At 40.3% G+C, this 72,089-nt stretch overlaps 3 protein-coding genes across 8 annotated transcripts; 1 reads left to right on the top strand and 2 right to left on the bottom strand.

The window, feature by feature from the left end:
* Window positions 1-20,732: 20,732 nt before the first annotated feature.
* Window positions 20,733-26,641, bottom strand: hhex (hematopoietically expressed homeobox). Its single transcript, XM_071535632.1, has 4 exons — window positions 26,107-26,641; window positions 22,526-22,704; window positions 21,829-21,879; window positions 20,733-21,547 (listed from the first exon to the last, which is right to left on the bottom strand). The coding sequence occupies exons 1-4, from the start codon at window positions 26,537-26,539 to the stop codon at window positions 21,284-21,286; spliced, it is 927 nt and encodes a 308-aa protein (XP_071391733.1). The 5' UTR covers window positions 26,540-26,641; the 3' UTR covers window positions 20,733-21,283.
* A 4,387-nt stretch (window positions 26,642-31,028) lies between these two features.
* trub1 (TruB pseudouridine (psi) synthase family member 1) lies at window positions 31,029-38,438 on the bottom strand. The gene is made up of 8 exons (XM_071535629.1): window positions 38,277-38,438; window positions 38,078-38,176; window positions 37,387-37,442; window positions 36,133-36,214; window positions 35,236-35,308; window positions 34,194-34,333; window positions 33,955-34,011; window positions 31,029-33,164 (listed from the first exon to the last, which is right to left on the bottom strand). Exons 1-8 carry the CDS (start codon window positions 38,419-38,421, stop codon window positions 32,950-32,952), a joined length of 867 nt encoding a protein of 288 aa, XP_071391730.1. The 5' UTR covers window positions 38,422-38,438; the 3' UTR covers window positions 31,029-32,949.
* A 3,636-nt stretch (window positions 38,439-42,074) lies between these two features.
* On the top strand, window positions 42,075-56,998 carry LOC139657698 (NACHT, LRR and PYD domains-containing protein 12-like). 6 transcript variants are annotated; one of them, XM_071535623.1, is made up of 18 exons: window positions 42,075-42,115; window positions 42,553-42,655; window positions 42,768-42,881; window positions 43,272-43,388; window positions 43,657-43,735; window positions 43,932-44,160; window positions 44,332-46,132; window positions 46,242-46,415; window positions 46,572-46,745; window positions 47,328-47,501; window positions 48,731-48,904; window positions 50,134-50,307; window positions 50,471-50,520; window positions 51,037-51,160; window positions 52,538-52,711; window positions 53,173-53,346; window positions 53,535-53,581; window positions 53,838-56,998. In XM_071535623.1, the coding sequence occupies exons 2-18, from the start codon at window positions 42,567-42,569 to the stop codon at window positions 54,371-54,373; spliced, it is 4,404 nt and encodes a 1,467-aa protein (XP_071391724.1). In that variant the 5' UTR covers window positions 42,075-42,115; window positions 42,553-42,566; the 3' UTR covers window positions 54,374-56,998. The 6 variants fall into 6 exon arrangements, with proteins under 6 accessions (XP_071391724.1, XP_071391722.1, XP_071391723.1 ...); XM_071535621.1 differs by having other exon boundaries at window positions 50,471-50,644; window positions 50,987-51,160; XM_071535622.1 differs by lacking the exon at window positions 52,538-52,711 and having other exon boundaries at window positions 50,471-50,644; window positions 50,987-51,160.
* Window positions 56,999-72,089: the final 15,091 nt, after the last annotated feature.

The raw sequence follows: 72,089 nt of genomic DNA, 5'->3' as shown, positions 1-72,089 counted from the left end.
TGGTAATCGACATTTAGACTTGAGACTAGACATTATGGACTTGACTTGGTAATCGACATTTAGACTTGAGACTTGACATTATGGACTTGACTTGGTAATCTACATTTAGACTTGGGACTTGATTTGAGACTTGTGCCTCAAGACTTGAGACTGACTTGACTCTTGAACAAAGTTGACTTGGTCACACCTCTGCTGGCTATAGTCAAAATTTCCCGGGATTTGGCTGGTGGTAATTTCCCACCATGACTGTCAGCTTTTGGTTATGGGCCAATATTGGCATCCATGCTAAACCTGGTGAACACAATGACAACAGCAGAAAAGAACAACTTTAGCTCACTGCCCTGATACCTTTGCTGTTGACTGCATATGTCCGGTATCCTTACTGACTTCATTTCCTCACTTTGTCCCCAGAAATGTCGTTGATATAAGTGGGTTTGGAAGTTTTGGTGCTCCAGTGAATTTATCTCACTATAGGACTGGAATCTTTATAAAAGTGAAAAACCTGCTCTTCTGTAAAACAAGGAGAGATTCAAGTAATATCAGTACTATGAGTCTTGTTTTTTATGTTGTTTTTGCCCGCCACTATTATGTGCTGCTGTATTATACTTTACATATTGTTACTGCCTGGTATTGTTGTGTGATGATGTGTGTAAAGTGTATTGTTGGTTCTCCTTGTGATGTACAGAATAGAATTTCCCCCCTGGGACAATAAACTAACTAACTAATTTGCAGAATCAATTCCGAATCTGAAAAATAAAATGGCTAAGTATTGATTCTAGTCCTGCTTAAACCCAGCAGTGAAGGGCTGACTTCACTCTGTATCAGAACCAATGATATTGCATTCAAAGTCACTATATGGTACCTTACCTCAGTCTTTTTAGGAGAATCTTGTACTAGCCGTTACGTGTTTGTATGTTACTTTGTGCACATGTGTATGAGCAGACATCTGTGTCTATATGTGTGTGTAGGAATTAGATTTTTTTTCTTTAAATTGCCAGTCCAGGCCTTTGTCAAGACAGTCTATGTTTTTTTTTTGGTCCACCTAAAGAGAGAGTCTTGTGTTCTCCAAAAATCAATCGGGCCCCACATTTCATTGTTAGAAATTAGTGAACTGAGAACCTACTGAGGACTTGAGTAGCTGTGTCACTGAGTCTAGTGCTCTTCTGTAGGTGTAAAACAAAGAGAGAGAGGAAAAGAGAGAATGTCTGTGGAAGAGAGAGAGAGAGAGAGAATGACATTGAGAGAGCAGGGAGACAGAGGGTGGAGAGAGAAACAGAAGTAGAGAGAGAGAAACACAATGTAAACAAGTGAAAATGTTGTGTTTAATGCTAGTTACATGCTTGTGAGCTGTGAGGGTCTTGGCAAACAATGCAGTAAACTCATTAAACAAGAATTGCTCATCAATAGCTAATGTAAGGGGAAATTTAAAAACACTTTAACACTTAAAAAACTGCTATTGGTGATGTACCTTCCATTTCTGCATCCATTTTGTTGTTTGGTGGTATTTTTCTTATTCCCATGGATAACTAGCCAAACCTAGACAAGAATATCTGAGTATAGGAGCAGCATCTGCAACAAGGAACTCAAGAACCCAGTAGCAGCCCACTTTGTTCAGATGAGACACACTGTTTCCTGATTTGTGGACATTGAACAAGTCAAGCTACTCAAGCCAATTGGTTTAAATGAAGAATGGGATTATTCCTATGAGGGGATTATGATGGATTAATGATGAAAACAAATAGCATTGAAAATATTTTTAATAGTGTTTTTTAAACCTTGATATGTGCAAATTGTTATTTTCTATATTCTTCCCATAACCACCCATGCGTAATTGTGCGTAATGACTATCTTTCTCTTCATAGCCACAGCACACCTGATGGAAATGAATGTGGATAGGAGATTATATATACTCTAAAAATATTGGTGTTTTTTCACTATTCTAACGAAAACCCAGCTGGGTTGAAAGAAAATAAATTCACTAATTGGGAGCATTATTCCAGTGTACAGACTCTTTCTTATTTCTAGAGCCGCCATTTTGCACCGACGTTCAACTATCATACAGGGAGAAATCCATCGTAGAAGAGGAGAGAGACCAATTTCTCCACCCACAGGAGCCTCAATAGACCAGAATGCAATGCAGCCACAAGACATGTTTTGAGTAAGGGGTGAAAGTCATAGACACGCCCCAATGTTCTTGGACTAGTTGGCTAGCTAGCTACATTTATATACTCATACACCCGCCTTTGATTGAAAGCAACAAGTTCACACCCCTACTCTGGTATCTGTCATAACATAATTCATATAACAACAAGGTCAGTTCGTGAAATAGTCACGAAAAGTTAATCTATTGATTCGTGTACATGGACACGATTTTGCTTTTTTTCGTGAAATGAACACGACCTAAAAAACGTGCCTCCACCACGACCTGAATTACGTTCCTCCACCACGAATTTGAAAACGTAAGTTTTGGCAAATAAAACTACTTGTTTAAGGTTAGAGAAATGGTTTGGTCATGGTTAAATAAGAAAAACGTTTGTTGAAAATTTAAATGTGGCTTACAGTTGAAATGTACTTTGAACACGCTGGGAACCGAACCCCAGTCATCGGCATCAAAGGCAAACGTATACACCCATCCACCACCCCGACCACAACACCCTTACTGGCCACCATTTTATTTCAGTGTCACACTACTTCCTGAGTCCCGACTGACAGAAAAAAAAAAGTGTTGCAGGCACGAAAGATACTTCCAATTGAAATACATTAGTTTGAAAGTCGTGCTGAGTGTCACGAAAAAAATGGAAAAATCGCGTCCATGTACACGAATCAATAGATTAAATGTCGTGACTATTTCACGAACTGCCGAGAGACCGGGTTGGACGAAAGGTATTCTGGGAAACAAAAGAAATAACTGACTAGAAAAAGAGTCGTTCCCTAAATCTCTGGGACTCTTCTTCTTGTAACGTTCTTGTCTGTTACACAATGTCTGCTCTGGAGAAAAAGTGATGTTAAATTCAGCAGCCACTGTGTGTTTTTGATTAGGTTTGCATTCAATACCATTCAGTCTACTGTAAAGACAACAGCTTTGTTTCGTTTTTTTAGCATAACTGATATTGTATTCAATATAGGCAACATCTTTCCAAATTATAGCACTTCATATTGAAATCAAATTAAATAAAAACACAGATTAGCCTATTATAGGCCAAATGAACGAACAATGCAATGATGTCCATATAATATGTCCATAAATAATAACTCCATGTAATATGCTAATTAATAAAAGGCTATCATAGAATAGCAGTGTTCTCTTTAGATCTATAAAATTAACTTGAAATTACTCTAACTTACAGTGAATAAGTCCAACAAACAGTATGTAAAACCTAAATCAGACAATCAACAATGTTTTAAAATAACCCAACTTTTTTTTTTAATTTTATTGTTTAATTCACACTTATGTAAAAAAAAAAAAAAAAAATATGAGTGAAGAGACATGTTAGGAGAAAGCCCAAAAAAACCCTCCAGGGGTTTTAACACCGGCAACCTCCAAGGCATCATACAGTCGTGATAAACTACTACGCTCACATTTTCTCTCTCTTTATTTTCTCTCAGTGAACTAGGTGGTGCCCCAGTTACCTGAGTTCTGAAACAACAACCTCCAGGTTAACTAAATAAAGACTGCAGCACTTGGCAGGCCACTTAGAGAGGGACTGCAGCCACTGTAACACATACGGGCCAGTAAGTGAGTTTTGAAAGCCAGAAATCTCAGCAGCTGACCAAATAATTGTTGAGTCATTGGTATTGATCAACAACCCTATCAACCACCTGCAGATATATTAAGGTCATTTTGTGATTATTCCACATTTACCCCTTACCCTAGCCTAATCCTAATTCCAATCTTAATGCTAAACACAAATTCTAATCCTATAATAGTACCATAAAGAATTGAGAATTTCATTTTTGTATCCTTGTGAGGACATTTGATGCTCATAAGTATAGACATACAAGAACCAGCTACAGTTTCATGACCTGCTTGGTAACACTTTACAATAAGGGTACATTAATTAAGGGTTAGTTAATACTTAATTAACAGTTAACTAATGTGTCTGTAAGGATTTACTAATGGTGTTCTTGTTAACTAAGGTATTAATTTATACATTTTTTATTAGTCATCTTTATAAACTATTAAATAATGTATAAATTAATACCTTGGTATTATACCTTAATACCTACTATTATACCTTAACATGAACACCATTAGTAAATTATTACCAGACACATTAGTTAACTGTTAATTAAGGGTTAGTTAATTCTTATTAAGCATTAACTAACCCTTAATTAATGTACCCTTGTTGTAAAGTGTTACCACCTGTTTTAATTATTACTACATCTTATGGAAGTAAGTAGAATGGCTTGCAAAGATATGGTTAAAGTTTTGATTAGAATACCGTGAGTAAAAAAAAAGACTTTAAAAAATCCCTCTCTCTCTCTAAGGAGTTAATTCAATTGACATGCTTGGTTAAGTGAAAGGTAAAATACACAAGAGTAAAACATTTTATGGTTCCTTGTGTCAAAGCTCATTAGAAAGAGGAGCATCCCTGAGTTAAACAGTATCTCTCATTGATCTGTGATTATCACCATATCAGCTGCCAGCCACAGCACACACACACACACACAGACACACACACACACACACACTGTCCCTCACTCATTGCTGTGGACTAAGCCAGTTTTACAAGCGGGGCCTGATGTTTACACAAGCAGTAAAAATCAATGGCCTAGAATCCGAACAACAGCATGAGGATGTGTCATAAAATCACCAGTAGCAGATCGATAAAAGCTTTTAAACTGGATAATTTACCGCTGTTTGTCTTCATGAGGGCTTGATAAAAGCTGCTATTCAACACTGTTGACTGTAAAAATGGACATGTTGAAATAACACAAGCTCCTATTCACACATACCTGTACAGATACTCACACACACATACAGTACACCCACTCACTCACACACTGGAGTTAAGCAACATGTGTTTAAGATGTGTGGCTATTAAATCGCAATAACTGATGAGGTGGTAAATAAGAAGGTGGGTCAACTATGATTTCCAGTTTGTGATCATCATAAAGCAAACAACCACCAATAGGAACAAAAATCAATTATATTTCAGAAAAGCATTCATTTATGTTTTTTCCCTTAAATTACCTTATCTTCATATAATTTAAATCAGTTTGACTCTACTATGATGTATACTATGAATATACTGTACATCCAGCCCAATTCAAATTCAATAAAGTATATTGTATCGTATTGTATTATATCGTATTATATCGCATCGTTATCGTAGCGTATCGTATTAGATCACATTGTATCATCGTAGTGTATCGTAGCGTATCGTATCTTATTATTTTGTATCGTATCATCGTAGCATATCGTATTATATCATATCATCGTAGCATATCGTATTATATCATATCATTGTAGCATATCGTGGCATATCGTATCGTATCGCATCATCGTAGCATACCGTAACGTATCGGATTGCATCGTATCGCATCGCATTATATCGTATTGTGGCGTATCATTGTACCGTATCGTAGCATATCGAATTATATCGTATCGTATCATCGTCGCATATCGTATCGTATTGTATCGTATTATATTGTATCAGTGCATTATATCGTTTCGTATCATCGTAGCATATTGTATCGTATCGCATTATAGTGTATTGTATCGTATCATCGTAGCATATCGTATTATATCGTATCATACCATATCATTGTAGCATATCGTATCGCATTATATCGTATCGTATCATCGCATTATATCGTTTCGTATCATTGTAGCATATCATATCGCATCGTATAGTATTACCTCGTATAGTATCGCATCATATAGTATCGCATCGTATTGTATCGCATCGTATTGTATCGCATCGTATAGTACGTCAATAATGTGGGTAGACTCTATTCTGCAAATAAAAAGGTGGGTAAAGTGAGTTTAGGTGGATTTATCTTACTCTACATCTGTGGTCGTGTTACAGAATGTCTTAACGTATCTGTATGCATATGTACTGGAAAACACAGTTATTTCAACACATCAGTTTTTAAAGTGTAACGGCTGGTAATCTGCACTGGTAATAGAAACGTCCCACTGTATAACAATGACTGGGGCCAAGCTGATAAGACTTCAGTCACTGCTTTTGATCCATTTCCTCTAACATTCCACGACTTCATCGATACGTAACAATACTCTCTTTGTGTGTGGAGAGAGGCAGAATGAGGCTGCGAGGGAAAAAACAGTGAGATTTATGATTTGGCGTTTCTGTAAAGAACATCACAGGCTCGTGTAGGGGGGGGCGGGACAGATGGAGCCTTCGTGTGGTAACTTGTTTCCCACAAGTAACTCTGCACACTGACATAACAGTCATTTATGAAAATAACTGTACAGTGGAGAGAGAGAGAGAGAGCAGTCGACATGACAAAAGTAGATGGTTTTGAACCCATGACACAGCTTAAACAGTTCAACAACTAGATAATGAACTTAACCCGATGATTATGATTTAATGGAAAAATGTAACGATTAGGTCAATGTTGAAGCACATTAAGACTAGATTGCATCAAATTAAACCAATTTTGGTATACTTTATTTGAGAGAAATCCAACCATTATGTAAAATTGCATGTACTCTTTATCAGTACTTTTTTGGGTATTTTGTAAATTAACTTTCAGAATTAATATCACCTGGGTAATATAAAAAAAAATTGATTTAGCAGTTTTCCCTAGACAAAATATGTCAATGAATGCAAAGGTGAATAATCTTTCTGTTTTTTCAGTCTATGCACTTGTGGTTGGTTTATATGAGTCAGTCACAGAGGTTTTTCCTATTTGATCACACACACACACACTGCAGGTATTAATCATCTTATGAAGTCATTTAATCTTGTATCGAGTCTTAAAATCTTTTCTTAAAACATTTACATGATCTGGCAGCGGTGGAATAAGTGACAGCATCTTGAAACAAGGCAGATCTCTGCACTTGTTTTCAGATAATGTCACTTGATTCAAGGTTGTTTTTTTTTAAAAAGTTGCACTTGTTTAAGATGAAGACTTTTGAGGACTTCTAGTAAGATTATGAGACAGTAAATTGCTTGTAAAGAGTGATGTTTTTGAAGATTGTTCACAAATTTCAAGTTTTTCTGGTTATGTCAATTGTTAAAGGGTAAGGCCGGTGTTTTAATGCATTGCTTACTGTCAACATGTCTACTGTCAACAAGACTGTGCTAGAGATTTTATATTTTATACATTTTTAGATTTTATATTTTATAAAAAAAAAACCCAAGACAGCCTGTCTTCTATTAGCTTATCACAATGGAAAATTCAACAACTCTCCATTTTCCAACAGCCACCTACCAACCTTGGGAGATATCCTTTTATATTGTTCCTAAAATGTCACTTGTGCCCCGAATGGCGCCTTAATTCAGTCGGATGTTTGCCACATTTGGCCATGACTATTTATTATCGGTGTGTGTGCTCTGCCGGGGGAGCTTGTTTGAGCAGCTAATCGTTCGGACGGACTCTATCTAAATTGGATGGTGAGGCAGAAAATCCTGTACTCCGTTAACTGGCGTCTGAATACTTTTAAAACGTCCCTATCTCCCATTTGGATATGGCCTAATTGAAAAGCAAATAGCACACTCGGGCGCACACGTGAATCGGTGAGTGATATCTCCTTAGCTGCCCGAGGAATGGGTCTCTCTCGCTCCCTTCTCCTGTTTTCCATTGCTTCAAATGGCCTCCCTGATGCATTATCTATTGGATTAATGTTTTGGGGATTAATGTCTCGATGCGAGTCCTTTTCACACACACACACACACAGAGAGAGTGGTTTCTGGGTGTTGACTCACCAGATGGGAGGCCCGGACTTCCACTGGATACTCAAAGCGGATTTGAAGAGGGTTTTTTTTTTTTCCAAGATGAGAAATTCATTTGAAACAAAGTGAGGCCTATCGAGAATATTTCATCGCACCAGAAATTTAAACGAATTCTGTGTTGTTTTTAAATGGTAGCAAGAAACTTAAGTCCTTGCGTGACAAAAATGATAGTTTTATATACTGGATCCTTTGGAATACTGAGTCATTTTTCATACTGGATCCTCTAAAACAGTGGTTCTCAACATGCGGTCCGGGGATCACCAGGGGTCCTTGAGGGGGTTCCAGGGGGTCCCCAGCAAACTGATGAATTGTTAAATTAATTGTTAACACAATTAGAGAATGTATAAGAGTGACTATTTTGATCATAGTTTCTCTGACATCTCTCCACCTACATTGCAGATAGTCATGGGATTCTGGACAAAATCATATCTAGCAATAAAAATATTTTCAGATTTGGGTCTGAGAGACAAAATCTCATCAAATGGGGGTCTGTGGCCCTAATGTGGACTAAATTAGGGGTCCTGGATATGGAAAAGGTTGAGAATCACTGCTCTAAAATACTGAGTCACAACCTACAGGTAATGATTTTGGAATTGAGCTCTTTATTTTGGATGACTCATCTCATGATGGAGCACTGTGGCTGGGCAGCTCAAATCATTTTTTTTTGTCTCATAAATCTGATATTTTCATTTGTACCTGAGAATAGGAGAATTTAAATAGCAAGTTTCCAGTCAGGTAAACCTGTAGATACTGTGAGCACAAAATGAGAAAATAGACTGTTGATTCTAGTGTGTATGTGACAACACAGTTTGTGTGTGTGTGTGTGTGCTTGCGTGTGATATCCTTAGTGGCTCTTTGTTCCTCCTCCTCTCTAATGATTAAAAGAGTTTTCAATCAACCAACATAAACAGCATCACCCACAACTGTTTGATAGTGAGCCAATTGTGTGTGTGTGTGTGTCCGCATGTGTGTGTGTGTCTAAACAGACAGATAATGGGAACTACAGTAGAGATAAGATAAAGGACAATAGTTGATGTTTAGGCTTCATAAGGTCATAAGTGGTTTTTGATAGTGTCTTTTGTTCAAATGTGGAAGTCAGTTAGATAAAGCAAACCCTTTTAAGATACATTTACAAACTACATTTCTGAAGTACTAAATTAGATCTGTGGGTAGCGTGTTTTCATATCGCTATTGAAAGTTATGATGTGACAACAGTGAAACTCCTAAAATGAGACCCAAATTCAAACCAGCCCCTGATCCACAATCAGAGATAACCAAACTTTGTAATCACTTCACTGGTCAAACTGGGCTCAGATTAGCATTCCCATATGCAACCACTCCTCATCAACCAAGAAATGACACATAGGTAACCCTTCCTTTTAGTGCTAGGTATTTACCAGGTAAATATGGTGCGATTAGTAAATGAACAAGTATTTACAACAGGTGAATACTGACAAATCCCGTTTAGTGGAGAGGAGATGATGACTTTTGTTTAGGCATAATTAGGCTACACTTTCTTCCTCTATTGCCCATCAATTCAAGGAACTATCTTGTGGGAACTGAGGGTTTATATTAGCAATTGCCCACGTTTAATTGTGTATTTTCTAGTTATTAAGGTGATATCTTCCTATAAATTATATTGTCTTAAAGGGCTAATCCAGGGCTATGGTCAGACCCAGGTTGTTGGGTGTGCAGTGTTTTTACATGATGCTAACAGTGGCCAGCTAATTTAGCCACTTATGCAGATTTTGGTTCCAATTGCAGTTCAAATACTGTCTTCTATTTTTGGCCAAGAGGCAAGAACTTTTACAATTCATAGAGTTTGTATGTTAAATGCATTTTGAATGCAGGCCTTAAACTGCTGTTATTTATTGTGTTGTCAAATTGTAATTCCTACTAAACTTTTGCAAATGCTAACATAAACCGTCAGTACCTACAAGACAGTTCCTGGAATTGATGGAGAATAGAGAAGGTGTTTCTAAGAAATTGTTGTCCAATTCCCTCGGAATTCTGCAGTTAAATTTGGGCTGTTACCATCCTAAACCTGTGATCACTACAGTGTAGTTACAGTAGTTGAACTGATAAGTAATACCATACTCTGCCCTGACAACACTCACTATCTCCTCTCTACATTATGATGATCCTTAAAGAGTGTCAGTGACTACGTTTACATGGACTTGAGTATCCCGGTTATATCCCGGTTTTGATCATATTCGGGATATGGCGTTTACATGGAACACAGAGAAATCTGGTTATTCATATCCCCGTATACATGATAAATACTAGTATCCCGGTTACTGATTACTGCATGCTATTTGCGCAGGCGCCTGTGATGTTTACAACACAAACTGGCAATTTTGAAATCGTTAATCTGATATTCCTCTGTAACTGTTAACCTTAAATTAACTTGACTGTTTTGTTTTGATGTTTGGCTACATAGTAATGTTTCTTTAGTATTTTCCACCGTGACCTGACTTGCTCCACTGTACGTGTTGGGAAACCGGCGTCCTGTAGTATGTATGCTACAGACTTGATTAGGTCAGCATTTCCATGCTTTCTCCCATCTAACCTGCCAAATATATTTAATTCTTTTATCACTGAAAGACAAAACTTTCCTTATCGCTCCAGAAGTGAGATGCTCTCATTGCCACCATTGTTTGTGTTTTTCTGCTGCGTCACTCAGAAACCGGGATAAGATGTATACATGCGACAGAATCCTGTTTTCTTTCGGAGTACTCCAGCTAGCATAATCGGGTTTCTCAAAACCGGGATAAGGGCTTATCCAGGTTTCTGAAATCGGGATATGATGTTTACATGCGCAAACACAAAAACGGGATACTTCAAAAACCCGATCGTAACTAGGATACTCAAGTCCATGTAAATGCAGTCAATGATTTTGAGGCAGTTAGTAAAAAAAAAAGGGGGCAGCAGTGTGGCATGGTTATTAGAAAGATTACTCCAGGACCAGAATTATGTGAAATGTGTTTCGTAATGTAACCACTTGTGTCCTGTAGAAGCTTTTGCAATTGATTCTTCTGCTTTGTTTGTTTTCACCTACATGGAGTACCGGATGGACCATTCAGCTAGTGTCAGAAAAGTTGACAGTCACAGAAAAGTAAACGAAATTCACCTTCAAATCATCTCTCTGTCTCATGTCCTTCAGGTGTGCTGCAGCTCTGCTCGACATGGCGGCACACCTCATCTGTAATGGCAGGTTAATGGTCGGGGGAAACGGCCTCCTTCCCCCCTCATGGTTCACCCCCTAAAAAGGCATTTTTCATCATCATGGGTCTTCAAAAACCTGTTTGTGCTTTCTGTGCCACCCACCAGACCACATGAGCTACTGTTTGCTACCTTTCAGCACAAATCACTGCATGGCCAATTTAACTCCTAGTTCCTCTGCACTGGTAGGTGAAGAGATGATGGGGGTCCCAGGGGCAATGATAGCCAGATTTATAGCTAGAGTTTGTGTGTGTGTGTGTGTGTGTGTGTGTGTGAGAGAGAGAGAGAGAGAGACCTAATGGGGCCCTCATCTACGGTCTCACTGCTCATTAATAACCCACACTGGAAGCTGTGTTTTCTCTCTCTCTCTCTCTCTCTCTCTCTCTCTCTCTCTCTCCCTCTCCCTCTCTCTCTCTGGACAGTATCAGTATAAACAGCGTTATCTCTCGTTCACGTATCTGTGCTGTGCAAACTGTCAAGCAAATTTTACACAAACCTTTGAAATGTCGCAGAAAATAAAAATGTGAATTTGGTGCGTTCGTAAGCTTGTTTGAAGTGAATAAATTGAGTAAAAAAAAAGTTTTTCAAGATTGAATTAGTAGTTTTTCAGGTTTTCATCTGGAGAGCAAAACAGAGAAATGCACTTGGTGACATTCTATGTGCCAACTGATGGTCATACAGCCACGATGGAGACTTATACATGTTAGAAACAACACGTATGATATTACTGCAGCATTTCAGAAAGTCCAAAGCCACTTATAATAATAATAATAATTAAAAAAACAATAAGCTTTATATATATAGCACTTTTTGAAACACAATTACAAAGTGCTTTACAGTCAAATTAAAAGAAAGACAATAATAACAACTCAAAGAGAAAAAGTAAAATAACAACAATAAGATGGAACAATAAAAGGCACAAAGATAAATAAATAAATAAATAAAAACAGAAAGGAAAAACAGTTTTTAAAAAAATGACAATGAACCAGTTGTGTGTTTAATATTCATTTCCTTATCGACAAATTCCGCGTCAATTGAGAGTAAAATCTTTTCTGCGATACTGAGGGTCATTTTAGCGTTTTTTTTTTTTGCTGTTTCCATTCAGGTTTTCTAATTCAATATGTCATAATTCACAAATAAACTCTTGGGACGGAAAACCCAGCTATTGATAGGATACTGAAGCTCTGTTCTGTTCTTTCATTTCCTCACTGTCTCACCTGTATATTAATAAGAATACTGGTCATACTCTCCCTCTATCTCTATCTCTCTCTCTCTCTTTCTCTACTGGCTTTGTGCTCCCCCCCAAACCACACACACACACACACACACACACTTTGACAGTAGTATCGATGCAAACAGTGTTTTCTCTCATTAATTTATCAGCTCAGTGGAGGAGGGAGGCCTCTGCGGGGGAAGATAATGGCGTCCATTTGGCCAAGGTCAACAGTCAACACATTCCTCAGTCGTTCAATTATAACCACACATTAACTTGTGTCCACCAGTAGCACAGGGACACACACACACACACACACACACACTAATTGATTGTTAGTGAGTTGGAAGTAATACTGTCCTGCATGAGGGTTTGGTCCTATTGAAGAGGTAATAAAGTCTCTGATCCCTGGTCAGCCAATGGCAATATGAATATCAGAATTGCGAACTTGTGGGGGGAAAAGTTGCTTTACCTGTTCAATATTTTAAAAAATACAGAGTATTCATCTTTTGTTGTGACATACATATTACACCGTGGATGAGTCAGTGGAAAAAACTCCATATCTTTGGCTGTTAGAAGTTTAGTTTTGCTCTTAGGCCTGGGCTCAAAGTTGGTCTGTTACACACAGTGGTGGAAGAAGTTCTGAGATCTTTTACTTAAGTAAAAGTAGCAATACAACAATGTAAAGATACTCCATTACAAGTAAAAGTCCTGCATTTAAAATAAGTACATAAGTATTGGCAGCAAAATGTACTTAAAGTATCAAAGTAAACGTGCTCATTATGCAAACTGTCCCCATTTAGAGAGTTATATTTTTCATAAATTATTGGAATATTAATACTGATTTATTGACATACATGTACATATAAGCAGCATTTTTAAGTTGTCAACGTCAAGCTAATCTTAACAATTTAGCTATACTTTTGGGTAGTCTAATCTATAACAATGGTATTTTATAGTTATTTTAGAAAGATGATCAAATGTTTTAAATATAAAATATTGATCTGAAAAGTAACTAGTAACTATAGCTGTGAAATAAATGTAATGGAGTAAAAAATACAATATTTCCCTTTAAAATGTAGTGGAGTAGAAGTATAAAGTAGCATAAAATGGAAATACTCATAATAATAAAGTACAAGTACCTCAAAATTGTACTTAAGTACAGTACTTGAGTAAATGTACTTAGTTACTTTCCACTACTGGTTACACAGAAACAGGAGTAGAATAGAGTAGAATACAGCAAAGAGGAGTAAAATAGAGTAGAATGGAGTAGAGTAGAGAAGAACAGAGTACAGTAGAGTAGAATAGAGTGGAGTACAATAGAGTACAATAGAACAGAATGGTGTAAAATAGAGAAGAAGAGAGTACAGTAGAGAATAGAGTGGAGTGGAATAGAGTAGAACAGAGTAGAATGGTGTAGAGAAGAACAGTAGAGTAGAATGGTGTAGAGAAGAACAGTAGAGTAGAATCGAGTGGAGTAGAATAGAGTGGAATTGTGTAGAGAAGAACAGAGTACAGTAGAGTAGAATAGAGTGGAGTACAATAGAGTACAATAGAACAGAATGGTGTAGAGAAGAAGAGAGTACAGTAGAGAATAGAGTGGAGTGGAATAGAATAGAATAGAGTAGAATTGTGTAGAGAAAAACAGAGTACAGTAGAGAATAGAGTGGAGTGGAGTAGAATAGAGTAGAATAGAATAGAGAAAAAAGGTAGACTAGAGAAGAGTAGAGTAGAGGAGGATAGAATAGAGCCGAGTAGAATAAAGCACAATGGAGTAGAGTAGAAAAGAGTCGAACAGGAAAGACTAGAGAATAGTAGAGAAAACTGGCAATTCGCCTTAAACAGAGCCTTTATGGTGCTGTAAAGAACCCATGAAGAACATATGAAATGTTCCAAAGCAACAGAAGTAAAAGACCTTTTTAAGAACCACACTTTTCAATATTCTGATTCACCAGCTGTTTTTATTCTTTCTTTGAGCCATTTCAATCAGGAGAGACAAGTGATTGAAGTAAAGATAATCGTTTATTATAACAGATGATATAGTGAAAATTAAGACTTAACAAGAGTCTTTGGCACTTAGACTCTACAGGGAGATTTTGTAGTCGAGGGGCACCGGCCCTGAGCAGCAGCAAGATAAATTCCCCCCATGGAGTCCAGACACTGGTGGTGGTGGTGGCTGATGACTCTGCTGAGACTGATAGGCTGGTGAGGCTGATGAGTGAAGAAGCTGATGAAGCTGATGAATCTGCAAAGACTGGGCGGTGACGGGGAGGTGGAGGGGTGCGCATAGCAGCAGCATGAACGAACTAAAGTGGAGAGAGAGAAACATATTTAAAAAGACAGCAGCAAGATAATAGGCTAACGATGGAGGTGTGTCACTGTGCTATTGGATAGATGTGACCAGCTGATGTGACCAGCTGATATCTCAATTGACGGCCCTGGGAAATGACAGCAAGGAAATAATGAGTGAACATGCGTGAGAGATGTGAATGGCAGGATGGAATGAGAAGTAAAACTACAGCATAAGCATGCAAAAGATAGTCTTCCTGACTGAACCTTCGCTTATGATTCCAGATTTCCCACAGCATTTTTAAATGTGGTCATACTCTTAGTAGCGTTTGACAGAAAGTCTTACTCACATTTTAGTCATGGCATTTTGATCGTGACCTATGACTTTACTCAACTAAACTGATTACACAATCGTCGACCCCAATTCAACCGCTCAACCTTAGAATCGAAGAGTAGCGCCTGTTTTTCGTTTCGTCATCTTTTCGTCAAATATGAATTTCAAATATTGTCATGGGGCAGAATATTTACTCGCCGAGATGAATATTTTATGATCCTATACGGAACCACCACCCATTTTGTACTTTATTAAGGGGGTTCAACAACCAGATTTTATAAAACATGGGGTCATTTCTTTAACTATGTTAAGGGACTGCGTTCACTTGATACCCCATAAGTAGTATTAGGTAACCAATATTATTTGGTTGGGATAATCTATTTACGTGTGGTGATGTGGGTGTGTCCCTTTACTATTTTTTACCATTGTATTTTTTCTGTATAATCCTTTATAATTCTTTATATAATATTGTTTATTTATTTATCTTGAGTATACTAATTGACTAGGTGTCCAGGTTATATGTTGTGTTTCAGTTGTTGTGTTTGTTCTATAAACATGAAACTTGGGTACATATATGTACATATGTTGAGCATGTACAGTACTGTGCAAAAGTCTTAGGCACCCTAGAGTTTTTATATACATTTCTTAGAAGTCTTAGATGTTTATTTGTTTTCTGCATTAGTGTGTCAGTAGACTGCTGTTTATTGTATTTTTGATATTCAGAAACTTTTCATTTCATTAGTTTTGAAAGCATCTTCACTTTATGGATATCTTTGACATATGCCTAAGACTTTTGCACAGTACTGTATGTATATATAATATTCTCAGGTAGGTATGCATGCAAGTGCCTGTGGGTATGTATGGATGTTGTAAGTCTGTGCATACCTGTTAACTGTGCCTTATATACTATATTTTGTATATTTTTGTATGACCTACTGCACATTTTGTATTTTCAAAAAAATCCAATTAACACCTGAATGTTCTGGGTGTGTAGTCGTGAAAACATTACACAAGGACTCTTTTTACCCACATGGTCGAAGCAGTGACAGACAGGGGCAGATCATGTTGTGACCCTGTGTGAATTGACCAGATCAGCCAGGCACTTTGGAACCAGTTAGCTATCTGCTGAACGTTTTACCCACCAAACTGTGTGTGCTATTTCTCCAAATGTTGACTTTACCCTGCACAATTTGTGAACCATTACACAATACAGAGCCGGAGATCAATGCGCATACTGTTGGTTTTGGACCGGTCTTGTATGTGTAAGGCCATTGAACCCCCACTGAGCGATCACACTGCTAATCATAACTATACACGGATGGCATTTCTTGCAATTTCTATAAAATGTAAATAAACAAATATTAATTGAGCATTTCTTTCATAATGCTGTTTATTTTGCAGTAACTCAAGCAAGTAAGGTTAGCGGAGTAATTAGTGATACTTACAAATATCATAAATAGATTGTAAATTCACTTATCCTTATCTAATCATCCCACTAATCACTCCCGTACTACATTCTCACTTAACCTGACAGCTTCACTGACAAAAATCAACTTTTATATCAACAATTGATACTGTGAAAATATATGGCACTACTATCTATCACTCACACTGCTATCTATCTGCTGTCTCTGCTGTTCTGAGGGTTCACACAATCATTAACCTAATCTACTTACCGAAAAACTCCCTCACAGTGTTTGCATGCGAGCTAAATGATAAGCTATTTGAAGTTGAATGTGCTGATGGGACAACCATTGACATGAGCAAAAACTGTTTGCTAATCTGTGGTCGCCTTTGATTCCAGATCAGGAGTCACTGAAACGGCAGCGGAATGAGCATGAAGAGCATCGAGGCCTGATTTATTGGTTTATTTCTTTTTTTATCCTTTATTCATCTATGGAAAGTCATCAGAGCAAGCAAGCTGTTTTCCAGCAGCGCCCGGCTTCACATTAATACAGGAAATCTGATATGTTTTTCAAATCTGAACGCCAAAATCACAAGTGACCAGATCAGATTTGTGTGTTTCGACGTTATAATAATTTCCTGCCATGTCCTCCTTGGTTGTCATAGCAACAATGCAGGCGCACACCGACTGGGCGTGTTTTCTGACCATCTGTCTGGGTGATACTAGCACTGCTAGCGACATAGAAGTTGCTCATTTTTACTGCTGATATCATGACATGTTGTAGTCATGGTGCAGAACGCATTCGTTTGCCCCTTGTTTTCTTGCTGGCTCTCCATGTTTGCATTTGGCTATTCTTGTCAGGACGTATGACGTCAAATGTGTGTCATGTCAGGAGTGACGGGAAAAACAAAAATCTGATCTGAGTGGTCGGTGAGTCACATTTTCACAAGTACTTTTGAATTGCATGTTCAACCACATACAAATGCGGTTTGAATCTGATCGCAAAAGATCAGATTCCATGTGGTATTTTGCTGACTTCGGAAAAAACATCCGACTCACCGAGATCTAATTATTTGTCAATAAGTCATAGAACAAAATGATGCAATACAGCCAAGCAACAAGGAAGTAAAACAAAGCACAATACACAAAATAGCATGTTGGCCTACCTGTCCTACCAAGCTGAGCCTAGGGCTGAACAATTAATCAAAATTGTATCGAAATCGCAATATGGCCTACTGCAATTTTCAAATCACAGGATTTGTTAAAGGTGAAATGTGTGTCAAAATACCATTTTAAATTAAATATTGTGGTGCTGCAGAGATGTCCTGGACTACACATCATATTCTACAGACTTAAGAAAACATCTTTGTTTGGTACAGATCCCCGCAAAAATCACACCATAATCATTTTCATACGTTTTTCAATGAAAATGAGAATAATGATGTAAAAATTATCATTCCCTCCAATATCGCAAATCATATCACAATTGCAATATCAGTCAAAATAAGATAATTAGATATTTTTTCAAAATCGTTCAGCCCTAGCTGAGCTTATATCCAACCTGACACCACCAACCTTAGACCCTCAGTGAAGACCGGGAAAAACTCCCAAGAAGAAGAAACCTTGGGCGGGGTACTTCACAGAGGGATCCCCCACCAGGAAGGCTGAGCGTGCAATCAGTGCTGGGACTATACAATAAAATGGACAATGACATGGACAAGAAATCAAATAAGACAAAGAGAAACATAATACAGCAGAAAGATGGGACTTCAGCCAGCTAGGCCAGCGCTGGTGTCCACTGCCAGGTAAAATCATGACGTGCAGCAGGTGTCTGAAAGAGAGGGAAGACAAGCAGACACACACACACAGCCATACTAAGCATAAGTCCTACCCACGCACTCGGAGAAGACATTCAGCCACATACACACTCATACACACAGCAGACAGGCAGTGAGTGTAATGATGCGTACAAACCAAGGCAGTTCTAGACTGAGTTCCCATGTTGGTTCCTATGTTAACGCTGTCTAAACGAAGCTAAGAAAAGAAACTGTCAGTCCCGAACTAGACAGGGCTAGGGTTGGTCATGTGACAGTGGAAGTAGATAGGTTTAGATTTGAAGATTTCCAAAGAATTTGCTTCCTTAATCGCAACAGGTACCAAGTTCCAGAGACAGGGAACTCGCTCCGCTGCCTGACGATTTCTTCTCGATTCTCGGGACAGGAAGTAACCAGCGTCCCGCGATCGGAGGACACAAGGGGGAACGTAAGGGATGATGCAGTCAGATAAATATGGCGGCACGAGCCCATGTGACGATTTATACATTAGCAGAAGCACTTTGAAGTGCTAACCCTAACCCTAACACCTCATCGGTCTTGAATTGGGAGCCAATGAAGTCAACCACTCAAACAAAATCTAATTTTAACATTGTCTTCATTACACACAGTGAAAAAATAAGAGGGAAATTGGAATTCATATAACATTTTCTCTAAATACATTTACAGAAAATGTTATTGAAAAATTAAATGAGGTGGATGACATTACCGGCTAATGTCTAATATTTAATAAAAAATTATAACGGCCCGATATATCGGCAAAGCCATGCTAATAAAATGATTTAAGGTCTAACCCCACTACATAGTTTCTCCCATCCCTTTGTCACAGTTTATTGAAGGTGTCAAATAATACTGTGTAACTGACTGCTATGAGACGATCACAGAGACATAACTATACGAGTGTGATGATCACCTACGGCCACTTCAGAGAATAACAGTGTCATCCATTTAATACATATTTAAATCTATAAACAGGATGTGTAGGCAATGCAACTGCTCCAGAGCCCATGATACTCAATGTGGTACCCAGTGTATGGAGAGATATCACTGACATAATTTTTAAAGGTTGAAACTTATTTTTTAAAGCTTGTCGTTACTTTTGAAAGCTTGAGGCTCAGTTTTGATTTTTTTGCAGGAATTCATTTGTTGTTGTTTTTAGGATCTGTTGTCCTAAGACAGTTTAAAATAAAAATAAAAAAGAATTTGAATGTAGGAATGTCTCTAATTCCAGTTTCAATATTGAGAATTTTTTGAATGCTTGTAATTTAATGTTTGTATTAGACTGATGAATAGTTGAAATCCCCAAACGTTTACATGTAAAGATGCAAAGTTTCAGTAATTCATTTTCACAGCTATGAATCCTGGGATTTCCGTCAGCATCTTCTCTGGGGGATCAGTTTTTTGTCAGCTTGAACTTGATGTCTGTAAACTAGTGGGGCCTCGGGGCTATTTGCTCTTGGCCAATCATCTGTCCTCTGTCAAAATCCATTGGCTGGACTTCCTATGAATCAGTCAAAGGCAACACTGAGTGTTTTTTATATTTTAATGTAGGGGAGAGTGGGGCGAGTTGTCACATGGGTGAGTTGTCTCGGTGGCTTTATTTCTGAAACTAAATATTTTAGCCAAAAGTCCAATTACAATTTTTTTTTCTTTCTTAATTAGAGGTTACCTATATTGAATACAACAGTCTAAGTCAAAACACTCTAACATAAAAGCAATTTGATACCTGAAAATAAATAATGAAAATGTTTTTCCTTCTCATTTTTTTCTTATAAAGGAATCAAAATAATGATACATTGTGACACATAAAAGCAAGGGTCAGCATAACCTGATAATAAATTTGAATGGTTTAGTGAAGCTGTGTGCTCAGGGAAGGGACCTTTGGCAGGAATGCCTGGGGTGGGGCATGTATCTCAGTAGTAAGGCACTACTGAGAAATATACCAATGAGTAAAAAAGTGTAACAACATGCCCTGCTCTCCCCTATTCTGCACATATTCAAAACTGAGCATCAGCTTTTCAAAACTTGTTTCAAGCTTTGAAATTGTGTCAGTGATATCTGTCCATACAAAAGACGCCCATCCAAGAGTGACAATGCCCCCCCTTCACACAACATGAACATTATTAACAGATAGATGAGATGGATGACACCTATAGGGTGGGCCTACATCATAATATAGCTCTGCTGTGCCTTGCTCTCTGCAAATATTGAATTTCTTTTAATTAATCTTCTTAAGCAAAAAAAAAAAAAAAACTGGGCATAGAGCAGCTTTTTAGTTAGTGCCTTTTTAGCTCTTTTTAGTTAAGACATACTGCAATTTTAGTAAGGGGGCTGGCATTATCCAGAGTTTCCAACCCTTCATGTTTGTCAACCACTTTTTCTTTCCTTGTTTTCTAGTTCAGTTTTATTTGCCCAATTGAAAATAATAATTCATAAATCCCAGTCAAATTCCAGCTAACCAAAAGTATTTTTTTCTTATCACAAAATAGTTTATTAGATATCACCCAACGAAACATAGCTTGAATTACATCGACTATTTAATGACAAATCACTTATTTTCAAAGGCAAAACAAAACAAAACTCAAGAGCGTTTATCACCCAAAACGACGTGTTGGACTGACACTAGAAACTAATCAGTGGATATCGACATGAAAAAAAAAACACAACAACAAACACAAAATACAGCGGTTATACATTATATACAAAAAAGATCTCTAGGATATTTTAAAAATGAGACATCAGGCCTGTGTGAAAGGCACTGGAAGGATGAGTTGGGGAATAAAGTGGCGGCACATCGGCTGTATAGGCCTAATGCATTTAACGGTAGGGTAGGCCTACGTTAAAATTAATTGCATTTCGAGAAAAAAGTCCCATATCCACTTTTCAGGTATATCATATTTCGGCATTTGTCGCTAGTTGATTCATTCAGTTCAATAGCAACTCGGGCACTATTTCAACCTGGCTGTCATTCTGTGAAAAATACAAAGGTCTAACTGCAAAAGGGAATGAGTGTTAGAAAAGTAGTCTTTATCATCCAGCTCCCGTTAGACAAGATCAACGATCTCCTCAGAACTGGGGGTTCAGCGTGAAGTCGTCGTCGTCCTCTATGTCCAGTTCTTGGTCCGTGTCGTCTGACACGTCAGAGTCCAGCTCTCTGTGGGACTGCGGCGAGGCGGAGCGCGCGCAGCGGCCCTGCGGCAGCTCCGAGGCCGCGGCCGGCGCTCTGTGCTCCGGGCTCTGGACCCCGGGCGGCTCGCTCGGCTCGTCCCCTTTGCTCCTCCCGGCGGAGCCTTCGTCCTCCACCTCCCGCTTGCCTCCCTGGGGGTTTTCCTGATGCAAAATCAAATAGATGCTTTTTTAGAATTAATTAAAATTAGAAAGGGCAGCCTATAGGCACCAATTGCGCACTACGGCTTTACGTGCCCATACAAGTTATTATTAGGTATATAGGCCTATATTTCCTTTACCATAGCCTAAATATTATATTTATTTACTATATTTTGGTAATGAGGAAATGTCTAATGATTGTTTACTTTGTCTTCCAAGCTTAAACAGTCATTAATGCTAGAACAATAGCCTATAATGTGACGTTTGAATATTGTCAGTCTCACCTGTTTAAGTCGTCGCCACTTGGCTCTTCGATTTTGGAACCACGTTTTAACCTAAAAGACAAAACAGGCAGAAACGAATTATTGTCATTTTCAATATGTTATATTCTATTATATTGCTATAACGGGCAAAAAACGAATATGGGCGCAAACAGGACCTAGTCAATTTAATTTGATCATTGGATAAGCCGTCCAAAATGCGTTCGCTGCTCCGGGGACTGAAATCTAAAACATGAGGATGGCCATGAACTGATTTCATTAAATATAGATTTCATTAAATTTAGTAGCCTATGATTTCGGTCCGATCTTGGAAATTAAGTCATAATGCCAGATTGTGGTAATCGGTCTAAAAAATCATATGCGGAGGAAATTTCCCATTGTGTTGATTTCCAGTAGGCCTAGCAATTATTTGGATTGATGGTTATTATTAGGTTACTCGATTGTGAACAGTGAACAGACCGTGTCTTTTACATCTTTTTCAACTTGATGCGAATTTTCTATCGGGTTAGGAATTGTTTTCATTGTGTTACTGAAAGCTCAGCTGTCGCTCAAAATGTTACAAGAGAGAAAATAGAAAAAAAAAATAGAGTTGTTTGTTGTGTGATTACTTCTGGACGTTTCTGTTGTTTGGCTGTCTTTTTCATAACCCCGAACTGTTATTAATCATATCTGCAAAGCACCTCGGGTTACATTGTCTCACCTGTCTCTCGCTGAGCTGCAGCACCTTGGCCAGTCGCTTCCTCTCCGGCGGCGAGAGGTATTTCTGCGTCTCGAACTTTTTCTCCAGCTCGATGGTCTGGTCGTTGGAGAAGCGCACCTGGCCGCCCTTCCTTTTGTGCAAGGGCCGCTGGATGAACGGAGTCCACAGGAGAGGTTTCCCTGTAGAGGTGGAAGAAGCGCGACAGTCAATTCGTACGGCATGGAAATATTAATAAGCGCCAAAATGACCCAACCCGCTGATATGTCTGACTGATGAGTGGCAAAATATTATTTGGTCCATATGATAAATAATTAGACGTATAGTTCATTGAATGCGTTTTTGTAGTTATGGCCTCCAAATAGTTGTCTTGCAATTTTTACTTAGACTTCCCTCTTTATTATAATAGTAAAAACTAACCGATCCATTGTACTCTTCAGCAATATCGTAAAAACTGCAAGATCCAATCTACTCCTCATTATAATAGTAAAAACTAAAAGATCAGTTCTCTTCATTATAATAGTAAGAACTACAAGATCCAATCTGCTCTTCATTATAATAGTAAGAACTACAAGATCTAATCTGACGCAGGTTAAGGTATGGGAGTGGCACATCTTGCCCTATTTAATTGACGCCCATCGAAAGATGAAAAAGGAATTTCATTTATTACATTTTCATTTATTAATTAATGATGACACGACCGAGGTCGGTGGAATTTTCGGTACAGCATGGTGGATAAGCTCAATTCAACAGTAACATCAAGCATAGACAGAATAAAGAGGGGAAACGCTGTTAGGCTATAATAAAAACAATTATATAAAAAAAATCATTGTCAGTGTTCCTGGCTGGTCTATACTTGTCACTGCAAATGGACACTTAACAGATGGATAAGACTTTACAAAAAAAAAGAGCCAAACCAAAACCAATCAAGATTGTTTTCCTCTTTGTCTCGTTTCCTTTCCAGTTAATGCTTTAGGCAAACAATAGCGGCTGCGGCCAGCAGACTGGCCTGCTGCACGCTGCCTTTTGAGGAAGGTCGTGACAGAGTGAAAACTATGGCCAAATATCCGCTCATGTGCTTCCTGCTTTGCGGTGTGATTAGCCGATGGCATTCACTAACAGACACAAGTCCATGTCCTCCCCTCCGCCAACACGCTCGGCTTATGAATCCATTGTGATTTAGAGCGTTTCCAAACGGTGTCAAAAATCCTTCTTATTGTAATGCATCCCAGGGTTTACCAAGGGAAGTCGGCTAGTCCTATTAGATATCGTAATATAATCATGAAAGAAAGATTTGCAGCCTGTCACATCAAAGATAAGATCCACGAAGTCGCAGAGAAAGTAGCCTATGCAGCTTTGGCGCACCTAATTCAATTTAGTCTTATTTTTTTAATTCTAGGCAGCTGAAAGGGGGAACGAATTATCCTGCACAGAAAATGGTTCTTTTAGACTTTTACCATAGCAGAACCTTTTATAATGCTGTAAAGAACCATTTAAGAATGTATGAAATGCTCCAAAACCGCAGTATTAAAAATGAAAAGTTGAATTAAAAGTGTTTAAGAAGCATACTGGGCACTTTGGTCTGATTTTTGTGTTTCTTTTTAAAGAGAAAGAGCCCTCGAAAGAGTAAGGAACCCTCACTTTTTTTTTTTTTTTTTTTTACTTCATATCACTTTAAACATGTAGAAATGTTTAAAATCTTATTTCTTTGCTGCCTTTCAGAGCGTTATTTCAAGCGTTGCCTCTGCTCTGCTTATTTTCTTTTCGCCCGCCGACCAGAAAGAAAGTCAAGTCACATCCTCGCTGCCCAGCCAGAGGAAGTGCAACAATATGTGAAAAACGGATCCCGGGCTATCAGAGGCCGAGTGTTTCCTGAATATGTCTGTATTGAGGATGTCGATAAAATAATCAGCAGCGTGCAGCGGGCTCCCGAGGAAGCGGCTGGCCGGGGTGAGCCAGGAAAACATTTAACAGCTTCTGAAACCAGATTTACTCCTATCGACAGGCTCACGGCTTCCGGTATGAACGGAAAAAGGCTCGGCTTGTTCAGCGCCGCTGCAGCAGCACACAACACAGAGAGAGAGAGAGAGGGGGGGGGGGGAGAGAGAGAGAGAGAGAGAGAGACGGTCCGGCGCACAAACACACACACACGCACGTTTGTTTTACTAGATTTATGAATTCCCCTAAATCTAATCCTAATTCACATCTTAACCCTAAATCCAAGTCGTGACTTCTTTAAACTAGCCTTGCACTTTAAGCCTGATACCTATCCTACCTAAATACCTAAACCTAGTCCAAACTGTAATCTTAACCCTAATCCCAAATCCTAATCCTAATCCAGAACCTTAAAGAAGGCCAAAACAACTCAATTTGGAGGATTTTTTTCCACCCTCATCTTTCTGTCCTTGTGAGGTGCTTGGTGCTCAAGGCTATAGGAATGCAAGAACACACATACGCACACACACACACACACACACACACACGCACACACAATGCAGCGGTGAAATAACAAGTGATTTAGAGCCCAGTGTGTTTTAGTCACTAGCTGACTTGCTCCTCTGATGTTTCAGAACAATGGGAGTCAGGAAAGCGAGTCAAGGTTGCCACAGAATACCCCCCCCCCCCCCCTTCACACAAACACACACACACACACACACACACACACCAGCAGACAGAATGGACAAGTCTGGCTGTTATTGTAGCACAAATATGTCTGTCACAATAACAGTGTGACTCACAAGTGCGTGATCGGGCACGGCGCACTCGTGCAAACTGTGGAACTGTGGAACCGAACTAACTGGAAGTAATTCACTTTGGGAATAAAAAAAAAAAAACACAAACACGGCCCCGAAGTTGCAGCAGGGTTATTATGAAATCTGTTTCCATATAAACGTGGCAGACAATTTGCTCCGACATGCACGGCCAAGCGTGATATACTCATGCAAAGTGGTTTCGTTCGCACCGAAACGAAGTTTTGGGCCCCCCCACGCGCTCATGCAAGGGGGCAAAAAAAAAAAAAAACGTCACGCCGATATCATCCGAGCAGGTTTTGAATATTTTCTGTTGCGGCGACGTCAAGTGAATTCGTCGCTTTTGCGGAATATGAAAGAAAGGCAGAGGGGAATGGAAAAAAAAAAAAACAACAACCGCCAAGTGTGCCACACATGTGCAATAAGGTGTGATAACAGTGTCTCGTGAAAATACGTGACGTGCGACAGGTTTATAAGCGTCATTTAAAGGCTTGTTCCATAATGTCATTCCTGAAGCATAAAGGAGATTGACAGCCGCTTCTTTTGGAGGATGGCGAGAAAAAGAAAAGAAGTGCCTCGTATGAAATTAGATATAAAAGCAGATGATTTATTCCAACTGAATGCCTCAAAAAGATGAATTCCACATATTCACCTCTTGACTTTAGCGCATACTTAGTCGCCACTAGGCCAACAGTCTAGACTCGTGGAATGTAGGTTAACAACAAGGCGAGTTTTTCCACTTACATTACTCATATTACTCAAATGAAGAATGTGTAGCCTATAGGCGATAATGCCATTCTAAACGTATCCAAGAGTTTTACGCACGCAACTTACCGAGAGGATCGTGCCTCAGCAGCGCCTGTGCGTACTCCCCCATGGAGCGGTGGTGGTGGTGGTGGTGGAACGGGTAGATGGAGCCGGTGAACGCTCCGGCGGAGGCGTACGTGGCCGTCAGCGCCGCCGCGGCGTGGTGCGACAGCGCCGGGTGGATGGGCGTGGGCTCGTAGATGGGCGTCCGGTACGGCGAAATCAAACTCGTGAACGAGGAGTTGGGCGACGGGAGAGTCGGCGTGGGGACGACCGGCGTCGAAGAGGTGGAGGAGGAGGAGGAGGAGGAGGATGAAGAAGAGGAGGGAGAGCAGGAGGAGGGGGAGGTGGTGGAGGAGGTGGCGGTCGTCGATCCATTCCTCCCCAGGATGTCCTCGATGTAGAAGGGGGTCGGGTGCGCCGGCTGGATGGGAGTCGGTGCGTAAAGGGGGACGCTCATCGCTGGAGACGCCGCTGCCGCCGCTGCTGCTGCTGCCGCTCTGGAACTGAAGAGTCAACCGCAACGCGCGTCCCTCCCTTCTCTCCCTGCAACCTTCCTCTTTAGTAGTTCAGAAGACCGAGAGAGAGAGACAGGAGCTTCCTTTTAACATTCTACCAGACACCTAACTTCCACTGCAGACTTATCCTCTACCAACCGGAGAAAGAGAGAGAGAGAGGCTGTGAAGAAGGCCGCCGCGCGTGTGTGTGTGCGTCCATCAGGTTGTGGTGGTGAACTATAGCTGGTACTTGAGCCAACTGTTTGGGGCTGTTATCTGGGCTACAGGCGGAGGGAGGGAGGAGATAATGGGACGGCCAACTTCCTGCAGGTGGCCAGCGGCTGCCTCTGATTGGCCCGCGGCTCCAGCGGACCCGCAGAATGATCAGATGGCGAGAGTGGAGCGATAATTCATGCAGTATTTCAGGAGAACGAATTCACGAAGCCCTAAAGCTGCGGAAAAGTCCCCGCATCTAAAACCACTCGGTACCAAAACCTCCAAAACCTGCAAATCTACATTTTGCAGGAATAGGTAATAAATTATCTTTTTTTTTTTTTTTGCTTCCAACTAAATTTCTGATGCTTCTTCATAATGATAAAAACGACAAGATCTTTTTTTTTTTACTTTAATAGATGCCACACCTTCACAAATGCCATATTTGCTAGGAGAAACATACAGGCCATCTCATATTGTGGTGTTATTTTTATTCTTATTGTTGTTGCATTTCGGCTTTATTAGACAGTACTTAACATATATACAGTAAACATATGGGAGAGAGAGAGAGGGAGAGAGAGAGAGAGAGAGAGAGAGTACAGAAATTTAAATATACAGTACAATTTATCCACTCCAAATCTCTGGAAAGAAGTTAGAATCCAACGTATGATCTCAGAGAAAGACTTTAAAGGAAAACAGAAAAAAAAAATTAATGGTGAGAAAGACACGATTGACACTATTAACACTACAGAAAAAAAGACTGAAGATGAGATGCTTAAGAGCTCACATGATGCACTTGTGTGTTCTTTAATCATTTCCTCACGATCCTATGTTCACTTTCTCTACTTTATACTTTCATAGTTATTGCCAGAGAGAGAGGGAGAGAGGGAGAGAGAGGGAGAGAGGGAGAGTCCTTGGACACATGGGACACAAACTGTACATCCCTCTCAACACTTTCATCAATAAGAGAGATTGGGGGAAAAAAATGAGACGAAAACCGGCAATCTAACAGGCCGCTCCTCTGTCATGTTTATAGCGTTTATACCGTTTATAGGAATACCAATGTATAGTCTCACTTCGGGTCGCTGGGTCGGTCTATCATCCACTCCATTGATACCAAAACCAAAGTATATACAATAGTACCCACAGCTGTAACCAATGTATACTATAGGGCAGAGTCATTTTTCTACATTCTCTAATTGTGTTCACTTCTTGTAAATGAAATAATGGTGAAGTTTAACAATTCACCAATTTGCTGGGGACCCCCTGGAACCCCCTCCAAGGGCCCCTGGTGGTCCCCCGGACCCCATGTTGAGAACCACTGCTATAGGCTGAATCAGACGCCATAGCGACCACACTGTAACCACGTTGACCTGATCCAACAGCCAAAACTTTTTACGCACTACGGGCCTGCTGTACTGAAGCTTTACGCACAGTCGATTTGAGGGGAGACGCCGGGACATGAGGTGGATTTTCCCCCACCTCACCTCACCCCTCCAACTATCTCAATGTCTACTCTTTCTTCCTCACTGGATTCTGTACTTTTACCCGTTTTGCACAGCTGAGTTGTAATAAAGCGCATTTTGTGGTTTACTTGCCCTTCACTTGCACAGCCCTCCTCCCCCTTTAAAATATAGAGCCTTTCTCCTTCTTGGTTGCAACTCCCATTAACGCATGCATTTAAAGGTGTTTCGACAACAAATTAAACTGCCATTTTTCATATTTTGATGAATGATCAGAGTTCAGTTTAGCAGCGTATGGCTGTATTTCACATTGTCCGATAATTCTCCTCTATGTCTCTCATACCTGCATATGTTTCTTATGTAAATTTGCATCATTCGATTTAGTCTTGCCTAAAACGGAGTTGTAGTTAGGCTGCTATTATGTCCATAGTATGTCATTGTGATTTACTGCCCAGGTTTGATCCACTGCCCACATCCTCTAAGCTGAAATGAACCTACGCCCTTGGTTTTACGCACGGCCCAAACGTGCGTTACATGGCGTTTTGACTAATCAAACAGCTCGAATGCTATCTTTAACAATGCAATACAATACAATTACCTACAATACACATCCCCAACGGCAGCAGAGTGGCGAGTGATTAACTCACGATTTGAATGTTTCATGTTTTCCTGTGAAGCTGATGTGTGGGGGGGCCCTATCACTGCGGTTAACGCGATAACACTATAAACGTTAGTCACTTTAATAGCTCACCAAGTATATGCGTATGCCCCTGGCATATCGTTTCCCCAAATTAGTTAAACAATAACGAATAACTTCTCTGTTTGGGCGTTGGAGACCCGCCCCGCCTCTCTGCGATTCAGATGGAGTCATTTGCACTTGTTATGGCCCTGCGGGGTAGTTCATTAATAATTTCCCAAGTCACGATTTATTGATAGGCGCGGGGTTCCTAGGAAGCCTATTGCCTATCATTGATAAATGTGGCCACTTAGAATTCAATGGTTCGATTTCCTTTGCGCGTCTTTAAAGCGCCACCGCTAACTGGCAACTTTCTAACGGCCCGTAATTTAGATAAACGGACGCGGGGAGCAAACAGGGATGTGAGCAGCCTTGAAGACGCATCGCCCCACATGAAAGAAGTCACTACATGGCTAATATTTGGACTGGGACAATCATTGCAGGTAATTGATCCGGCCGGCCTCCCGTGGCGTCGGACTCCTGTCCAAAAAAGCGATTGATAAGTCCAGAGGAGATCAGGTGAAGCGGCTCCTTGGCGACTCAGCTGGCGCCTCATACGGCCTACTATTAAGAATTCATAGCATGAAAAGAATCATTCGTATCATGGTATATCATAGTTGAATTTGCTGTTGGTGGGAATGAAAAAGTTGGAAAAGCCAATAGGTGGATAAGCCTATAAAAGGTGATAAGGTAAACAGCGACCCTATAAACGCCAAGGCATAGACCAATCCCAGTATGATCTCATTTCTATTGATAGAGATTACACCGATTTACTGATGCCTGGCTTTTATTGGATGATGCAGCATTTCCCTGTTCTCAGTAGTGAGGCGTTGGACTGTAAAGTTAAGATAAGCCTAATAAGACAGACAGTGTCTTATTGTAGAATTAGAGAGACTTAATAAACTTGACATAGGCCGCATTTGATTTTTATATATGGAAAGGTCAAATAAGATTTTGATGAAGCTACAGTATCTTGTCAGTGCTTCTACTGAGTCTATAGGATTCAAACCAAGCTCAAAACAATGTTTTAACAAGTTTGGAACAGATCATTTTTAAATTTTAATAAGAATATTTTCTCAGTATCTGGTGTCTTATTAGACAGCAACCCATACAGCAAAGCATGATGGGAAAGATGGGTACATCATCAATCACAATATATCTTCTAGACCTTTTTTCATTCCTTTGAAATAAAGTTAATGGCCTGAATGTCTAGAAAGAAAAATCATTAGTTGAAGTACATCTTTCATGCAAGAAAAGTATGAAGGGATTCATTCCAGCAAGAAACATATCTATTTTTTTTTTTTTTATGTTCATTACTCAATATTTAAAAAAATACAGATTATTATGTCATCTAACATGTTACTGCTTTGTAAGTAAAGGTCATAGTGGTTATTTCACATTTTTCAAATGGTATTATACTGGCATGACACTCTTAGGTTCAACTCTTCTAAAAGTAAAAATCTTACATCCAAAATTCCCCTCAAGAAAAAGGATTGTATTTTATATTTTATGTACTTAAGTATTTGAAGTCACAGTACATGTTCAGTATAATATCCCAATATTTCAGTGCTGCCCTCTTCTGGTGATCTTGTAGCTTTCCTTGCTTGCGTCCAGTTAGTTGAGTAGAGTTATAGGGAAAGTAAGATGGTTCAAAGATGGAAAATTCATAATTTTATTGACCTGATCATATTTGGTACACTTTCATAAATTAATTTGAGTAAAAAATAGCAAGTTTAATTTGAAATTTAGAAGAGTGAACTTAAAAAGCCTATTAAAATGTAAGAACTTCAGTAAAGTATTTAACTTGGAATAAGACATAAAAATACTGAAGGGAAAAAAAACCCCTCATCTGCTCATGGTCAAGTGACATGACAACACAACATGGAAAAGAAACAAAGGAAACAAGTTTTAATCAGAAAAAAACCTGCTGCAGATTTCATGTTTATTATATTAAAACCAGAACAGGCAGGTAAATATGAATGATTAGCAATGAGAGATGGTAGAGAAGTGAATGAGAGTCAGAGGTTGCCTAGAGAGAGGCATCATGACATATTGCTTTAATATTGCTACAATTGCCAAATAATAGCTGAGAAAAATAGATCTATATAAGATGGGATTGTGTCTTGTATCTTGTAAACAACCATTCTGAACAAATAAGATTTAGTTATAAACCACACAAAACCAAGAATTTGCAGCAAATGGTACAATTTTATCATACTGTTACTTAAAATACTGTTTTATTACAGTATGTCCACACAAACAAAATCATTTTGTTGGTTGAATCACTTTAGCGAAACAGGGTGCTATGGGACATTTGGGTACAAGCAAATGTTAAAAAAAAAGATAGACAATGCTGTAACATTGTTTAATCTGTTCATACCAACAGAGTAGCATGTGCAAGAGGTGCAACTCCTTGTGTTCTGAAAGAGTAGAGGATGCTCTGGATGTACATTACAGAAATTTCCTAAGTCTGAAAATCTATCTCATCTCAGTTTAGGATGATATTTAGGATATTTGGTATTACAGAATCATGTTTCCTAACTGCATTTATGAAAAAATCCTATCATCTTAAGATCAGAATTTAGCTATTACAGAAGCGCCCTAACTTGAGAATATCCAAATTTAGGAATCCTATTTTAGAATAGCACTGAACCACTCCTAAATTAAAAAATAACGGTCAAAAATGACAGCCACACAACTTCTGCTGGGTCTACATGACAATGAAGAGAGGGAACACAGAAATCTAATGATAGAGAGGTCACGTCTAACACTAAAGGCCCTTCTCTTTTTATCACCAATATTAGTAGCCATTGTGATGTACTGTATGATATATTTGTCAGTTGAATCAGAGCTGTTTCAGAGCACATTCTAACCATAGGTATAGGCAAAAACAAACGACTGCCGATTGAGATTTAGAATTTACAAAAATAGTTAGGATTTCCTTAGCCAGGAGGTGTGAGATAAGATAGGACACTGCCATGAGTCTAGGATTTGCCTCTGTAATAGCAAAATAAGACTTTTCCTATCTTTGAAGCTTAAGATAAGGTAGGACAAGAACTTAGGAAACACCATTCTAGCCAGAAATAAAAGTGGTGTACAGTTTCTGGAGTCATGTGATGCTGCGAAGCTGAAAAGATACTATCCTTTCAACAGCGAAACATGCTTTTCCTCAAAGCCGACTCCTTTCAAGGGTGTTGAGCAAGCCAGGCTCCGAGCTTTGCCCGAGCCGGTGCAGCATTGCATGGGAGAAGTGTTCCAAGTGTCCGTCCGAGGAATCCTTCTTTCAAGTCCAGCAGCCTCTCTGTTGTGAGAGGGAATCCAACAGCTGTTCATCCTTCCGATGAATTCAGTGCAGTGGTTCTCATTTACAAAAGATACATGCATTTTGTCTCATTTTAACACCTTTATTTTTCTGCAGATACAGAGCAAACTATGTTAAGTTGTCACCATACACATAACACTGCAGTTTAGTTTTGATGCAACAATGCTCTCAGTGGCACAGCACATGAATAAAAAAATAATAAAATAAAAAAAAATAAAAAAAATAGGCTCAGCTCTATACTGTGTAGAAACTGGAAGAACACAGGCTGCTGAAGGCTAAAGTAAAAATGCTGTTAGGCCCACATTGTGTTTGGAGATCTTCTTTAGATTAGGTGTGGGAATTCATTTCCACTGATCAAGCTCCAGGTGAAACGGACCCATGCATTCTATTTCACCTGCTTTGTGAATTATATTTTTAGCTGCAGAATGCATAATTACACTGTGGACCACTGATTCCAAAAATATCACCCGTTTTCTCAGTTGTGCCAACTTGAAACATTTCACTTGCCGAACCAATACAGACGGTTACCCAGGAGAACTAGACGAGCCTTGATGTTGAAGACGGTCTCTCTTCACACCTTCCAGTGGAAAATCCAAGACACACAGCATGATTGTCCTTGTTAACCCGATCCAAATGCTACTATTTTGGGGCATTTGGTGAGTCTGTGCTTATGGCGTCTGCCTCTGGTGGGTTTGGTCCTTCCTCAGCATGCTGCTCGGACCCGGAGCAGGGCTGCAGCGAGCGGAGGATGTGTTCCAGCGTCCAGTGGTCCTCGCGCAAGGCGTGGTCCTCTAGGGTGAACTGACCCTGCTTGGTCCGGCTCAGCTCCTTGACGTGAGCGCAGGATGACAGGGCTGCGGCAAAGGAGGGGGGGGGTCATTGGTTCTTAATTCAGCAACGATTTCAATGAAAAAGAAGCCTGCCGCTTGAATTTTGCCGCTTTCATATTTGTAACCGACAACAGCCTTCTGAGGTTTAAGTCGTTTAGCACAGTGATTCTCAACCTTTTTCAAATCAAGGACCCCTAATTTAGTACAAATTAAGGCCACGGACCCCCATTTGTTGAGAATTAATCTCTCGGACCCAAATCTGAGAATATTTTTATTGTTAGATATGATTTTGTCCAGAATTCCATGACTATCTGTATTGTAGGTAGAGAGATAACAGTGAAACTATGGTCAGAACAGTCATTCTTCTACATTCTCTAATTGTGTTCACTTCTTGTAAATGAAATGATGGCGAAGTTTAACAATTCATCAATTTGGTGGGGCCCCCCTGGAACCCCCTCAAGGACCACTGGTGGTCCCCAGACCCCACGTTGAGAACCACAGGTTTAGCAGTTTTGATTCCTGATAGTTTACCTACTTCATGTGTTATTTGGCTTTTCCATGTATGCTTTACCTAGTTTCCTAGTTTGTAGGGACGGGACGATATATCGAAATTCAATATATCGCGATACAACAATGTGACAATACGTAGTGGAGAAGAAAAATTAATCGTGATATTAGCGACATTTTATTCTGCTGTAGTAATCACAAATGACACACTTGACCATCATAATTTCACAAGCTCTCCATCCAAATTATATTATTGTATAATATGTTATGATTTATGAGGGAATTATGACAAAAAAATGAATCTCACCTTTTCCCAGGTCGTCCACCAAGCTCCTGACATAAAATCCACCGCCACATTCAATGTCTGTTAAGGAAGTAAAACCATCAGTTTTGACCATTTGTAGGTCTAAATGTACAATTCAGCATATAAAGAAGACAAAGAAGACAGCGGAAATCCAGCAAGAGAGTAAGAGACAGATGGTATCATGAATGGACAGAATAATAAAGAAGACAACAAAACAAACAACTTCTGCAACAACTGCTAACCTAGAGTGAAGAGAGGAGGCTTGAAGTCCTGCAGGGTCAAGTTGTAGACGGTGACGGCTCTTGCGGGCTTGGCCTCGACCTTGTGACCTTTCTTAAGCAGGACAGAGAGGCGCTGGCCATCTTTCTTCAGCGCAGAGTAGCTACAAATACAAAATCACACAAACTGATTATTGGAGATTCATTTATTATTTCCACTCACAAATTAAGGCTGCACTAGGCAACATTTGTATATTAAACTCCAGCAGTCATGAGAAAGCAATGAATGGGAGGCGTGTGTGCCTGAAAATAGATGTATAGAATAGAACAGTGGTTCTCAACGTGGGGTCCGGGGACCACCAGGGGTCCCTGAGGGGGTTCCAGGGGGTCCCCAGGAAATTGATGAAGTGTTAAACTTCACCGTTATTTCATTTACAAGAAGTTAACACAATTAGAGATTGTAGAAGAATGACTGTTTTGATCATAGTTTCACTGTTATCTCTCTACCTACAATACAGATAGTAATGGAATTCTGGACAAAATCATATCCAACGATAAATATATTCTCAGATTTGGGTCCGAGAGACAAAATCTCATCAAATGGGGGTCCGTGGCTCTAATGTGGACTAAATTAGGGGACCTTGATATGAAAAAGGTTGAGAATCACTGGAATAGAATATCTATAATTCATTAATTTTAGGAATATAGGTTGTGTATACTTATAGTCTGTGCCACACTTATTTTTATTAACCCTGTATGTACATATATGTCTTAAAATGTAATTCTGCTGATCTTTTAATTTCTTTTTAATCTTTATATTTTTGTACTTTGTCTTGTTTCAAGTCTACAAATGTGCTCTTTTTATGTTTATGATTTACAATTGTAGCAGTTTTTTTTATGTCAAATTCTGAGCTGTTTTCAGCACACCTTACTACAAGCATGAATTAATAAAGTCAAGTCAATTTCATTTGAAAGTGCATTTTCATTTGCAACTCTAACTCTTCAACAGTGTATTTATATACAAAAGTTATGGTCAGAAAAACACAATACTGGAGGCTGTACTCACAGTGGAGGCACCTGCATGATGTCACCAGTGAATGTTTTCAGCTTCTCCTCAAAGTCCAGTCTGGTTATGTGTTCTGTGGGGTGATGATCACACACACAACATACTGTGAAACTGAAGAAAAAACACTCCATACATTCAAATAGTGTGAAAACTGGTGTGCAATTGGCTACTGTAAGACTGGTAGAGTATACCAGATAATGCAAAAAGCGTTCACTCAAATGCTCACAGCTTCACAAGTTGATCAAAAATACACTCAAAATATGTTATGAAATGATGAAGTTGTGCAAGAAAAAAAAAAACAGTATGGGTTTTCCCTCAATACTTTTGCAATTTCCCTCAATAATATGTGATACTAGTTCCTTATAACCCCATACTGAGCAAAGCAGACAGAGCCCAATTCATGTGCAGCAACTTCCTCACTGCCTGCAAGCAGTAATTAGGAGGCTATGTGAGGGAAAAGCCATAGTTAATGGGGTTTACTTGTAGAATAAAATAGTGCAGAATAAGGTGCTAATAAGTGGCTTGTAATGACTCATAATGAACCAATACACTACTAATATGCATGTTAATAAGCAACTCATTAATAGTTAATATGTGTTCCCTAATCTAAAATGTTACCATGTTTTTATGTTGTTGGAATTCTCCACTTTCACAAAATGACATATCTTGAATTTTCCACAAAGAAGAGAACGGTTGCACATTCAGATCTAAAATCCCAAATGAATGTGTGTATTTTCAGCTCAATTTGTAACAGAAGACAATGCGCAAAATAGTAGTAGTAGAAGTAGTATTAGCAATAATAATAATGAGAAAAACCCATTAGACCATGCAGCCTTTTCCTCTTTTCTTCTCAATCATCAACCAAAACCTGGAATAATGTGTACTTGCACGACTTACCAAAGTCCTTCTCGAGAACCACACTGCCAGTGGCATCGAGAGTATCTGTTGCCTTTCCCAGTTCCCCCACAGCAATGTACTTCTGAAAAATAAAAAGTACACATCACTATCATGTCTATTTATGCCTAATTATATGGAACCAATGAATAAACGGTACAGCAAATATCTGTCCTATTACACATTATGCTGAGTGAATACATTTAAGGAGGATTCTGTGGTGAATAAACGTAGGAGTGTTTGGGGGTTTTTCTCCCCGAAAAATCCTTTTCACATCATAGTTTTACAAACATTACTTTTCCAAAACGTGACACTTCTATTTTGAAGGGAAATCACATTACTTACAGCAGTGATTCTCATTTAGTCCACATTAGAGCCACAGTCCCCCATTTGATGAGATTTTGTTAGGGCTGGGCACTATATCGATATTATATCGATATCGTGATATGAGACTATTTCATTGTAAATATTTTGTGAAAGCACCAATAGTCATCCCTACAATTTTGTCGCAATATCGATATCGAGGTATTTGGTCAAAAATATTGTGATATTTGATTTTGTCCATATCGCCCAGCCCTACTTACAACTGAACATTTAGCCCATTTCATAGAAAATACCGAGATATATATTGTGTATCGCCATTCAGCCTAAAAATACCGAGATATGATTTTTGGTCCATATCGCCCAGCCCTAGATTTTGTCTCTCGGACCCAAATCTTTGAATATTTTCATTTTGTCCAGAATTGCATGACTATCTGTATTGTAGGTAGAGAGATAACAGTGAAACTATGATCAAAATAGTCATTCTTCTACATTCTCTAATTGTGTTCACTTCTTGTAAATGAAATAACGCTGAATTTTAACACTTAATCAATTTGCTGGGGACCCCCTGGAACCCACTCAAGGACCCCTGGTGGTCCCCGGACCCCAGGTTGAGAACCACCGACTTACAGTATAATCCTAACTATATGCTGCTTCACCTCTCCTCCACTCTCAACACAATCAGACACCATTACGTAGCTTGGCACAGTTGCCACTTTGCTTCACTCAGATCAAAGAATAGCCACATCGCAGACATTTTTCCTCCCACCGGAAAAGTCTTTTATTGCTCATTAGAGCATTGGTATCAGGACAGCTTCATTTGCCAATCTGTATATGAGTATTTGGAAGCTGAATCTGCACCGATTCCAATACTACAGATATTATCGTTGGACCTCCAAGCCTAACTTATTCTCTGACATCAGCAAACAAACTCACCTTAGAGCCAGTCAACATTGTGCTGAGCATTTTTGTACCAGTCCCAACACCAACAACTGAAAGAAACAAAGAGACTATATCAGGCTTCATCAAATAGTACCACAATTTCAAATCTAGGCTACCTCAAACATCCCTACATTGACCTTGGGTATGGGAATAATACCAACATTAAAAATGATGCTTGAAAAAATAATTTCAGCCCCATAACTTGTGAAGACATTTTTAAAAATGTAAAGGGACGTGAGTGTAAATTACAGCCAGAGAGGTGGGAAACTGGGCACAGGCTTGCTTTGCTAAACCAGTGAGTTTAGTCTGATAGCCTCATACAAAACGTATTTAATGCATTAAAGTGTATACTTGCATCTCACGATAAGTCATATTCTAAGTCCACGATTACCCTGCAGCTGAACGTGTCCCAATTCTGATTTTATCCCTCACGTGACACATCTGTGTGACACTGTTTACAAGTAATGTGGACAGCAAAAAGCTGTCAAAGATGATTGGAAATATCTGGACGTGACGTCACGTCGGCTACATTTGGCCAGGTGCCCACGAAAATAAGACAAAATGCACCAATAGCTGTTTGTACAGTCTTAAGGTATTTTAGGTTGAATTTCTCCTTTAATATCAGCTCCAGCTACACAGCTAGCTACACGTTGTGCTCTTATTGTGAATGAGACGACCGACTTACCCAGTACACCACTGGCTGCACTGTCCAGAGTCCCGCCGTGCCCCATTTTCACATCTTGCTTTTTCCTTTTTCGTGGATTGGGGTTTTTCACACCAGCCTCTAAGCAATACGGAAAATAAAACACATTTAACTGTCAGGTTCAACAAAGAGCAGACTGAGGTTATCTACCTTAGTACCTGATGATGTCATGCCATATTACCCTTAAGCAAAGCTTCTTTTAAGTTGTTTAACACGTCCGCCGACGTTGGTCCTTGTTTTTTATATACTGCAAACAGTCCGTTCAGAGACTGCAGTCTAGCTAGAGAAACACTTCTAGGACCCGCGCTGCTTATGTTTCCAGCCATGCTTGGTCTTTTTTTCTTCTTTCTTCTTATTCGTTGTTTTACGGCAGTTGGTAAACAACTTTATGGCGCACTGCCGCCACCAAGTGGATAGAAGTATACATCGAGGAAATCAACTACTTTATGGTGTAAAATAGTAAAATATACAAAATATTTTTTTTTCCAATCCTGTAGAACTTAAAAACTGAAAGCTTTTATCTTCTTTTATCTGGCCTACTCGGTATAGTCGTTTTTCTTCTTCTTCTTCTTCTTTTTCTTCTTCTTCTTCTTCCTCTCTGATTTATTGGCGGTTGGCAACAAATAAAGTAAGTGCGCTTTACCGCCACCAGCTGATAGACTGAGGATTTACACTGTGCCTAATAATAAAACATGGGATTTATGAAAAAACAAACACATTTTATTCATCGGCCCTGTTGAATTTAAACACTCTAGTAATTATTTTACACGTTCAACAAATAAATGGGTTTATAATGCCTTAAGAAACCAGGGCTGCAAGTGGTCAGGAGTTAGGAGAAAGGACTAAAAAGAAGAATATAGGTGGTGGAGGAATAAAACGAGAAGAGATATAGTTAAAAGCAGCCACATTGGGCGTCCAGGCATTGAAGTACTTCTGTGACTTTTCTTCCCTATGGAATTAAAAATCATCTAAAAAAAAAAAAAAAAAAAAAAAATCTGTTTTAATGGAAAAAGTCTTATAACTGACATTTTCTGTGGACAATGTGGAAATGTTTGTATTTTTGCTTTTTTTTTTAACTGAGAGCAAGATTCAGATTTTCCACTGGCTGTAGTAGTTTGCATGATGGCAACATTCACAAAAGAGGAAATTCTGAAATTGCACAGTAAATCTACAGTATATTTCCATGAAGATTGGACATTTATTATGCAAGAATCTTGATGTGTACAGTACAGTTTACAGTCAAACATTTTGGGTTCAGTTTTTTTGAAAGATTTAAAAACTCTGTAGCTGTATAACAAAGAGTGTCTGAAGAGGTTGTATAGCAAATTCTGTGATATTTTAATGTAGAATGTGGTAACAATAGGTAACAATGAAGCAATTTGAAGCTATTGCTATTGCAGGTATTTGAAGCTACATTGATTGCTGTAGCGACACCATGAGTACTATATGAGTACTCCATACTGTGGTGAGTATCATTTGGCATGGAATGGACCTCTGTGCAAAATGTGGTGACTTTTCATGCATGGGAAGGAAGGTAAGAAGGTAAGAAGAAGAATACACAGAAATACACGAATACGGGCTAGCCATACCCTAATTAAAATACCTAATGCATTTCAAAAATACAGAAACAGATTGTTTGATATCATCACCCAGCTGCTAAGTAAAGGAACAGGTTATAGTAAGTTTGGTATTTAGGACACTAGAGGGAGCTCTAAGCCCTTCCACACTGTCCAACAGTTGAATGACAAGTCACTGGAGAGCTGAGAATGCATACTTGGAAAAAGTGTTGGAAGATGCAAATAGAGCTACATGGTCTCCCTTTGAAACGCTCTGCTCCTCACCCTTGCAATCATCTCCAAGCCTATCACACACATGCTATGGATAGATGTTACTGTTGAAAATGGCTTCATCCAATAGGGCAAACTGTGACCCTAATTGACCTCAATCAGCGCTATGATGTTGCCTCAACTCATATGCTAAACCCGTAGGACCCCAAGCAAACAACTTAATAAATGACTGATGGGCTTTGATACAGTATTATTTCAAAGTCAGGGAATTGTAGCTGTGTCTATGACAGCAGCTTCATCAGTCCAAGTGGTGTTGAACTTTGACCCGAGGAACGCTGTAGCGTCACTTCCCTGGCTTCACTCCTTCCTCCAACGTGCTTTGGGCCTCCATCCCAAGGAGGTTCTATATTAACACCCAAATGGCTCTGATGACGTTGCGTGCTCTTTCCGGGACGCTTCCAGTCTTCTGACTTTTGCTTGGAAGTTTAGCCACAGCGGCCAGCAGCCATGTGCGTACTTGTCCCCCGTTGCTGGACGGTTAAAGCTCGCAGCACGGGCGTCATCACGGTGTGGCACTCGCTCCGCAAAGCCATTTCAGCAGGATTCAGCCTGGACAACCCGGGGCGAGTGTCGCCACCTGTTGGCAGAGTTCTTACGCAGGACTGGAAAGTAGCCGCTATTGTAAAGCACATAGCCTAATATATCCAATATTATTTGCCGATAGTCAAAGTTAGAAAACAACGTGTCATGAATATGCATGCAATGTGCATGTGTGTATGTGTTTGCGTACCTGCAGGTATTTTGCGTGTGTGTGTATCACTGTTTGCTGTTCTCTGCTGGGAGCTAGGGACGGGACGATAGCTCCCTCTGTTATCGTATGTCGTTATCATATCGTACGGTGAGATAAGCTTATCGTGCCGTCCCTACTGGGAGGTGAAAGGATGAGCGTTGGAAGAGGTACTGGGATAAGGTGAGGAGGCTTTTTGGGGGGGTTATTGGTTTGAACAGCTTCTCTGTTCTTTGAATGACCCTCCAGGACTTACCTAGCTCTGTGGACTAGACTGACAGCTCTTTAAATAAACGCAGATCATTGAAGTGTTACGGATGCTCATCTCAGCACGTAGGAATAGGAAACACACACTGAAGTGAAGTAAGTGCAACTCAAATGTTAACATTTTATTTCAGTATGAAAAACATATCTGAAGGGTTCTTTTCAGTACTGTGAATCTTACGAAACTCCTACACCGAGCTAAATTCATTCCAAACACAATAACTAGGATCCCGGCTGAAGAGCTGCTCTATCAATATTGGCGTCACTAAGAACCATGTGACCTGCAAAGGCTGTGCATCTTGTCAGGACCCCAGTATTTCTAGCAGCACCCCTGAGTTTAGTAATATTATTAACTGGAACTTAACTGAGTAAATATTTGCCCATAATGCTATGAAACCTGGGCGATAGTAATTTCATGTCACATAGTGTCATCTACAATGACTGAAAATGAGACAATTGAGTCAAAATAAATGAGATATGAGAGTGTATTATTTATTTATTCATTTATTTATTTAAAACACATTCTAAAACTTATTTTTACTACAGTTGACCTACTTTGCAGTAGTTGTCCTGTTTTGAAGTTCACCATCTTCACAGGCTAGATATGGTGTGCCGTGTTTTTATTAACACAGGTTCACTATGGCAGTAGAGATCTCATTGCATATACATCCCTCGGGTAACGTCAAGTAACTGTTTTTCTCTCATACTGTTAACCCTGCTACTCTATAACCGACCACCACTGCCATCTGGTGGCGCACTGTCACAACTGCACCAATTGCACTACATCACATGGTTTGTATAATGAATCCTATCCGGATGTTGTGAACATTGTTTCTGCTGCTGATTTAACACTTTATTTATTAAAAAAGTCTGCCTTCACAAAAAAGCATAATGAATTGAATCATAGGACATCCGCCGCAGTAAAATGACACCAGACCAGTGTCATCATGCAGCATCAAATGATGATGAAGGTGTTGATTTACAATAAAAATTTGAACTCTTATGTATTTTTCCAATAATGTGTGTGTGTGTGTGTGTGTGTTTTTTTTACCTACAGGACAGGAACCAGATTCAGACCCCCCCACTTCCTCTCTCGCGCTCTCTCTCTTGTTGATTTCCTTGTTGAAGCGGCAACTGTCACTTTCACTTATCGGCATGAGGCAGATCTTTTAACGACAAAAGGTATTCTAGGCTAAACAACATTTTACAGTTTGTTGTGCATTATACTTTAAAGACTCAACATATATTTTATCATACTATTACAGCATGTGATTAGCTTATTTAGCCTATAAAAAGAGGAAAGTGTGTCTGTTTGAAAACCTGCAGTTTAGGCTCAAAACATAACTCAGCACTTAATGGCTTTCCAACATATTAGTGTTTGAGTGTTAGTGACATCATCTAATAAAAGCAGAAGTAGAAGCAGTAATTTGATGTGTTGCTTTCTGAACGTGTTTAATCAGGACACAGCCTGCAGGTTTGAGGTTTGTACACACAGTGTATATGTGACATGTTACTGACAGGAGTGATCACAGCCCTTGAAGTAATATATCCTGTAAAGGAAACTTTATTCTAATGAATCAGTCCATCTATCACAGCATGTTGGGTGTGTTTGTGTAAAGGTGTTCGCTCTACTATGAGTCTGTCTGAGGAGAGAGAGGAGGGGCTCCCTCCCTCTAAAACCACTCTGTCTGGGGAACATGACAGCCAGACCAAAGCTGAGAGGTAAGATGAGGATCTCTAACTGTCCATGACTGTTCTCCATCTCAGAGCTCAGCAGTGAAATCATTAACTCATCATTATTCAGAGTAAAAGCTCTGTCTCTGTTGTGTTGAAGCCCAGTCCAGCAGGAGAGACCAGACTCCCCTGTACCCAGCTGTGTGTCCATGAAGAGTGACCGGTCCAAGAAGTTCTTTATTAATTTTAAAGAGCAGCATTTACCAGACAAAAAGTAAGTTGTTATTTGCATTAAAACATGTAACATTATATTTTTATTTTTAACAATTACTGTATTTATCCAGAAGGGTTTTACTTTGCATACATGCTCTTTTGCAGCATTGCTCTGCTTCACATCAATACAGTTACAGATATTCATACCAGAGCTGCTCAGTACAACCACAGTCTTCTGCTGTTGGTCACTGAGCAGCTCCACCAGAACAGTCTGGGGGTTGAGATCCTTGCTCAAGGTCTAATTGGTGGTAGGTGCACAGGGTGGGGAAAGAGTTACATATTCACTCTGACTTTCAAAGTTGGTACTGGGATTCAAACTGGCAACCTGCTGGTCAAAACCCTGATCCTCTAACATTTTTACTGCCACCACCCCTGTTTTATCAATCCTTAGCAGGATCCAGCAGGAGAAAGCAGACTCCCCTGTACCCAGCTGTGTGTCCATGAAGAGTGACCGGTCTATGGGTCATCCTATTGAGTTCAAAGATGGACAACACTCTACTGAGCAAAGGTAAAAATTGAAAACAGATGAGTTTGTTATTATTCAATTCTACTGAACAAAGGGAAGAGGTCATAATACTCTGTTGATTTAGTTTCTTCTCTTAAAACATCACATAGAATAATCAGAGCAGCATTTACAGTGGAGTTCACATTGCGTTTCTACTAGGATCCATCATGATAGAACATAGTCACCCTTAACTGCATGTTTGTGTGTGTGTGTGTGTGTGTGTGTGTGTGTGTATGACATTATATGACCTAATACGTCATGTTTTCTCCAGACTCCACCAGGAGAGGTCAGAGGTTCCCAGTGGTCAGTCTGTCCACGAGCTTCAAACAGACCTGAACTCCATATTTATGGTGTGTAAATGTACAACACATTTTACTTTACATTTTACTTCAGCTACAAATGAAATACAAAACAACCACTCTGGTCATAACAGTCTTCAAGCTGCACTCTTTAGACCAGTGGGCTTTCAGTCTTTGACAGATGGATCTGATGTTGTTATTAACGATTTTAGTAAGAAAGTTTAATTCAAATATTATTTTGTTCCAGCTGCTTGAGGAGAACATTGTCACTTTTGTGAAGAACGAGCTGAAGAGATTCCAAAGGGTTCTGAATCAAGATTACCCAGAATGCTTAGAGAGGCAGAGGGAGGATGAGGAGGTGGTGGACGGTGAGGAGGAAGAGCAGAGGAGGAGCAGCAGAGAGGCTCTTCTGCAGATCACACTGCACTTCCTGAGGAGAATGAAGCAGGAGGAGCTGGCTGACTCTCTGCAGAGCAGTAAGAGGCTTTTAACAGGTTTAACATGATGGAGAGGGGAAATGGTGGGAAACTGGGAGATGTTTACATCTACAACTCTGCTGTAAATATAAAAGTATGCATTCATCACAAATGTTTACACTTCTCATATTTACAGCAACATCCACTGATTGATGTAATTTGTTCATTCAGAAACTCTTGCTGCAGTGTGCCAATGTCAACTCAAATCCAATCTGAAGGAGAGGTTTCAGTGTGTGTTTGAGGGGATTGCTAAAGCAGGAAACCCAACACTTCTGAATCAGCTCTACACAGAGCTCTACATCACAGAGGGAGGGAGTGGAGAGGTCAATAATGAACATGAGGTCAGACAGATTGAAACAGCATCCTGGAAACCAGCGAGACCAGAAACACCAATCAAATGTGAAGACATCTTTAAACCCTTACATGGAAGAGATGAACCAATCAGAACATTGATGACAAAGGGAGTGGCTGGCATTGGGAAAACAGTCTTAACACAGAAGTTCAGTCTGGACTGGGCTGAAGACAAAGCCAACCAGGATATACAGTTCACATTTCCATTCACTTTCCGAGAGCTGAATCTGTTGAAAGGGAAAAAGTACAGCTTAGTGGAACTTCTTCATCACTTCTTTATTGAGACCAAAGAAGCAGGAATCTGCAGGTTTGACAAGTTCCAGGTTGTGTTCATCTTTGATGGTCTGGATGAGTGTCGACTTCCTCTAGACTTCCAGAACAACGAGATCTGGACTGATGTCACAAAGTCAACCTCAGTGGATGTGCTGCTGACAAACCTCATCAAGGGGAAACTGCTTCCCTCTGCTCGTCTCTGGATAACCACACGACCTGCAGCAGCCAATCAGATCCCTCCTGAGTGCGTTGACATGGTGACAGAGGTGAGAGGTTTCACTGACCCACAGAAGGAGGAGTACTTCAGGAAGAGATTCAGAGATGAGGAGCAGGCCAGCAGAATAATCTCCCACATCAAGACATCACGAAGCCTCCACATCATGTGCCACATCCCAGTCTTCTGCTGGATCACTGCTACAGTTCTGGACCATGTGTTGAAACCCAGTGAGAGAGGAGACCTGCCCAAGACCCTGACTGAGATGTACATCCACTTCCTGGTGGTTCAGTCCAAACAGGGGAACGTCAAGTATCATGGGAGAGCTGAGACGGATCCACTCAGTACAGAGAGCAGGAAGATGATTCTCTCTCTGGGAAAACTGGCTTTTGAGCAGCTGGAGAAAGGCAACCTGATCTTCTATGAAGCTGACCTGAGAGATTGTGGCATTGATATCAGAGCAGCCTCAGTGTGCTCAGGAGTGTTCACACAGATCTTTAAAGAGGAGCGTGGGCTGAACCAGGACAAGGTGTTTTGCTTTGTCCATCTGAGCATTCAGGAGTTTCTGGCTGCTGTTTATGTCTTTCTGTCATTCATCAACACTGGTGTCAATGAACTGTCAGAAACTCAATCAACATCCTTGCGGTCGACACCATTAAGAAACAAATCAAAACTAACACACCTCTACCAGAGTGCTGTGGACAAGGCCTTACAGAGTCCAAATGGACACCTGGACTTGTTCCTCCGCTTCCTCCTGGGCCTTTCATTGCAGACCAATCAGACTCTCCTACGAGGCCTGCTGACACAGACAGGACGTAGCTCCCAGATCAATCAGAAAACAGTCCAGTACATCAAGCAGAAGATCAGGGAGAATCCCTCTCCAGAGAGAAGCATCAATCTGTTCCACTGTCTGAATGAGATGAATGACCATTCTCTAGTGGAGGAAATCCAACAGCACTTGAGATCAGGAAGTCTCTCCACAGACGAACTCTCCCCTGCTCAGTGGTCGGCTCTGGTCTTCATCTTACTGTCATCAGAAGAAGAGCTGGACGTGTTTGACCTGAAGAAATACTCTGCTTCAGAGGAGGCTCTTCTGAGGCTGCTGCCAGTGGTCAAAGCCTCCAATATAGCTCTGTAGGTGCATGCATAACTGGATATATTCAATATATTAAATGTAATATTCATACAGAAGAGAAAAAATAAAGATTTTCAAACTTGTTGTTCATCATTAATTCTTCCTCAGGCTGAGTGGCTGTAAGCTGTCAGAGAGAAGCTGTGAAGCTCTGGCCTCAGTTCTCAGCTCCCAGTCCTCTAGTCTGAGAGAGCTGGACCTGAGTAACAATGACCTGCAGGATTCAGGAGTGGCGCTGCTCTCTGCTGGACTGGAGAGTCCACACTGTAGACTGGAAACTCTCAGGTAAGATCAGGTTATGATGCTTTTGTGTAACAATATGTTGTAACTATAACATTGCATGCTGTTTTATGATGGATTTGTGTTTTTTTTTGTAGTCATAATTTTTTTGCATTTGTCAAACAAGGCGAAGAAGTAAAACATTTCTATCTGTTTTGTCAGGTTGAATCAAAACAAGCTCACAGAGAAATGCTGTAAGGAGTTGTCATCAGGTCTCAGCTCCCAGTCCTCTAGTCTGAGAGAGCTGGACCTGAGTAACAACGACCTGCAGGATTCAGGAGTGAAGCTGCTCTCTGCTGGACTGGAGAGTCCACACTGTAGACTGGACACTCTCAGGTCAGTATTCCTCAACCTGGAAATGGTGACCCTGCAAATTTAACACTGGAATTTAAGAGCCATTAAGTAATGTTCAATTTAATTGGAAAGGAAACCTTGAAAATGTTCAATATTAGTATTGTTCTCATCCAGTTTTTCATACACTGCCAATAGCAGTGCCTAACAAAACACAGATATCAATCAAATTAACAGAGCAACATTTTCATATCTGTACATCTCCATTGAGGCTGAGTGTCTGTAAGCTGTCAGAAAGGTTATGGTTATGATGCCTTTGTGTATATGTTGTAACTATAACATTGTATGCTGTTTTTGATGTATGTTTTATGTAAAATAATTTTGCATGGTACAAACCCTGTATGATGAAAATGTATGCATGTTGTATTCCTCTTCTTTTCTACTACTGTATGTTCCTTTAATTGTATTAAAGGGCTGGGCAGGTTAGAGCATCATGTTTGATCTCTGAAACGCCCAATGTTCTCTGTCCAAGTGTACTTGAGTAAGACACTGAACCCCTTCCTGCTCACTGACAGAGTCGCTCTAGAAAGCTAAATATCTAAAATATAATTTTTTTTTTTTTTTCAGGTTGAATCAAAACAAGCTCACAGAGAAATGCTGTAAGGAGTTGTCATCAGTTCTCAGCTCCCAGTCCTCTAGTCTGAGAGAGCTGGACCTGAGTAACAACAACCTACAGGATTCAGGAGTGAAGCTGCTCTCTGCTGGACTGGAGAGTCCACACTGTAGACTGGAAACTCTCAGGTCAGTATTCCTGAACAGAGGTGGAACTTAAGGATTTTGGGTACTAGCCCATTTTGCTAGTGGGCTGACATTTCTACTAGCCCGGACTAATTATTACTGGCCCAGTATAGATAATGTAATATTCAAGTTTATCAAGACAGATCATGCTCTGAAGTTACATACATGCATACAAGTTTGTGTTCTTATATCATATTTTATTAATGCTAGATCAGTATAAGTGATGTAATGTTCAAATTTAACAAGGTAAGCTACAAGGCACTTGGCAGAGCGCAAACGTCCACCAATGCTGAACAGTTCTCCAACTTGCAAAGTTGCAGCCTGAATTTGCAAATCTGCAACCGTAACGGTTTATGTTTGATTATCATTTGTCTTCAGGGTTTGATTTACCCGGAGCTCTTGAAAATAGCACTTGAATGCAACGCTGTTTAGCAGCCGACTTGGAAGTCTTGGATATTGGACTTTCCCACCAGCACATGAACACAGCACAATAGTTATGGCTAAAAAATGATCCTACTATAAAATGAGGAAAACTCTGTCTGTCTGCATCCATTTTGCTCCTCAATGTGTTGACGAATCAATCTGAAACTGCACATGGGCATTGAGCATTGGCATAGGCAAGGACTGAGCTGTTTATGCGCATTTTTGGCAAGTCTGCGCGGAGTTGTGGCGCGCGCATCCCTGGGTATGGACTAGTAATCCTCTATGGTGGAAATCCCAGATCCAAATCACCACCAAAATCTAACCAACTGATCCTTGGGTCAAGAACAATCTGTCCAACAAATTTGAGACAATCTGTCCAACAAATTTGTCTACATAACACACAGGGAGGTTCACAGCACAGCTCTGTAGCAGCTTTCTCCAAAACAACTGCAGTCAATGGAGACCGCTTCTTTAGAGTTCCAAAAATAATCACATTTACTTAGTATCTCCTTAAAAATCATTTTACGTTTTAGCAAATCTCTCTCGCCTGACGCCTGGGCGAGTATTATTTCCAGCTCTGGTCCTGAACTTGTAAAGACCCCTCAAGTTTAACACTGGGATTTAAGAGCTATTTTATTAAAGTAATGTTCAGTTTAATTGGAAAGGAAATCTTAAAACATATTCAAAATCAGTATTCTTCTCATCCAGTTTTACATACACAGCCATAATAGCAGTGCCTAACAAAACACAGGAATCAATCATATTAAATAAAAGAGAGTAACATTTCATATCTGTACATCTCCATTGAGGCTGAGTGGCTGTAAGCTGTCAAAGAGAAGCTGTGAAGCTCTGGCCTCACTTCTCAGCTCCCAGTCCTCTAGTCTGAGAGAGCTGGACCTGAGTAACAACAACCTACAGGATTCAGGAGTGAAGCTGCTCTCTGCTGGACTGGAGAGTCCACACTGTACACTGGAAACTCTCAGGTCAGTATTCCTGAACAGAGGTGGAACTTAAGGATTTTGGGTACTAGCCCATTTTGCTAGTGGGCTGACATTTCTACTAGCCCGGACTAATTATTACTGGCCCAGTATAGATAATGTAATATTCAAGTTTATCAAGACAGATCATGCTCTGAAGTTACATACATGCATACAAGTTTGTGTTCTTATATCATATTTTATTAATGCTAGATCAGTATAAGTGATGTAATGTTCAAATTTAACAAGGTAAGCTACAAGGCACTTGGCAGAGCGCAAACGTCCACCAATGCTGAACAGTTCTCCAACTTGCAAAGTTGCAGCCTGAATTTGCAAATCTGCAAACGTAATGGTTTATGTTTGATTATCATTTGTCTTCAGGGTTTGATTTACCCGGAGCTCTTGAAAATAGCACTTGAATGCAACGCTGTTTAGCAGCCGACTTGGAAGTCTTGGATATTGGACTTTCCCACCAGCACATGAACGCAGCACAATAGTTATGGCTAAAAAATGATCCTACTATAAAATGAGGAAAACTCTGTCTGTCTGCATCCATTTTGCTCCTCAATGTGTTGACGAATCAATCTGAAACTGCACATGGGCATTGAACATTGGCATAGGCAAGGACTGAGCTGTTTATGCGCATTTTTGGCAAGTCTGCGCGGAGTTGTGGCGCGCGCATCCCCGGGTATGGACTAGTAATCCTCTATGGTGGAAATCCCAGATCCAAATCACCACCAAAATCTAACCAACTGATCCTTGGGTCAAGAACAATCTGTCCAACAAATTTGAGACAATCTGTCCAACAAATTTGTCTACATAACACACAGGGAGGTTCACAGCACAGCTCTGTAGCAGCTTTCTCCAAAACAACTGCAGTCAATGGAGACCGCTTCTTTAGAGTTCCAAAAATAATCACATTTACTTAGTATCTCCTTAAAAATCATTTTACGTTTTAGCAAATCTCTCTCGCCTGACGCCTGGGCGAGTATTATTTCCAGCTCTGGTCCTGAACTTGTAAAGACCCCTCAAATTTAACACTGGGATTTAAGAGCTATTTTATTAAAGTAATGTTCAGTTTAATTGGAAAGGAAATCTTAAAACATATTCAAAATCAGTATTCTTCTCATCCAGTTTTACATACACAGCCATAATAGCAGTGCCTAACAAAACACAGGAATCAATCATATTAAATAAAAGAGAGTAACATTTCATATCTGTACATCTCCATTGAGGCTGAGTGGCTGTAAGCTGTCAAAGAGAAGCTGTGAAGCTCTGGCCTCACTTCTCAGCTCCCAGTCCTCTAGTCTGAGAGAGCTGGACCTGAGTAAAAATGACCTGCAGGATTCAGGAGTGAAGCTGCTCTCTGCTGGACTGGAGAGTCCACACTGTAGACTGGACACTCTCAGGTAAGATCAGGTTATGATGCTTTAGTGTAATAATGTTTAGTGGCTATAACATTGTATGCTGTTTTATGATGGATTTGTGTATTTTTTATTTTTTTGTGGTCATAATTTTTCTGCATTTGTCAAACAAAGTGAAGAAGTAAAACATTTCTATCTGTTTTTTCAGGTTGAATCAAAACAAGCTCACAGAGAAATGCTGTAAGGAGTTGTCATCAGGTCTCAGCTCCCAGTCCTCTAGTCTGAGAGAGCTGGACCTGAGTAACAACCACCTGCAGGATTCGGGAGTGAAGCTGCTCTCTGCTGGACTAGAGAGTCCACACTGTAGACTGGAAACTCTCAGGTAAGATCAGGTTATGATGCTTTTGTGTAACAATATGTTGTAACTATAACATTGTATGCTGTTTTTGATGTATGTTTTATGTAAAATAATTTTGCATGGTACAAACCCTGTATGATAAAAATGTATGCATGTTGTATTCCTCTTCTTTTCTACTACTGTATGTTCCTTTAATTGTATTAAAGGGCTGGGCAGGTTAGAGCATCATGTTTGATGTCTGAAATGCCCAATGTTCTCTGTCCAAGTGTACTTGAGTAAGACACTGAACCCCTTCCTGCTCACTGACAGAGTCGCTCTGGAAAGCTAAATATCTAAAATATACAGTATATATATATTTTTTTTCAGGTTGAATCAAAACAAGCTCACAGACAAATGCTGTAAGGAGTTGTCATCAGTTCTCAGCTCCCAGTCCTCTAGTCTGAGAGAGCTGGACCTGAGTAACAACGACCTGCAGGATTCAGGAGTGGAGCTGCTCTCTGCTGGACTGGAGAGTCCACACTGTAGACTGGAGACTCTCAGGTCAGTATTCCTGAATAGATGTGGAACTTAAGGATTTTGGGTACTAGCCCATTTTGCTAGTGGGCTGACATTTCTACTAGCCCGGACTAATTATTACTGGCCCAGTATAGATAATGTAATATTCAAGTTTATCAAGACAGATCATGCTCTGAAGTTACATACATGCATACAAGTTTGTGTTCTTATATCATATTTTATTAATGCTAGATCAGTATAAGTGATGTAATGTTCAAATTTAACAAGGTAAGCTACAAGGCACTTGGCAGAGTGCAAACGTCCACCAATGCTGAACAGTTCTCCAACTTGCAAAGTTGCAGCCTGAATTTGCAAATCTGCAACCGTAGCGGGTTATGTTTGATTATCATTTGTCTTCAGGGTTTGATTTACCCGGAGCTCTTGAAAATAGCACTTGAATGCAACGCTGTTTAGCAGCCGACTTGGAAGTCTTGGATATTGGACTTTCCCACCAGCACATGAACGCAGCACAATAGTTATGGCTAAAAAATTATAATCCTCTGTGGTGGACATCCCAGATCACCACCAAAATCTAACCAACTGATCCTTGGGTCATGAACCATTTCTCCAACAAATTTCAGACAAATCCGTTGGTAACTTTGTCTTGCTAACAAACGGACAAACAAGCAGGGATGAAAAGAAAACCTCCCCCAGCTTCGTTAGCGGAGGAAACCGTGCTTTAAAATTATATATACCTCCTTTTCTGGATGAGGTTCTTAGTGCTGCTGTTGTTGTTTAGGTTGTCTACTTCTGTCAGTGAGCTAAAGAGCTAAAAAGCTGCCTGTCAGTCACCTCAGCTTTGAGCGTTGTTGCTATGGCAACGGTGCAGTGTTCTGATAGGCCGGTTGATGCAGAGACAAGCCCTTCAATTTTATCACAGGCATGGAAGATAAAATTAACCCAACACCCCTATAGTGGCCTTTTTCTTTTAATGGAATAGTACACACAAAAATAAACATTCTGTCATTATCTACTCTCCCTTATGCCAGTTGTTTGTTTGTCCACATAACACATGGGGAGGGTCCCAGCACAGCTATGGAGACCATAGGTCATGGTCAATGGAGACCGCTTCTTTAGAGTTCCAAAAATAATCAAATTTACTTATCTCCTTAAATATCTTTTTACATTTTAGCAAATCTCTCTTGCCTATTATTTCCAGCTCTGGTCCTGGATTTAAGAGCTATTTTACTAAAGTAATGTTCAGTTTAATTCGAAAAGAAATCTTAAAACATATTCAAAATCAGTATTGTTCTCATCCAGTTTTACATACACAGCCATAATAACAGTGCCTAACAAAACACAGAAGTCAATCATATAAAAAAAAAAGAGAGTCACATTTCATATCTGTACATCTCCATTGAGGCTGAGCTACTGTAAGCTGTCAAAGAGAAGCTGTGAAGCTCTGGCCTCAGTTCTCAGCTCCCAGTCCTCTAGTCTGAGAGAGCTGGACCTGCAAGACAACGACCTGCAGGATTCAGGAGTGAAGCTGCTCTCTGCTGGAGTGGAGAGTCCACACTGCAGACTGGAAACTCTCAGGTCAGTATCCCTCAACCTGTTCAACAGAAGACCATTTACATCCTGCTTTACATACAGGTTACTATCAGCAGACAAACACCTGTGGAGGATTTTCTTTGTGCATGTAATTTTAAAACCAATTGTGATACCAACATTTAGCACTTCCTAGCCTCTGTGAATTACTTTCCATGAGGACATTTCATTCTTTCCTCTCCTTGCTGCCTCAGTTGTTGAAACCTAAAATACCAGAAAGGACTTATAATATTCTGTCACAGAGTGATTGGAGAACTCTCAAACTGGAGCAAATAAAACCACAAAGCTGATCAGCCAACTGTTTGTATTTGAGGCAGTTACAGTTTTGCTAGAATTTGACAGCATTATCACAACTAATTTCAAAGTAAGTTACTAATAAAATCTGACATGTGGCTTGATGTGTGTGTGTGTGTGTGTGTGTGTGTGTGTGTGTGTGTGTGTTTGTGCAGGCTGTCAGGCTGTTTGCTCACAGAGGAAAGCTGTGCTTCTCTGGCCTCAGCTCTGAGCTCCAACCCCTCCCATCTGAGAGAGCTGGACCTGAGCTACAATCATCCAGGAGCCTCAGGAGTGAAGCTGCTCTCTGCTGGACTGGAGGATCCACACTGGAGACTGGACACTCTCAGGTCTGGAGAGGCAACGTCTGCTAGAAGGCTGAGAGTCACACACATTTTCTCTGTCACACTGAGAAGCTGAGAAGTATTGATTAATGTTTAATGGTGGATATGAGTGATGTATGGAAAATCCTTCATAGGGAAGGTTATGTTTCTATCATCAAATAGAATATTCCGGTCTGACTTTGTTTCCCCCACAGTGTGGACCATGGTGGAGTTCAGTGGTTGAAACCAGGTGTGAGGAAGTGTAAGTGTGTATTTAGTTTGATTCAGGTAAACAAAGCAGCAAACATTCAACTGCTTACATGGAAAGTCCCTCTACACAGCAGTTTGTGACATCCATTCATTCAAGTCCTACTGCGAATGAAGATGATGGCTGATATAATGTGTCAGCATGAAACTGTTCAGAAATTAAAGGTCAAAGTGTTAATAAATCAACAAATAATAAACAGCTCTATTAGAATAAAAATAGTTTCTATATTGTGTCTTGTTCTCTCCATCAGATGCCTGTGAACTCACACTGGACCCAAACACAGCACACAGAGAGCTCTTCCTGTCTGAAGACAACAGAAAGGTGACAGTGAGAGAGAAGCAGCACCCACATCCTGATCACCCAGAGAGATTTGACTACTGTGATCAGCTGCTGTGTAGAAATGGTCTGACTGGTCGCTGTTACTGGGAGGTCGAGAAGAAAGGATGGGTTGATATAGGAGTGACTTACAGAGGAATCAGAAGGAGAGGAAGGGGTGATGACTGCAGGCTTGGAGGGAATGAAAAGTCCTGGAGTCTGTTCTGCTCTGATAATCGTTACTCTGCCCGGCACAGTAACACATTAGTATCCACAGGAAGTCTCCCCTCCTCCTCTGGCTCTGACAGAGTAGCAGTGTATCTGGACTGGCCTGCTGGCTCTCTGTCCTTCTACAGAGTTTCCTCTGGCACACTGATCCACATCCACACCTTCCACTCCACATTCACTGAACCACTCTACCCTGGGTTTAGGTTTGATTCATTTGACTCCTCAGTGTCTCTTGTCAGATAGAGGAGGGAGAGAGAAACACTCACACTGTTGACCAAAGACAGCTGCTGAAATGATATTCACTTTGTACAGGATCTCACACACACACACACACACACACACACACACACACACACACACACACACACAGCTATGCTTTAAAATGAGAATATTAATGTTTGTGATCAGATCACAATCACAGATGTACAAGAAAGCAGATATTTTATTTGGAAAATGAAATGAATGAGATATTTAACCAGACAGAATCAAGTTATTGTTGTTCACCTGAAAGACTGTTGTTGACAATTGACAGGTTAAAATATCTTTGTTTTATTTGGTATTTTATTAATGTCACACCAATCTAAAAATCTATCATGTTTCCAACAACTGAATTGTTTGATCGTATTGGTTTCAAACAATCACAGTTTCAAACATTTTATTTTATACTTTTTATTGTCAAAATTGTTTTTTACTTAATATGTGATTATAATTTTCTTAAAATCAACCAATATCTTGTTCCATAGTTGTATAAATGAGGAGATGAGTGTGTGCATAAAAGTATCGACAGTTGACATCAAGGACGGACTGGGGCAAAACAAGCACAGATCCCAGTGTTTCCCACAGAATTTTGTTTTGTTGTTTTGTAAGCAATGCAGTCATAAAATAAACATTCTGCTTATAAAAAATGTGTGATTGGATGAACATGTAGGATACAGTAACACTAGCTATTGCCCCTATTACAAAAGGCGACATTCCTTTCATCCCTCATTTCATCCCTCATTTGCATTAGCTTACATAGAACCAGAGTTAAAGAGTGAACTCATGGCATGCAGCCATGGAATAAAGTTAACTGGTGTAACACCCCCAGACTCTCAGCTGTGTTGCTCCCAGCTGATCTTTAGCACCACGTTATTTAAGCTAGCTGCTGAACAACGAAATCAAGCCGGAAACAATTGATCGGAGAAAAGAATATCGTGATGCAAACCCTGTGGAAAATTATGCTCTAAAAATAAATAAAGACAGCAACATTAATATGGGTGCTCACTTATTGAATTTGACGATTAAAGACCCTATAGACAACTTTTTTGCTTTAACTTATCATTATGAAGTAAATGTTGATTGCACAGTGTAATGGCTATAGAATAATGACACCATCGGCGTTTAGATTGGTTCCCTATAAGCCTCGCTTTCACTATGCAATTCTGTCTGCCACCGGGTACGATCTCCCGGGAGAATGAAGGCTCGATTTACGGCACAAAGGAAGTGCGTCATCCATTGCGCAACCAAAAGAGGCCCGGTAGCTATCCCCAGTAGCGGAAATGGTGGACGGTGGAACAACTGAAGTGACAGTGGAAACTCTACCCTCTATCATAGCACTGAGATCGGGGTTTCTAGTTCAAATTGGGATTGTTTCTTGGTTTGGACAGTAGTAGTTTGGACAGTAGCCAGGCTGCTGGTGGTAGCGTTAGCCATGTTGCTAATGTTTTCTGGTTCATTTTCTGGTACTGCTAGCGGTAGCATTAGCCATGTTGCTATTGCTAACACCAGTGGCATCGCCAGGGTCTCTTTCGGGGCTTAAGCCCCGAATATTTTGAGATTAGCCCCGAATATTTTTGATCAGTTACTATGTAGTCCTAAGTGAACTTTTACATTGTTCAAGATTTCTGTCGCCTCTCACCATCCACGCTCTATTGTGAGCCTGTCTACAGAGATCTGCCCGCACAGTGCGGGGTAAATTCGAGTTAGTAGTCAGAGCGGGCCGGTTATTTTACATGAGCCAGCTTTGAAGCCCGGCTTTGGGTGCATCGAGGCACATGCCAGGGCACAAATCAAACTCACCTGTCACTGCTTGCTATGTGTGTCTGTTTGGTAGGGGGCTCTGCCAATCTGTCATCATGTAGTTTGAGTCGAACTAAAGGAATAGGCTACGTTATGGATGATTAATCGGTCGGTCCTAGTCTAGGTCAGAGAAGGCAAGGTAGGCTACAGCCAGGAAACACAATGTCAGGAAAAGACAAGACAGGTTATGGATCTTTTTCACGTTTTCAAAAGAGGAAAGGTAAGATATGTTATAGGTTAGTTTAATCAAGTTATTGATTATCCATATCTGGAAAGACAGCAAAAATCAGGCAGCTGTGTGGTGGCGAGTTGAATAACAGGCGGCCAGATGGACACTTGGTTGATAGCTTCATGGTTAGATGCCTCCAAGCTACAGCAGTTTTTTTAGCTCAACATCTTCAATATAACATTGGATCACTGTAAACAAAATGTTACTATTTCTCTCCAGTCAGCTGGTTAGTCAGTTAGTGTGGAAGAAAAATGTTACATATATGTATGAACAACTGAACTGGGGTCCCCCTCTGGGAATGCACTGTTTCATGATGAATGATTACCTCATTGTAACCCTTGTGCCATAACTGACAAGGCCAGAGGTCTCTTGTCACTAGTGGCTCCTGGATGTCCCAGACTATCTGTAGATTCTCTAAACTAAGACATAACACATGTTGATGTAACTCTGTTTCTGTGACCTGGTCCCATGTCAGCACATTCTGTGTGTCCTTGAAAGATACTTAAAGACCAGTTCAAATCTATTCTCCTCGAAGAAGTGTATGGGGCATCCTGCTGCGTACATCTCTTCCTCTTCGAAGACTCCTTTTAATAAATATATTCATATAAGACGAACCTCTGACTCAAGAACCTTTTTCCTCAACAGTTAGTTACTGAAACCTCCCATTCAGGTCTACTTATGTGGGCTGCTGAACATTAAATGCAAAAACTAATTCTCCTCACATGAAACATCTATATTATTTTCAACTTAAGACATTGTTTCCCTTAAACATGAGAAACTGTTTAAAAATGTAATTTTTAGTTTGTGCCTCTGTATATTTTACTATGCTGGTAGACTCCTCCAGCCATTCAGAATGGATTAGGCTTTTCATGGTGATGTTGCATTGAAAATATCAGCTTCCCAACAGAAGGACATCACAGGTTAAATAATTTACTTCTTAAAATGAGTTATGCTTAAAGTTAAGTTTCCATAGGTAACAAACAAACCAAAGTAGCTCACTATTAGGTTGTAGTAATATAGTGATATAGGTTGTGAAATATATAGAAATATAACTTTTGATTAAATATAACTGACTGGATTACGATTGGATTGGATCTTTTTTTTTTTTTTTTGTGATCAAATGTTTATTTGTTTTCTTTTAAAGCACACCAGAGCAAAACAGAAAAACAAAACAAAGCCCCGTCTTACATCTGGCACCCCCATCAACCACGCAACCACATCCCATCCACACAAGTACCATATAAGGTTGAAACATGTGCAGACAAACAATCCTAAATGTTCTAGGCTTGTGTAGTTACAAAACTAATGCAAGCAACTGTGCATCACAACATGCACAGTTGTAAATAATATGTACAACAAATCAGGCGATATCTACACAAAGGCCACACTACAACTCTGGTGTAACTACTTAGGTACCAGGGACATCAAATACAAGGTGGGACCCAAACCAAAATAAAACATAAAACACATAACAAATAATCCTACCCGCCCCCCCCCAGAGACCAAGGCACATCAGCAAAGTACAGTTGGAATAGCAGACACTCAACTCAAAAGGTTTTCAAGATCAACAGAGATATAAATCCATGAATTAATATTAGACTCCCTAGCACCGTGAACACGGGCCGTAGAGAGTTCCAAATAGACGACATCCAAAAAACTTAAAACCCATTGCTTAAATGCAAGTGAATGTGGTGGCTTCCAGCGTGTGGCAATCATCTTCTTAGCTGTCGCCAGGTCAGCAAAGAAAATGCGTTTCTTCGTTTGTGGGAGGTGTAGTAGGGAAAGATCATTGAGGATCAAGACAGAAGGAGAGGGGGGTATAGTCACCGATAACAGCGTGGAGAGTTTGGAAGCGACCATCTCCCAAAATTCAGCAACCTCTGGACACTCCCAAATCATGTGGAAGAATGTGCCCACTGCCCTCAATGGACACAGAGTACATTTAGGATCATTTATAATTTTCATGCTGCACATCTTCCGAGGAGTCATATAAGTCCTATGAATAAAATTGTGGTGAATCTGCTGGTGATCAGGGTTCCTTGACGCTTGTATGACCAAACCCTATCCCAGTTAAATTCTAGGTCCAGATCTGGAATGTCCCCCCTCCAAACTGATCCCAGAGCCAATGGTAGGTATGTCTTTTCCAGGAAGTACCCATATAGTGTGGAAACTAAGCCCTTTGTACCACCCACGCTGTCCAAAATCTTAAGTACCGGGTGCCTATGAAGCGGCTCTTTCCACGGGACCCCATACGTTTTCATGGTGGTCCTTAATTGTAAATAAAAGAAAAAGGAAGAACGTGGCAAATTAAACTGTATCAACAACTCATCAAATGAGCGAAGACCATCATCTCCAAAAACGTCGCCCAATGAATGGATACCTCTATCGGACCACTGATGGAATTTAATTGGACGCCCCCCAATTAGGAGTCCATCATTATTAAATATTGGCGAGCAGGGATTCCATTTAGAGGTCAATTTACATACTTTAGTCATTACTCGCCAGACACCAATTAATTGAGAAATTATTGGGCCAAAACGTCGCTTAGATTGAGCAGATGAAGCGTTAGAAAACAACACCTCCTTCAGTGTGAGGGGGAACGTTAATCCCTCCTCCAGAGCATGCCAAGACACCGCAGCCGTGGGAATGTAAAAGCCCAGTAGTAGAGTTTAAAATTAGGCAGGGAAAGACCACCATCCTGTCTCTTACGCTGCAATGTGGTCAGTTTAAGGCAAGGGTGTTTACCTCTCCAAATAAATTTAGTTACTGCAGATTGCAATTTGTTCCAGTAAAGGTTGGGTGGTGGGAGCGGAAGCATAGAACTTTGATTTGGGGAAGCACATTCATTTTAACTATGGAGACTCGAGCCCTAAGGGAATTCGGCAGTGCAACCCATCTATCCAAGTCCTGCATGACATTAGTAAGGGAATTCTGGAAGTTGATTTTAGCTGTAATCAGCAGTGAAGGATAAATATCGATTCCCAAATATTTAAAATGAGTGATAACCAGAATCTGAGGAGGCACAACCGAATTCCTCATGGCCTCATTTAGGGGGAAAAGAGCAGACTTGGTCCAGTTTATTCTGTATCCTGAAATGGCGCTAAAAGCATCAAAAATGGTTAAAATATGGGGAATAGATTGTGGAGCATCATCAACATATAAAAGTATATCGTCCCCATATAAGGATATAGGATGTTGAGTGCCACAAATAGAGATAGGAGTGACTGCGGTGGACTGACGAACCTTTTGGGCCAAGGGTTCTAACGAAAGAGCGAATAATAAAGGACTAAGAGGACAACCCTGTCTGGAACCCCTAGCAACCCCAAATGGCGGCGAACAGTTTGTCCCAGTCAGCACCATCGCCGAGGGGTTGGAATAAATCACCTTGATCATGTTGATAAAAATCGAACCAAAACCCATTTTTTCAAGTACCGTCCATAAATAAGACCATTCCAAGCGGTCAAAGGCTTTCATTGCATCTAGCGACAGCACCACAGCAGGCGATTCAAGTGAGGCAGCCCTATCTATGATATGTAGCAGTCTCCTCATATTGTCTGAAGCCAACCTAGTCCTAATGAAGCCCGTCTGGTCACAGTGAACCAATTTAAGCATATGAGTTTGTAACCGGCGTACAAGTACCTTGGCATAAATCTTCGTGTCCGAATTTAGAAGTGAGAGTGGCCTGTAGCTCCCACAATCCATGGGGTCCTTGTTCTTTTTCAGCAGCAGCGAGATCAAGGCTATATTGACACTCTAGCGAAGGAACCTTTCTCAACAGAGAACAAGATCATTTCATGCAAAAGAGGACCTAACACGTCCCAAAAGGCAAGATAAAACTCAGGCGGTATCCCATCATTACCAGGAGACTTACCCTTCCGCATGTCCTGAACCACCTCTCTGAGTTCCTCCAAAGAGATAGGCCTGTCCAAAGAGGCAGATTCGTCTGCTGCAAGACTAGGCATATGCAGGTCATTCAAAAACGAGTCACAAGCAACTCTATCATTAATAATTTGAGAGCTATAAAGCTCAGCGTACAATGACCGGAAGATTGAATTAACTTGCAATGGGTCCGTACAAATATTGCCTTCACTTGCCTTAACAGCAGCAATATCCGCAAAATGTTCATTAACTCTAAGCTTCAAGGCCAATAGAAGACTAGGTCTTGCACTGTTAAAATAATAGTTTTGTCTGACCCGGTGAATAAGGAATTCCGACTGCTGTTTAAGTAAAGAGTTTAATTCTTTCTTAACCAGATCGCGCTGCAGTGCGGTGCTGTCGCTGTAATTGAGTTGAAGTGAATTGTCCAAGCGAGCAAATTAGACTCAAGTTGATACAGTTTCTGTGCTCTAGCCTTTTTCCGGGTGGAAGAAAACAATATTGTGTTGGACCTTATGAAGCCTTTGATGGCGTTCCAAAGCACTCTCGGGTCATCAACAGAACCTTATTTAGATTAACAAATTCCTCCAGTTGAGACGTAAACTGCAATCTAAATGAATCACTGCGTAATAAAGTATTATTGAAACGCCATCTTGCAGCCCTGTTAGACCCAACTCTAAGTGATGCTGAACAGACCACTGCTTTGTGATCAGATGGTGTAAATGGCATATGGACTACATCAGCTATTTCAGAAAAAAGGTTTTTGGAGGCAAAAATAAAATCAATCCTCGAAAAAGATCTGTGTCTCGCTGAATAACATGAAAAGTCCTTAATAGAGGGATTGATCAGATGCCATAAATCAACAACACCCAACGCACTTGCCCATGCACGGAGAGCCAGGGAAGCTTGCTTCTGATCGCCGCTTTCCGACGCTAGGGATCTGTCAATTTTATAATCCCATACTGCATTAAAGTCCGCTCCCACAATAAATTTGAAGTCTGAAAACTCCAACATAGTACTGGTCAGTAAATCATAAAAACCTTTGTCATAATTGTTTGGCGCATAGGCAGAGATCAGCGCAATGTTTTCACCATCTAAACGTATTTCGGCCAAAGCGATTCTGCCCTCCGGATCGGCCCAATTTCCCAGAACATCATATTTCAAAGTACGGCGACAGACAACAGCAACTCCCCTGGATCTAGTGTTGGCCGCCAATGACGCAATCACATGGAAATGTCTGTTAGCCAGACGGTGAATGTCTTTAGGCAGTAGGTGCGACTCGTGTATTAAAGCTATGTCAACGGCTTTCCTTCTGAGAAAATCCAGCAATGTTGAAAGTTTGTTTGGCGAATTAACCCCCCTGACATTCAGGCTCAGAATCTTGAGTTTAGTCATAACTAGTATAGATCACGTAACCGAGTGTCACTGTAAGAATGTATAAATAGCCCCTGGTCTCTGAGTGAAGTAAAACCCAAATAATACCGCCCATGTTTTATCAAAAGGGGAATGGAACATTTCCCACAATCCACATAACTCATTGACAAAAACAAAAAACAAAAACAAACAAAAAACGCATAACCCATTAGAAAAAACAAAAACCCAAAACAAACAAAAAACTCATAACCCATTAACAAAAACAAAAACAGAGAAATGAGGGGGAAAACAGTTGCCCCCTGCATCTCAACGCACGATAGTCGCTCGCAATGCACCGAAGGCCCTGGCGACTATTCGGTAGACAAAAACAGAAAAATAAAAAAATAAAAAAGAAGAAACCCCTATCAGCAGAGCTCCTGTCTTGGTATTAAATTATCAACACATTTATATACGGATAAAAGAACATGTTGTCGGCATAGAACTATGAAAGATGACAGAGAGAACAATCTCTGAATTGAACAAACCTTTAATGCTTGTTTTTCTTACTTATTCAGTCATATATTGTACTCTGATTTGTCTCCATAACCCACAGATGTTCTTATCTAATTTAGATTGCATGAAGAGACACTGTACTGCTCTAATAGAAAGGTGCCATGTAATGTGAATCACTATTGCTGCAACCATTAATAAAGTATAGTATATAATAGCAAATAACATAATGTATTTCTAGTGCATATACTACTATATGGTAGGATAATACAATATATAGTAGCAACAATAATAAGAGCACTTTAAGGTATTTATCAGGCTGATAATACAAATTGTGACCATTTGCATCATTATTATACAGAGATTGCTGTGATATGTAATGGTAATACTGCCATCTAGCGGTTCTGAACAGTGCTCACCCAGCCTCAAACTGAAGCGCCTGAATAAACAGTAGATCAACCTTCAGCTGACCTGTGTGCAACTGGAGGCAATACAGTATCCATCGTCAGGTCTTGCGTGTAAAGTGCAAAGCTCATCTTCTATTCGTGGAGATAAGGACGTGCTCCTTTACATACGATTCCGCTTCCTCCTTGGTATTGAAGACACAGTGTTTCCCCTCAAATGTCAACCTGAACCGCACTGGGTGCAAAAACCCGAACTTGACACCTTGCTGATCTCGAAGTAGTTCCTTAACGTCCTTGAAGGCCGCCCTCTTCTTAGCGACAGCTGCCGTGAGAGATCGGGGAATAGAAGGATCCGTTTCCCATTGTGAGAAAGTGACCCCGCTTCTCTTGCACGTCGGAGAATTTCTTCCCGAACGTGGAAAAAATGAACTCTTGCTCTAAAGGGACGGGGGGGGCCTCCTGGCTTCGGGTGGGAGTACAGCCTGTGAGCCCTATCCAGCAGCGGGGCTTCTTCGAGGTTTAGCATAGACTTCAACAAGTTGGCTAGGAATCCCCGAGGATCACGAGAGCCCTCCGTCTCGTCGATGCCCAGCACCCGAATGTTATTCCGGCGAGATCTGCTCTCCAGGTACTCACATTTGTCGCGGATGGACGTTACCTCCGCTGTAAGAGAACATTGCTGATCCTGGAGGGCAGTCGTCTCGTCGGACCAATGTGATATTCCCTGCTCAAGCTCGTCTATCCGGGTTACCTGGGCACTAGCTTCAGCTCGGATGTTCGATACAGCCAGGTGATGTTTGTTTCTCAGCGCCGCTATTTCAGTTTTCATCAGGTCAGCCAAGCCCTGTATCTTCGTGTCAACAGAGGCACAGATGTCAGTCTTTGCAGCACTGATGTCATACTTGATTCCCTTGATTTCTTTGCGCAGGGCCGCCAGGGCGTCCAGTAGAACAGGTTCAGAGGAGCTAGCCTCGCTGCTAGTATCAGAGCTAGCCTGCTTAGCAGCGCGCGGCATTGTAGTGTCTCAAATCGGGAGTTGGTGGTCAAAAAGAAGCGTAAAGACTTGAAAAGGTAAATGAAAAAACGAGTATGATGATGAAATGTCCAGTTATAACTTTGGACCGATAATAAGTGCCGATTAGTAACGAATTAGTTTGACGGATTCAGGAGCTCTGAATTGTGCTTACTCGCTCATCACTTCCCGGAAGTGAGTGAGTTACGGCAAAGAGACAGATGAGGAGTGAGGAGCACATACTGTATATCAGAGGTCACTAATAGGCGGACCGCGGTCCGGGTCCGGACCCAGACGTCGTGCTATCCGGACCCAGACCTGTAACCGATAAATTATTGAGAATTATTCAATTTTGACGGAGCGTTTCTATTTTAACGGCCGCATCTTTTCTAGCCTTTACGACTTAGCGGTCCAGGAAACTCACAGACCAATTGCATGCGTTGTAAATCATCTCACATGATGCTACTCAGCCAATCAAATCTGTGCAGTCAGTGAGTGAGTAGATACAAACACACGGAGAGACGAGAAGAGAAGAGAGAGAAACAGTCGGAGTAATTCACATGGTGTGCTCAGCGAAAACAGAGCCTTTAACGATGAATGGACAGACTCTTACATGTTCATTCTTCCCACGGGCAGTTCAAAACCAGTATGCCTCATTTGTTCCGAGACGGTGGCGATTATTAAAAGCGGCAATGTGAAGCGCCACTACGAGACAAAGCACAAATCTTTCGAGCAAACATACCCACCCAAATCCGATCTGAGGGCACAGAAAATAAACGATCTAAGAGCCCAATATGATTGATCCACCAGAATCATAACACATTCATTCACTGCCCAACAACATGCTAATGAATGTTCCCTTAGAGTTGCTTGGATTTTGGGTCAACATAAAAAAACATTTACGGATGGAGGGGTTGTCAAGGAGTGCATGAGTGCGGTAGCTGAAACCTTATTTGAGGGGAAACAAAAAAATGAGTTTTGTGAAAGCAAATACCTATGTCAGCATCATCAGCCACAAAGAAAATGGAAATATTAACCCAGGATGTGCTAGCACAGCTGGATGAAGCCATTCATAAGGCACCATGCATAGGCTTAGCTGTAGATGAGTCCACTGATGTGTCTGACAATGCTCAGCTGTTAGTTTATGTAAGGTTCTTCAATGAGGAGAAGAAAGAGTTCTGTGAAGACCTGTTGGGTGTTACACCCCTTCAGACCAGTACAAGAGGAGAGGACATCTACCTGGCCATAAAGGAGATGCTGACGAAGAGGGGAGTAGAGCCGAAACAAGTGGTTTCAATAACCACAGATGGAGCCCCTGCCATGGTAGGGAGAGAGAAAGGAGCTGTGGCAAGAATGAAAGAGGACAATCCTGAGCTCATCTCTTACCATTGCATAATTCACCAATCAGTCCTGTGCTCCACCCTGTCACATGAGTATGCTGAGGTGATGAACACAATGATGAGAATGATTAACTTTCTCAGGGCATCCTCTTCCCATCAGCATCGCATGGTCAGGGAATTCCTCAGAGAAGTTGATGCAAATGCTGATGACCTTCTGCTGCATAACAATGTAAGATGGCTCAGCAAAGGCAGGGTGTTGGAGCGCTTTTGGTCCTTCCGAAGGGAAATCACAGCTTTCTTGGCACAGCTGAAGAGCCAGAAGGCAACACCATTTTCTCTCTTTTTAGAACATGAGAAGAAGATGGATATTGTAGCTTTTTTGGTTGATATCACTTCACACCTGAATGAACTGAATTTAAAGCTACAGGGAAAGGACAATTCAGTGTGTGACCTGATGACAGCTGTCCGCTCCTTCCAGAGGAAACTTGAGGTGTTCAAGGAAGACCTGCAGGGAGACTGTGCACACTTCCCAACAGTGCAAGAACAGGTTCAGGGTGACAGAGAAGTATCTTCTTTTGTTCACTTTGTTGACAAGCTGATTGTAAACTTCAGCAAACATTTTGACAGCTTCAGCCTTGGACAGCAGTTCATTCTGTTCATTCAGAACCCATTCCTCATCACAGATGTCAGGGGGTTCACAAAGGAAGTCACACAGCACTTCAAGTGGGCAAATGCTGGGCCTCTCCAGATGAAACTGGTTGATATCCAAGCAGATGTGGCCCTGAAACAGCTTTTTGGAGGAACTGACCCTGCCACTTTCTGGCTCCAAATGATCTCAGAGACAGCTTTCCCAGATCTGAGGAAAGTAGCCCTGTACATCTTGACCATGTTCGGTTCCACATACAGTTGTGAGGCAGCTTTCTCCACGATGAACATTATTAAAACCAAATATCATTCCAGGCTCACCAATGAGCACCTACACGTGTATGAGAATGGCCCTGACACCATTCCAGCCCAGATTTAAAATCCTGGCAGGACAAGCTAGATCTCACTTCTCTCACTGAGCAAGAGAAAGAGGGGGAGTAGGATATAAGAGGAAAAGGAAGAGAAAAGGAGGTGTTAAAGCTGTTCCGTTGTTGAAAGATGTGTTGAGATTGTTCATTATAAAATTGGTTGAGACTGTTAGGATGTGAAATGGAGTTAACAAAAAATAAGAAAAAGAGAAACTCAAGTTACACATTTTATTTCATTATTCTAAAATTAAGCACTTTATTTTAAGATACACATTTTTCAAAAGCTCTGTTATGTTTTTTATTTTTTTATGCATTTTTTATTTTACATTTACATAAGAACATATATTAATTATTAGAGTACTTATTATTTATAATCCCTCCAGTTCAATGTGAAAACTGACAATAAATATTGCTGAAATATTATTGAATTGTACTTGATTTATTTGATTTGACAGTCAGTTAACTACATAGCCTACAGATGTTGATACAACTACTAGGCTACTTCAATTTATATGACACTGAATCATAACGCAAGTTAGACATTATGATGTTCCGGACCTTTGCTCGAGGAAATTTTCTGTAACTGGACCTCTTTGAACTTTAATTGAATACCCCTGGTGTAAGCCATTTATTATTGATATTTAATCATTTTAGAGAATATAGCGCTTCTGGAGTTTTCAGCAAATCCGAGGGCGGGGGGCACACGCACCTGTATTCAGGGATGGACTGGCCATCGGGCCGCTCTAACTGTGGACCGGTCGGGAATATTTTTTAACTAGCCCTGTATCTTTTCACAGAGGAAAAAAGCATCAGAACAGCATTCCGAGAGTGAATTTGATGAAGGAACGCACGTTCTAGTTCTGAAAAAATAAACAGAGCATTTAAACAACTGGTTCATTTCGTTTTAACACCATAGTTTGCTGGCTGGGCGGTGTTTGGACCTTCGGGCCAATCACAGTGCTTATCAACGGAAAAGTCCACCCACGTTAAACAAACACACAATCAAATGACAGGTACACACAGTTCAATTTGAGCCGCTGAGCTGACAGGTTGTGTTGTGAAACTGTCGAGAAAGAATCATCTAGACATTCTGTCTTATTTTCAGCCCAATGTGAGTGATAAAGCAACATGTTCAGGTGAATTTAACTAGTAAACAGATGGAAATGTTGTCATTTTCACATGAGCCATTGTTGTAACTGAAATTACTATAGCCTAGTTTAACTATTGCTACCTAGCAGGGCAAGGAGAGTGAAGGAATATGTAGCTATCTATTGTTGTTTGATTAACTGTAACTAAATATTAGCTTTAGCTAAATAATTTGCAGTGGTGCAGCCTATCATATATTATCTTTGAGTTAAACTGAATATAGTCATTTAAAAAGTCCTGTAACTTCTGAATACATGTACTGATCTGTTTAACAGAGCCAAACGGAGGCAGGAGTCACAGATTAGAGGAGACAGACCAGCAGAGTTCAGGTGACTCAATGTGTACAAATTAATAAAGATAAAATAAGTGTATTCCTGGTTTTGCTAAAGATGTTGTTGATGCCATAAAAGTGATGCCCATCTCCTAACTGGCATCCTTGTGATAAGGAGCTGTGTCAGAGCCATGTGGTTATCTGAAATGACCAACACCCCTCCAGCCAATCAGAATAAAGTATTCAGCTAGGCCATTGTATAATAAATATTATGGATGATATTTGTACAATCACCTTTTAAAGTTAATGTCCATTCTATCAGTATCATAGCAACAAGAGACTGAGGGAGTCAGGGTCAGGGAGACAGCAAAGAGCAGCCACACCAACCAAACCCCAAATCCAGACTGGACACTGCACCACCCATGGCTTCACTACTGTCTTTTTTTTTTTTTATGTTTGCAGCTGTTAGTGCTCAATGTGATGGAAACCTTCTATCAAATTATAATAAGTATATAAAAGTATTCCATTCAAACAAACAGAGGTAGGCTACGTTATAAAATCTTTAATTTTATCAATTTAACATTCATGGGTTAATAGTGATATTTTTTATTTATTAGTTTATTTGTCAGGGACAATGCAAAACAAACATTGTAACAGGTTATAATAACATAATACAGATGTGTTGCATATGGGATTTCTAGCTAAGGCTAATTTGCGACCCCTGTCCCTGGTTAGGCTTTTCTACTTAAAAAAGGTCATAACATATCATTACCAAAAGTACATTAGTTAATTGAGCACATTGTAGTGACATTCTCATACGTGTGACATGATCATACAGAAATTACAATATTTACATCACATTACAATCATTTTACATGTGTTGCGTAAGTGTATACGTGCATGTGTGTATGTTCCCTAATTCATGGCAATAACAGTATGTGTATGTGCATAATGTTTGCAGGCGTGTATGTCCGTGTGCATACATGCACGTGGTCTTTATGAGTATGTATGTATGTTTGTCTATGTGTGTCTGTTCCTCTATCTGTGTGTACATGTCCATGTGCATGTGTGCGTGCACAAGTGCATGATCAATTATGATCAATGATTGCAGGTTTGGTTTTGTTTCAACCAGTCTTTCACCTTTTCATTAAACGTTTTCAGATCAGTTTGTGTTTTTATTTCTGTTGGTAGGGCATTCCAAAAATGTATCCCTTTTACTGAAAAAGATGACTGACCGAAAGTAGTTTTGCGCTGTGCCACCCTGCAGTTGCCATTTGCTGATCCCCTAGTGGCGATTCTATTGGTGTTTGTTTTTGTGACATATGGACAAAGTACAGCTGGGGCGAGATTGTTCACACATTTAAAAATCTATTTGATAAAAGAAAACTTGATAAAGCTGTCATAACTGAGCAACTTGTACTTTTTCAGAATTAAACAGTGGTGCCATTTCATTTGTATTTGATCCATTATTTTCAGTGCTTGTTTGTATAGTGATGTAACTGGTTTGACAGTTGACTGTGAAGCCTGGCTCCATACAGTTACACAATAGGATAAATGTGAAAATATCATGGCATGCATAAACAGTTGAGCTGCCTTAAGGGGTACGTAATGTCTTATCATTCTAAAGCAGTTAAGATTTGTCTTCACTGTCTTGCATAGGTTTTTAACGTGTTTATCAAATTTAAGTTGGGAGTCCAAAATGACACCTAGGAATTTAAAATCACTGACTTCCTTTATTTCCTCTTGATCTATTTTAATTGTAAGCTTATCTTTTGCTTTCCTTCTCATGGAAAAACATATTGACACAGTCTTTTTAAGATTCAAGGTTAGATGATTGTTTTTGAGCCATTGGGATACACCCTCCATTTCGTTTGTTAATGTCTCTGCTGCTACACAAGGGGTTTTAGCTGATACATAAATGATTGTGTCATCAGCGTACATTTGACAACCAGCTCTTTTACAGCATGTTGGTAAATCATTTATGTATAGGCTGAAAAGCAGAGGCCCCATGATCGAGCCTTGTGGAATACCCATTCTGGATCGTCGGGGGATTGCATGTTTGGCATTGATTTTAACGCATTGCTCTCTACATTCGAGATATGATGCAAACCAACCGGTTGCTTGCTCTGAAAAATTAAAGGTGCAAAGTTTGTTCAGAAGTATGTCATGGTTCACGGTGTCAAAAGCCTTTTTAAGGTCTAAAAACACCGCTGCCACTACATTACCCTTGTCTAGTGAGCTCTTGATGTTTTCAGTGAGGTAGCAGTTGGCCATTTCCGTTGAATACCCTGGCCTAAATCCAAATTGTTTAGCATAAATAAGTTCATTGCTTTCAAGGTGGTCAACCAGTTGTTCTGCAATAACTTTTTCCAAGACCTTTGAGAAAACGGGTAGAATAGAAATCGGTCTATAATTGCCTTCCTATTCTGGTGCTCCAGCCTTAAAAATTGGCGTGATGATCAACATTGTGACAATCCAAAAGACTTGATTGGCTGGAACAGCCGTTCTATTACCCACGATGCAACTGGGAAGCATTTTTCTTGAAAAAATCATCAATTTGGGGAAAAATAAAGCCATATAAAACGGGAAAATGTGTCCTCGAAGCCAGATAAAACCTCTACTAGCTTAGATCCAATTGGAAGGTGGAGACACCATGAGTAAATCGGTCTTCAGCATGACAGCACATAAATAGCGGCGAGCATGCAGGTTTATATGTTAGCTTTTACTCTCTATGTTCTCTATGCTTCCCATGTCAACAAACACACCTAGCTGGCCTTGTTTATAAAGGGCTATTACACTTTTTCTCTGCCTCATTTTCAACTCTACACCCTGTGGCCAGATCTTATTAGCCACATTTCACCTGCAAAAGGCCCTCAAACACTCCAAATGTTCAACTCATGTTTCAAAACTAAATCAATTCAACAAACAATTCAGCACCACACACACACGCACGCACACACACACACACACACACAAGCTTGGTTTAAAAAACTCATCTGTCCTTCAAGTAAACCACATCTAGCAGTAAGTACATTGTCCCACACTGGGACATTTAATGGGACATTTAGTTTTGGGACACATATACATACTAGACCAAAGCATAGACCTCTTGCTTGCTGGAGTCCTCCAGGTACCTGCACAGCAACAGTTGCTATGAGCGTAGGCCAGCATACAAGCCCTTTGACCTTTTCCCAATCCATTTTTAAATGCTGGTCAGTGAATTTGAGTCCAATTAAAGACAACTGTACAATTGTACAGTGTGTGATATTAATATAATAGTAATATAACCTAACACTCGGTTTCCATAGAAAAGCACGACTGACATTTTTGCTGATTGAACTTGAATAATAGTAGATATTGGAGGATTGCATTTAAACCAATGAGAAAAGTGAGAGTCTCTGTTGAAATGTACCTCTTTGGTGATGAAGGCGAGCGGGACCGGCGCTCCGTTATTCCGGTCGCCGCCTAACCGGCGACGGCAGGCCGTGTAGCGTTAGCCAGCAGCAAAGGCCACTTGCTCAGTGTCAATTGTTTGAACTATGAATATTCATCATGGACTGATGAGTAGTCCTAAACATCCCTATGCTATTTTTCTGTCTATTCTAACATAATGTGCAGTCTGTGTGGATGGGTTTCAAATGAAAGAAATGATGTATTAATTACTGTGGCTTTAGATAAAAACAAACAGTGCACATTATAACTTACGGTCCTGAAGAATGCTCATATTAACGCTAGCAGTTGGTGACCAACCAACATCTGTTACTGGCCCCCTAATCAAATAGTGTCGGCACCTGTCGGCAGAGTTCTTACACAGGACTGGAAAGAAGCCGCTATCCAATATTATTTGCTGATAGTCAAAGCTAGAAAACAACGTCATGAATATGCATGCGATGTCCATGTGTGTATGTATTTGCGTACCTGCAGGTATTTTGAGTGTGTGTGTATCACTGTTTGCTGTTCTCTGCTGGGAGGTAGGGATAGGACGATAGCTCCCTCTGTTATCGTATGTCGTTATCATATCGTAAGGTGAAATAAGCTTATCGTCCCGTCCCTACTGGGAGGTGAAAGGATGAGCGTCGGAAGAGGTACTGGGATAAGGGCAGGGCCGGATTAACCAATCACAGGGCCCCTGGGGACACATGTCCTATTAGGCCCCCCACCTCTCGGTACGCACAAACAATACAAACGTAAACCTTTTACAGGTTCAAAGTAGTCTCAAACTCAGATTTAGCTATTACAAACTGCCATTCCTTCCATCTAGAGCTCGTTCATTCAATTTGAGATTTGTCCAACCCCAAGGCAAGCTTTAGTTCCTAGTTTTAGATGGTGGGGCTTCCCTTTGTTTACATTTGGATTGCAGTTTGTGGCTTTAAGGAGGCGAGGTGATAGGTGGCGAGAATGAAGGACCCAAAAAAAACAGTGAAATGTTGAAATTTAAAAAGGTTTTGACTGTCTGTACCTAGACCCCCCTGCCCCACCAGTATATAATTAGTGCTCTGCATCTTAGCTGGATGATACTCACTAAATGCACTGCTCATAAAGAAAAATGAGACTTACAGGGAATTCTTTACACAAATATTGTAATTATTTGCTATCAGACAATGTTGGACAAAATGGACTACTTGGACAGCTTAGCTCTATTCATATACATGTATTATTTTTTATTGATTTTCTGAACTCAGGCACACAATTTCTCTGAGTTGCTTGCTTTCATCCTGGAGCAGCTGCTGGCTTGGTGGCGTGTTTA

This window comes from Centroberyx affinis, unplaced genomic scaffold (assembly GCF_046629955.1).
Source record: "Centroberyx affinis isolate AG114_WGS23_722 - 3 ecotype Tasmania unplaced genomic scaffold, CSIRO-AGI_Caff_v1 ptg002745l_1, whole genome shotgun sequence".
In the NCBI taxonomy this organism is placed as follows: Eukaryota; Metazoa; Chordata; class Actinopteri; order Beryciformes; family Berycidae; genus Centroberyx; species Centroberyx affinis.
The sequence above is the reverse complement of the archived record's forward strand: the minus strand, read 5'-3'. Positions and strand labels throughout refer to the sequence as shown.

Coding starts and splice junctions, on each gene's coding strand:
- hhex (XM_071535632.1), bottom strand. CDS start 26,539: ATGAGCGTCCCCCTTTACGCACCGACTCCCATCCAGCCGGCGCACCCG. Junction 22,705..26,106: donor GCTGAGGCACGATCCTCTCG/GTAAGTTGCGTG, acceptor CCACCTCTACAG/GGAAACCTCTCCTGTGGACT. Junction 21,548..21,828: donor AGTGGCGACGACTTAAACAG/GTGAGACTGACA, acceptor ATTTTGCATCAG/GAAAACCCCCAGGGAGGCAA.
- LOC139657698 (XM_071535621.1), top strand. CDS start 42,567: ATGAGTCTGTCTGAGGAGAGAGAGGAGGGGCTCCCTCCCTCTAAAACC. Junction 46,133..46,241: donor AAAGCCTCCAATATAGCTCT/GTAGGTGCATGC, acceptor ATTCTTCCTCAG/GCTGAGTGGCTGTAAGCTGT. Junction 50,308..50,470: donor TGTAGACTGGACACTCTCAG/GTAAGATCAGGT, acceptor CTGTTTTTTCAG/GTTGAATCAAAACAAGCTCA.
- trub1 (XM_071535629.1), bottom strand. CDS start 38,421: ATGGCTGGAAACATAAGCAGCGCGGGTCCTAGAAGTGTTTCTCTAGCT. Junction 37,443..38,077: donor TGCAGCCAGTGGTGTACTGG/GTAAGTCGGTCG, acceptor TGTTTCTTTCAG/TTGTTGGTGTTGGGACTGGT. Junction 33,165..33,954: donor GGTGGACGACCTGGGAAAAG/GTGAGATTCATT, acceptor CCTTTGCCGCAG/CCCTGTCATCCTGCGCTCAC.